A 72,089-nucleotide genomic window follows, 5' to 3' on the forward strand; every position below is an offset into this window, starting at 1 on the left:
ACTGAACAAGACTGTGTCTTTGAAGGCATACAATGGACAAAGCATTGAAACAAAAGGAACGTGTAGGCTGAATGTTAAGGTAAAAAATCACATTCACCCTCTGACCTTTGTTATAGTGCCTGAAGGACATGAGTCACTGTTGGGGGACAAGGCCTGTGTGGATTTGGGCTTGGTAAAATGAATCTATACTATCAATGAACAGAACTGTGTGCAGAGTGCCCCCCAAGATACTACAAATCTGACTCATGAGACTATAGCACACAAATATGCAGATGTCTTTCAGGGTTTCGGAGCAATGCCCTTTACATACTCCATCAAACTGAGAGAGGATGCACAACCTGTGATTCACGCACCCAGGAGAGTTCCAGTGGCTCTCCGTGAAAAACTGAGGAAAGAGTTAGACCACATGGAGGGACTAGCTGTCATAAAGAAGATTGAGGAACCGACTGACTGGGTAAATTCTATGGTCTGCGTCAATTCAAAGAAAACTGATAAATTGCGTGTCTGCATGGATCCCAAGGACCTTAACGCCAATATCAAAAGAGAGCACTACCAAATTCCAAAGAGAGAGGAAATAGTCAGCGAAATGACAGAAGCGTAAGTCTTCTCCAAAATGGATGCCTCACATGGTTTCTGGCAGTTGAAACTTGATGAAGAAAGTGCTAAGCTGTGCACTTTTAACACCCCGTTTGGTCGATACTCCTACCAACGTCTGCCCTTTGGTATTAGCTCCGCCCCAGAAATCTTTCACAGAGCAATGGAGCAAATCATCGCGGGCCTGGAGGGAGTGCGGGTGTACGTGGATGATCTGGTAGTATGGGGCTCCACTCAAGGGGAGCATGACACCAGACTGGAGAAAACACTTCAGAGAATACAGCAGTATGGACTCAAACTAAATAAAGACAAATGTCAGTTCGGTGTCAATGAAATCACATTCCTCGGAGACAAGATCTCTGCAGAGGGGATTCAACCAGACAAGTCAAAGGTAAAAGCTATACATGACATGGAGAAACCAAAGGACAAGAAAGGGGTTCAGCGGGCCCTTGGCATGGTTAACTACCGAGGAAAATTCACTCCAAATCTAGCAGAGAAAACTGTTCACCTGAGAAAACTGCTGCACCAAGAGACTGAGTTCCAATGGGGACATGAACATGAGAGAGAATGGAAGGGGCTGCTACACATTCTAGCAAGTGAACCCCGACTGAAGTTCTTCTGCCCTAAAAAGAGGGCAAAATTGTCCACAGATGCCTCTAAGAATGGATTAGGGGCTGTCCTTCTACAGGAAGATGAAGGAGAATGGCGACCAGTGGCGTATGTGTCACGCTCCATGACGGCTAAAGAGTGCCGGTACACGCAGATCGAGAAGGAGTGGCCTTGGCTTGGCATTTGGGTGTGAAAAATTTCATACCTACATTTATGGTCTTCCCAAGGTTATCCTAGAAACGGACCATAAGCCACTGCTAGGGATTGCAACGAAGAATCTGTGTGACATGTCACCACGGATACAACGCCTGATGATGAGACTTCAATGTTACGATTTCGAGCTAACATATGTGCCAGGGACACAAATGTTCATTGCAGATACACTATCCAGGGCTGCGCCGTATGCCACACAAAACAGCGAAACAGAAGAGGATGTGGCTGTTCATGTGGATATGGTCTACGCAGCATTGCCTGCCACACAGGAGAAACTATCAGTGATAGTCACAGAGACATCAAAGGACCCAGTCCTGAGTAAAGTAATGAGAAATCTTCAAGTGGGCGGGAAGAAAGGGTCATGTAAACAATATTATCACATTCAGTCTGAGCTCTCTGTGGTCAATGGATTACTGCTTAAGTGTGACAGGATAGTAGTGCCCACCTCTATGCGGCGAGAAATGCTCAACAGGATACACAAAGGGCATCTGGGTGCAGAAAAGTCGAAAAGGAGAGCACGTGAGGCACTCTACTGGCCAAACATGAACTCTGATATTGACCAGTTGATCAGCGAGTGTGCTACATGTCAGGAGTATCACTACAAGCAAGCAAAAGAGCCCTTCATTACCACAGAGCTCCCATCACAACCTTGGGAAAAGGTCTGAACTGATATATTTCACTATGAAGGAAAAGACTATTTGTTAGTTATTGATTATTATTACAATTATCCGGAGATTGCTCTCTTGTCCAGTACTACATCAAGAGCTGTGATAACTCACCTGAAGTCAATCTTTGCCAGGCAGGGCATCCCTCTAACCCTGGTCTCTGATAATGGCCCTCCCTATGCCAGTCATGAGTTTCAGTTATTTGCTTCAGAGTATGAGTTTAATCATGTAACCTCCAGCCTGCTCCATCCTCGGGCTAATGGAAAGGTGGAGAAGGGGGTACAGATTGTGAAAAGGCTATTAAAGAAAGTAGCACACAGCAACACTGACCCATATCTGGCCCTGATGTTGTACAGGGCGGGCCCGCTAGCAAGTGGCAAGTCTCCAGCTGAACTCTTACTGGGTCGGAAAATCCATTAAAGACTTCCCAGTTATGTCACACCTGACCACAGAGATGAGGTGTGGGCAGACAAGGCTCGTAAGCTACAACAGAAACAAAAAACACTTCATGACCGCACAGCCACTACACAGTGCCGCTACAGGAGAAGGATATAGTCCGCATTGAAGGGCCTGAGTCATGGCCTACAAGAGCCACAGTTCTACAACAGGTCGCCCCCAGGTCATACAGTGTCATGACAGAGAACGGCAATGTGCTTCGCAGAAACAGGAGGCACCTACTGAAAACCACAGAGACCTTTCAGCCTCAGGAGGACGGAGAGGATGACGAGATGAGGGAAATGCCACAAAGAGATGAGATGAGGGAAATGCCACAAAGAGACGAGATGAGGGAAATGCCACAAAGAGACGAAGGACACAATAGTGATAATGTGGATACAACTGGGGTGGTTCAGCAAACACCCATCCAGCCACGCAGGTCACAGCACACCAGAAAGCCTGTAGTTAAACTTGACCTGTAGACAGGGATTGATAAGACTGTAAACAGTTAATGGACTCATGGGTGTGGGAAAGGTTTATACCTACCTGCAATGAGTTACACTGACTGGTTCTATATGATGTTAACAAGTTCTATGTGTTATGTTATGTTATGTTGTTACTGTGTTATGTCTTCATTGAAGGGGGAAGATGTAAGGATAACCGTAGCTGTTGTAAGGACAGCGGGGGTTTGATTGACAGCTGTTTGACGGCTGATATCATATCCGGGGGCGGGATCCGACGCCATCTTGGCCATGCTTTCAGACTGTACTGGGAGACACAGAAGCAGGACTGAATAAAATGGTTCTCCTCAACAACTGCTTGTGAGACTCGTAATTACGTTACTAAGATAACATTACAGGGTGAAAATTACTGAGCACAAAATATAATATAGCAGAAAACAACTTGCATTTATGGGGTGGTCTCCCCTACCACCCACAGAAACCAATCACAAATGTTCATAGCACAGTTCTAAAGCATTCAAGATAAGATCATAATTCAAAGGCATTGAATTTTCATCCTTAAAACAGTGTAATTTGAGTAGATCAGCACTTCTGTGCAGAAATCTAGTACAAAAGTCAGACTTTTGCTGCAGTTTAAAATGATCTGTGGATAGTAAACCTGAAACAGAGCCTGTACTATCTGGATAACTTACATATGTCTTGGGAAGGGAAGACACAGAACTAGGTCACATTTTCATGAAATGAATTCTATCTTCCAACTCAGGTGGAGGTTCATTTCACTTAGATGTCCCAATTTTGAAATTGTGGATCAGCAAAAGGCACATGGAGAAGAAGCTAAAGATTGCATAGGATTACATAGAATATACAGCACAGAAACAGGCCATTCGACCCAACCAGTCCATTCTGGTGTTTATGCTCCACTCGAGCCTCCTCCCGTCTTTTCTCATCTACATCTATCAGCATAATCCTCTATTCCCTTCTCCCTCATATGCTTATTTAACTGCCCCTTAAATGCATCTATACTATTCACTTCAACCAATCCCTGTGGTAGTGAGTTCCACATTCTCACCACTCTCTGGGTAAAGATGTTTCTTCTGAATTCCTTATTTGATTTTTTGGTGATTATCTTATATTGATTACCTCTAGTTTTGCTCTTCACCACAAGTGGAAACACTCTCTCTATATCTACTCTATCAAAACCTTTCATGACTTTAAAGACCTCTATTAGGTCACCCCTCCGCCTTCTCTTTTCAAGAGAAAAGAGACCTAGCCTGTTCATCCTTTCCTGATAAGTGTACCTTCGCATTTCTGAGATCATCCTTGTAAATCTTCTCTTCACCCTCTCCAGTGCCTGCACAATCCTTTTTATAATATTGTGACCAGAATTGCACACAGTACTCCAAGTGCGGTCTAACCAGGGTTTGCTACAAGTTTAGCATAACTTCACTATTTTTCAATTCTATCACTCTAGAAATTAACCCTAGTGCTTGGTTTGCTTTTTTTATGGCCTTGTTAACTTGTGTCAATACTTTTAGTGATTTGTGTATTTGTACTCCTAGATCCCTTTGTTCCTCTACCCCATTTAGATTCTTATTTTCCAAGTAATATGTGTCCTCCCTATTTTTCTTACCAAAATGTATAACCTCACATTTATCTGTGTTGAATTTCATTTGCCAATTATTATATGCCCATTCTGCAAGTTTATTAATATCTTCTTGTAATTTGTAGCAGTCCTCCTCAGTATTGGCTTCTCCCCCCAATTTGGTGTCGTCCACAAATTTTGAAATTGTGTTTTTGATTCCAAGGTCTAAATCGTTAATATAAATTGTGAACAACAGTGGTCCCAGCACTGATCCTTGTGGAACACCACTTCCCACCTTCTGCCACTCTGAATAGCTACCCTTTACTGAGGTGTTAATCAGATAAATATTGGATATAATGGCAGTGCAATGGTGCTTCCACAGTGTGATAATGGACACAGGTTCGAACACTGCTCCCGTCAATTACTAATGTGAGACATATAGCCATAAATGGGAAGGTGCTGAGTGGAGGGCAAGACATGTCTTAACAGAGCGAGGGAAAAATCAGAGGGGATAATTATCTCTTCTTAGGCAGTCCCTTGGAACTGAGGATGACTTGCTTCCACATTAAAAATGAGTTCTCAGGTGACTGATGAGTCCAATGCGGGACCTACAGCCTCTGTCACAGGTGGGGCAGATGGTGGTTGAAGGGGCGGGTGGGTGGGGTGCTTGGGTTGACGTGCGCTCCTTGCGCTGCCTGCGCTTGGCTTCCACTTGCTCCCGGCGAAGAGACTCGAGGTGTTCGGCGCCTTCCTGGATGCTTCTCCTCCACTTTGTGTGGTCTTGGGCCAGGGATTCCCAGGTGTCGGTGGGGATGTTACACTTTTTCAAGGAGGCTTTGAGGGTGTCCTTGAAGCGTTTCCTTTGCCCACCTGGGGCTCTCTTGCCGTGCCAGAGCTCCGAGTAGAGCGCTTGTTTTGGGAGTCTCGTATCGGGCATGTGGACAATGTAACCCGTCCATCGGAGCTGATTGAGCATGGTCAAAGCTTCGATGCAGGGGATGTTGGCCTGAGCAAGAACACTGACATCGGTGTGCCTATCCTGCCAATGGATTTGCAGGATCTTGCAGAGGCAGTGTTGGTGGTACCTCTCCAGTGCTTTGAGGTGCCTGCTGTACATGGTCCATGTCTCTGAGGCAAACAGCAGGGCGGGTAACACTGCTGCCCTGTAGACCATGAGCTTCGTGCCGGGTTTGAGGTCCTTGTCTTCAAATATTCTCTTCCTCAGGCGACCGAAGGCTGCACTAGCACACTGAAGGCGGTGTTGGACTTCGTCGTCGACATCTGCCCTTGTTGACCGTAGGCTCCCGAGGTATGGAAAGTGGTCCACGTTGTCCAAGGCCTTGTCATGGATTTTGATAATCGGGGGGCAGCACTGTGTGGTGGGGGCAGTTTGGTAGAGGACCTTTGTCTTACGGATGTTTCGTGTAAGGCCCATGCTCTCGTAAGCTTTGGTGAAGTTGTTGACGATGGTTTGGAGTTTGACCTCCGAGTGAGTGCAGACGCAAGCATCATCTGCATACTGTAATTCGACGACAGAGGATGGGACGACCTTGGATCTGGACTGGAGGCGACGGAGGTTGAACAGTTTCCCATTTGTTCTGTAAATTAGCTCCACTCCAGTGGGGAGCTTACTGAGGGTGAGATGGAGCATTGCAGCAAGGAAGATCGAGAAGAGCGTTGGTGCAGTGACACAGCCTTGCTTGACCCCGGTTCGTACGTGAATTGGGTCTGTGGTGGAACCGTTGGTCAGGATCACGGCTTGCATGTCATCGTGAAGCAGGTGGAGGACAGTGACACATTTTTGAGTGCAGCCGAATTTGAGGAGGACACTCCATAATCCCTCACGGTTGACAGTGTCGAAGGCCTTTGTGAGATCAAAGAAGGCCATGTACAGTGGTTGGTGCTGTTCCCTGCATTTCTCTTGTAATTGACGTGCGGTGAAGATCATGTCCATTGTGCCCCCTAGTGGGTGGAATCCGCATTGCGACTCTGGGAGGAGCTCTTCGGCCACGGGGAGAAGGCGATTGAGGAGGATTCTTGCAATGACTTTCCCTGTGGCAGATAGCAGGGAAACTTCTCTGTAATTACCACAATTGGACTTGTCACCTTTCTTGAAGATGGTCTCTGAGATCCCCTGGCATGCTCTCCTCCTTCCAGATAAGAGAAATGAGTTCATGAATTCGCGCCAGTAGTGCTTCTCCACCATGCTTTAGTGCCTTGGCGGGGATTCCATCTGCTCCTGAGGCCTTGTTGTTCTTCAGTTGTTGGATGGCCTTTTCAACCTCATGCAGGGCTGAGGTTGTGCTGAGATGGTGATGGGTAGCATGCTGTGGGATGGAGTTGAGGACACTCGTGTCGAAGACAGAGTCGTGGTTAAGGAGATCTTTGAAGTGCTCCTTCCAGCGGGCACTGACTGCTTCCCTGTCCTTGATGAGTACCTCGCTGTTCCTGGCCCGCAGTGGTTAAAGGGCCTTGAGTGCTTGGGCCGTAGATGGTCTTGACTGCGCTAAAGAATCCACGCGCGTCGTGGTTGTTGGGTTAATTATACCTGGATCGTGCCTGCTGCTTTCAAGCAGTCAACATCAAGGAGCATTGGTGATGGCTTTGGTTCAAACTCTGTCTGCCCTCCTGGTTGCAGAGGTGTTCGGCCAGATGGAGCAAGAAAGGGGATAAAATTATGCAGTAAAGAAAACTTTCCCAAAAAATACTCCCATAAAACGTCTAAAGCAATGTATGCGTCCTTACATAATTTCATGATCACACAATGTTTGTGAGTTTTATACATTACAATCAAAATCCACATATCACTTACAGTTTCATGGAAATGTGTCCCAATATGTTTAAATCATTACTTCCAATTTTCCTCCTCACATAATCAGTCAGATACAATTAATGTCATTATGTACAACTTGTACCTCCATAATGTCAGCGCTACAAACTTAAGAGACTGAATTGGTATATTCAAAGACAGAAGAAGAGTTGACACCAGAATGTGTTTATCTCCTGCAAGCGGCAGAATACAAATTTCATTTCTAAATTTCCAAGCAGAAGATAGTCCAATTAAGTAGGTGTGTACAGAATGAACTTTAGCACCCTGAATGCATATTAAGTACAAAACTTCAACATTATACCAATGTTTCAAACCACTGCTGTCAGAGCTTTATTTTCTTTCTGTCCAAAAATAAAGTATGATGATCTAATATACATAAAACAGACTATCACTTTCATGGACCCCTCTTATTCCACTGTAAATGTCATACCTTCAGCCAGTTGAATATTTTATGGATTTGTATATTAAATCATTCATGATAATTTAGCCTACAGATAAGCTTATAGCAGACATGCTAACAGATGCTTCTCTCTTGCCCTCTGACAGAGTCCCACAGTTTCTCTGAAGGGTAGCCCCTGTATACTGGAACAACTCTCCACAACTTGCCAAGAATCCTGAAACTACCAATAGTACTAATTAATAAGTGCCATCGGTTCAATGGCAATTGTTGAATTGAATCTTCTGGTAGGGCTGGATATTATTCCTGTTCATATTTGAGGAGGTTGCTGGAATACTAGATGAGATAGAAATAGATAAAGAGGAGGTACTGGAAAGGCTGGTGGGAATTAAAGTGGATAAGTCACCTGGTCCGGATGGGATGCATCCTAGGTTACTGAGTGAAATGCAGGTAGAAATTGCGGAGGTGCTGGCCACAATCCTCCGATCCTCCTTTGATACGGGGTGGTCCCAAAGGATTAGAGGATTGCAAATGTTGCACCCTTGTTCAAAAAGGGGGCGAAAGATAAACCTGGCAATTACAGGCCAGTCATTTTAACATCGGTGGTGAGGAAACAATAATCCGTGAGAAAATTAACACTTTGAGAAGCGTGGACTAATAAAGGAGAGCCAGCACGGATTTGTTAAGGGCAAACCGTGTTTGATTAACTTGATTGAGTTTTTTGATGAAGTAATAGAGAGGGTGGATGAGGGCTGTGCAGTTGATGTTGTGTACATGGACTTTCAAAAGGTGTTTGATAAAATACCATGTACTAGGCGTGTTAGCAAAATTGAAGGCCATGGGCTAAAAGGGGCAGAGCAGCATGGATACAAAGTTGGCTAAGGGGTAGAAAACAGAGAGTTGTGGTGAGTGGCTGTTTTTTAGAGTGGAAAGAGGTATACAATGGCATTGCCCAAGGTTCAGTACTAGGACCACTACTGTTTTTGATATACATCAATGACTTGGAATTGGGAGTACAGGCCACAATTTTGAAACTTGCAGATGACACAAAACTTGGAAGTGAAGTAAAAAGTAAGGAAGATAGTAATAGACTTCAAGAAGACATAGACAGGCTGGCGGAATGGGCAGACACATGGCAGATGAAATTCAATGTAGAGAAGTGTGAGGTGATACATTTTGGTAGGAAGAATGAGGAGAGCCAATACATGGTAAATGGTACAATTTTAAAGGGGTTTCAAGAACAGAGAGACCTGGGGGTGCTTGTGCACAAATCTTTGAAGGTGGTAGGACAGATTAATAAAGCAGTTAATAAAGCATTTGGGATCCTGGGCTTTAGAAATAGAGGCATACAAAAGTCAAGAAGTTATGCTAAACCTATATAAAACATTAGTTCGGCCCCAGCTGGAGTATTGTGTCCAATTCTGGGCACCACACTTTAGGAAGGATCTGAAGGCTTTGGAGAGGGTACAGAAGAGATTTACTAGAATGGTTCCAGGGATGAGGGATTACAGTTACGTGGATAGACTGGCGAAGCTGGGGTTGTTCTCCCTGGAATAGAGAAGGCTAAGAGGAGATTTGATAGAGGTGTTTAGAATCATGAAGGGTTTAGATAGAGTAAATAAAGAGAATCTGTTTCCAATGGCTGAAGGGTCGATAACCAGACGACACAGATTTAAGGTGTTTGGCAAAAGAACCAGAGGCGACAGGAGGAAAAACTTTTTAATGCAACGAGTGGTTAGGATTTGGAATGCACTGCCTGATTATACAGATTCAATAGTAGCCTTCAAAAGGGAATTGGATAAATAATTGAAGGAGAAAAAATTGCAGGGATATGGAGCAAGAGCAGGAGAGTGGGACTAGCTGGATTGGTCTTCGAAAGAGCCGGCGCAGGCTCTGGGCCGTATGGCCTCCTTCTGTGCTGCACTGTTCGATGATTCTATGATATGTTAATTACACTTTTTCAGGTGCATATGAATTTAGATTCCACAAAGGATATCGAAATTTCTTCCACATGTTAATCTAAAGCAAACATAAAAGAAACTCCAAATGTTGGAAATCTGAAATACAAATAGAAAATGCAGCAAATACACAACAAGTTAATATAAAGAGAAGTTAATGTGTAGGGTGTAGGGGGGGAAAATTCACAATCGCCCCGTTTGGGGCGTGATTATCGGCCGTGCGCAAAGTTTAGCGTCTGGCGCTAATTATCGCCTCCAACTGCAAACTTGGCTTTTATTGCCCCTGGAGTTGATTGGAGCACTAAATCAGGTGCTACACACCTCTCTTAAGGCGCAAAGGCCGAGGAGCGAGGCGCTGGCGAAGCTCATGTGATGTCAGTCAGCAATGGAACACAGATACAATGGCGCTGGCCAGTTCTTAAAGGGGAGGGTTGATCTTGCTCTCCATCCACATCCTGCTCATTGCAGCCTTGGATCTCAGCCTGGAGAGACTTGTACATCAAATCTGCTGGAAAGAACAATGGAGAGACCCAGGGAAAGAGCTCAGAGTGCAGCCCCCACAATCTCTTCTAAATCGATACAAGGAAGGGCAAATAAAACTGAAACTGCAAAGTGCTGCTCAGTACCCAAAACTCCTTCGCACAGCATTGAATCTCTCCAGAAGTCTCTCTCTCTCTCTCTCTCTCTCAGAATGCGTGGTGCAAAAATGTCACCAACAAAAAAAGGCCGGAAGCGGTCACCTTTAAATAGCACTCCCCCAGTTCCTTCCTGACTGCAAAACGCTCCCCTCAACCTGTCGTTGCTAGCGACAGGCGGTAAGGCAGGGGGGCCACTCAATATCCAGTCCGGGGCGCTATCAGGGCGTTGCACGCTCGACTGACGTCACGATCTGCCGGCGCAGGAGATCGTGGCGGTAGTGTTTAGTGCCACCGCAAAATGTCTAATTAATTTCGTGAGTGGCGCAAACATCGCCGTGCACGGGCACTAGTTGGTTTGCACCCCATTAGCGCTCTCTTAAGGCGCTAACGGGAGGAGCAAACCAACTAAATTTTTCCCCCTAGATCTTTCATCTGGGTGGTCCCAATGTTCAAATAAATCCCATAATATAGGATAGATTTTCCCATCTGCTTTGGAAGATTCACCAGTATGGATTGGGTGAACAAGAGCTAAGAAATTAGGTTTGTTTCTGGGCCAATGTGTCTGCTATGTCATGGCCTGGAAAGATTGCTGGCTAAGAGTTCTCTTCCACAAAATGTGCATGAGCATCAATAAGAGGCCAAAATTATCTTTAAAAGTGTTTCAACAGACTGAAGGAGCAATTTCCTCTTTTTTTTGCTGGAATCATGCTGTTTGCTTTCTGTGCCCATCTGGACTGGGTATAAGGGAAGCTTGAAGTACGCTGGAGTTCAAAAAGGAGCAGATGTGGGGGAGACCACATAGGGACAGTAACACAATTCGCTATGTATAGCCAATGTTGTTATCGCTCCACGTTATGTACGGAACTTGGTTGGGTTATCGGGGCAGGGTCCCTTTAAGAGTCTGTAAGGGGTTTTTGATCGACGAGGTCTCTCTCTCTCGCTCTAGAGGCCTCTCTCTCTCCTGCACAGTAATTTGCCGAGTGGTTCGACCCACTCACCCCTTAGGTTCTATACACTGGTCTTAGAGGCAGGAACTACAAAGCAGAGAATACTCTATAGACCAAGTTTAATGAAACAAAATGAAATTTTATTGCATGAAGGAAAAATTGAATGTAAGCCAATAAGGTACATGGGAGGGAAAAACAAACCATAATACAGTACTAACCAACATATCTACAGGCATATTACGCTTTACAAGGTTCATCATGAAATAGGGAAGCACACGGAACATCGAGGGACAACAACTCATTGTTAATTATCCCCTAAAATGCCCACCCCCTAAGCCTAGCTAGATTAGATTATGAGGGGCCAAAAACATGCTCACCAATCCCAGTTAGAAACATAGAGGTTTTGAAGTCTGCGTTTTGGTCCTCTCAAGCGTCCTGTCTCCACGTGGTCAGCGGAACGCAGCGGGCTGCGACACACTCTTCTCTCCCTCGAGGTGATGGACTCGGACAGGCTGGATGTTAGCAGGCCTGGACATCGGTGTGGAGAGAGACCATCTGTTTGACCATTTTCATATAGGTTTCTTCTTGTCCCGTCAACATCCCGGGGTTGGTCGATGATCTCCCGACAGTAACCCCAGGGCTGGATGCTGACTTGATCTCCCCTCTCGAACCTCTCTGAACTCGAATCTCGATCCTCCGTCGTCTCCACTCGAACTCTGCACCAATGAAGCTGATGCTCCTCAATGGCTACCGAAAACCCGATGGTCTCCGATCCCAATTCTCTCTCCGACCAAATTTTTTTAGACTCTACCCCAGGACTCCAGTTATACTTTTCATGGAGGCCCTTATCTCCCGCCAAATCAAGGTTAGTCTTGTTTAACTTTTGGTGGGCTTGTAGCACAGCGGGGTAGTCTTTATTTTTAAAGTATCTTCGGGATGGCCGGTAACTGCCATCTCTGGTCTGGAATGATCTAGTATTGTCTTTAATGTCCCTCTTCGAACTTGAATCTGTTCCACTTTGTCTGGGTAAACATTTAGATGGCCTTTATCTACAGGCTGATCTGATCGGATCTGCATCCAATCTGTATGTATGGGGCTCTGTCTGGTTTTGTTTCGTCTGAAACTGCCTTCCAGAACTTACTGTGGGCTGAATCCACAAAAGCTGTCTGGGGGCTGCAGGAACCATTTTAAAATGTCCCAAAAGCTGGTCACGGGGTCTGGTGGCCATTTTGTTTATCCCTTTTTTCTGGGCTTCTTTTTAAAATTGTCTTTAAAATTAAGGCCTTTTTTGCCAATAGACCCTTATAGGACAATGTTCAATTTTGCGAATTCCAGCTTCCCCCCTGATGATACTATAACCTGCTTGAAGTATCATAATTCTGGGTGAGAAAAGTTTTCTGACTCTTCATAATCAAACCATCCCCTGTATTTACCTATCTATGACCCCACAACACATGCATTTCCCATTTCAGAAAAACCACAGTGTACATTAAGCATCTATAGATGGCAATACATTGGAATTAAAATCTGACACACACATTTCCAGGCGTGGAGGGGGCCTAATACCCCTACACCACCTGGTTCATACATAGTATTTGTATTAATAACAACACACATAATAAACTTCAATAAAATAATAAAGAAAAAAAAATGCACACAAGATCACACATGAATACTATCAAAAATAGAGGAGGGAGTGAAACTCTAACTCTATGCTTAGCAGCAAAATTTAAATGGGTGTCTCCTCGTCTACCCGCACATAATGCTCCCTCCACTCTCCTCTGTTCTCATACTTCTGGAAACGTTTGTCCCTCTTACAATGTACAAAAAGTAAATAAATCACAATAAAAATCTGACATACTACGAGGATGTGGGAGGCTATCCTAATCCATGAAGGGACTTCTATATTAGTGAACAGGTCCCACCACTGTGGGGTCACTATATTTAATATGTCTGCCCCTATTTCTAATGTCTTCTGCTCCAGCATGTAAAAATGTTTCTGTGAAACGGCAACGGCTTTTAGTATCTTGCTGAGGTGTTCAGGGAGAGGGGGAATGACGTAGCCAAAATGTGCAACGAATCGTTACAGATCGGTGAAATTTTCCTTGACAGTGAGGTGAACAGTGGAAGGTTCAGGAATAGGGACAATTCACTCTTGGGCCACTTGAACTTCTGCCTTGGGTTTGAAGCTTTTAAGCTCCCTGCCATACATTGATGGAAAATGCTGGGGCTGTTATGGAAACCCTGTGGCAAGCAGTTCCAGGTGTACTGTTGCCCTTTAAAAGTAAAGACAAACTTGTACTGATCCTCCCTCCTTAAAGGGATGGACCAAAACCCATTGGAAATATCCAGCACCATGAACGTGGTCGCGGATGCTGGAATACTCCCTATCAGGTCGGCAACTGCTGCTACCGTCGGTGCGCAGGCTGGGATGTTACTATTGAGGACTCTGTAGTCCACCGTGGCTCTCCATGAATTGTCCGGCTTCTTCACCGGCCACAAAGGAGAGTTTACGTGGGTGGCTATCGGCCTCAACACGCCCTGCTGCACCAGTGAAGACATTGCTGTCTCCATGTCAGGCTCCGCTTCCCTGGGGAAGTTGTACTGTTTTTGGGGTCGGGCCATGGGTTCCCTGTCTACTCTGACCTCAAACCCGGTGACCCTCCCGCAATCGCGTTTGTGAGTGGCAAACGTAGTCAGGTGGTCTGACATGAATGCCTGCAGATCTTGTGGGACACTTGCAACCATGAGCTCGAGGTCGTAGCCCTCTTTTGGCTTCACGGTACATAGGGTCCCTCTCCCTTCCTTCCCTGGAATGATGACTACCTCGCCTCTCTTACCCGTACTCGCTCCCCAGAGACAGTGATTTCTAAGATCTACGAGAATCCCGTGTTCCACTAAGAAATTGGACCCAAGGATCCCTTTTCCACCCTCCACCTCCCATTTCATCAGTATACACTTCCACGTGGTGCAGAGTTGTCCTAAATGAATGGAGAGAGGGATGGAGAATGTGCCAGCCTGTTTTTTGCCCGTGAAGCCCGACAGAATATATGGAACCCCGGTGGACAGAGGTGAGGTGGCAGGGTTAGCTGTGTGGATCATGGTGCACGATGCCCCCGTATCCAACAGGTAGGTCCCCTTTTCCTGCTCTACCTCCATCTCCACGAGGGGTCGTCTCCATAAATCATATCGCAGCGAACACAGGTAAATGGGCTGCGCTGCCTCTAGTCATTGGGGTGAAATGGTCAGGGCTGCGGGAACGACAAGCCTGGTGGTAGCTGCTACCCTCCCCTGCGAGATCATAAGAGACCGCATTGTCTCTAAAATTGACTCTATCGTAGCGGGATCCATGGCTGCACCGGTTCCCTTTTCTGGGACAGGGGCTGCGGCTTGGACCTGGACTCGTGCTGGGGCGGCGGACTGGGCTTGGGCTTGGGCTGCGGGAGATCTTCCCTTATTATCCTTCCACGGATTTTTACAGTCCCTGCACCAATGTCCATCCTTCCCACACCCGTAGCAATTGAGCTTGGCTTGGGGAGGGCGACTCCCCTCCTGATGTCACTCCTTTTTACTTGGGCTGCGGGTTTTGCCTCATGCACTTTTCCCTTAGAGGTAGGTGTCTCCTGACTCCTGCAATTCTTATATGCAATGGTGAGCTGTCGGAACACTGTCTCCTCCATGATCCCAGGACCTTGGGGGTCAAACCAAGATTTGGCTTGGGCCTGTATCTGCGGTAAGCTGTTGGCAACCAGGCAGCGGAGCCAATGAACCCGCTGGACATTGTTCATTGCGGCCCGTTCAGGCATGCCCGGACAGCTGCGCCGATACACTGGCCACAGCCTTTCTGCGAAAACCCGTGGGGGTTCTCCAGTTAGCTGCACAGTCCCTTCCACACGAAGGAGCGGGTTGCCGTCATCCACTCCCATAACCTCCAGGACCTCGTCCTGGAGTTCCTCATACCCTCTCTGCCCCCTCTTAATCCCGTCTGAGAGGCACTGAAGGATTGTACTATCCAGGGAGAATAGCAACATCTTAGCCTGTTCCGGGCCGTCACAGTCATTGACGGCGGCTGTCTGCTCTATCTCCCAGAAATGGACCGAGGGATCTCCCTTCTCGGAGAGCTTTGGAAGGTAGCTGACCATCGCTCTGAGTTGTTGGGCACTGTGGGGCAACACGATCTGGTTCAGGAGGGGTCCGTCAATGCCATTTGCATCGACGGGACCGTACCTCTGGTGCCGAGTAGGACACATTGGTGCTGGCTCCGGCTTCACTACCGGGGGTTGTTCTTCCTCCGGTTCTACCTCGGCTTTCTCCTCTTCTACCACCCCACCTTCGGGCCAAACCTCACTATAGCTCGGCGGTGCTGAGGGTTCAGTGGCTGGTGCCACAACTACTTCGTGTGGAATCGGTCTTTTGGATTCCTTCAGGAAGTCTATTTAACTTGCCTTTGGGCTTACGAGGCATACCATGCCTTTTGCCTTCGCCAGGGCCATTCTTAGGTCTTCTAACACCTTCTGGCAGGGGCCGTGGTCTGCGCTCTCAAACCCGTTCTCAATGGCCAGCTTGTAAGTTGCCTTAACCTCTACTACTCTCTCCTCCTGCGCTCTTAGCTGTTGTGCGAGGCGGGCGCTTTTCTCCCGTACTCTCACTTCATGAATCTTTGCCTCAGTAACCTGGCATTCCAGGTACTCTACTTTAGCCTGATGTTGGCTGGCTACAGTTTGGCATTCCTGATTCAGCGCGTGAAGCGCTGCGATCAGCTTTTCCCCACCCATGGGATTTTCCTCTATTTCTGAAGCCTGGATTTTGATCTTGGCTGCCTGCGCTGCAACAACTCTGTCCAAAATCTGGACTTGTCTTTTGTAGCACATCAGCCACACTGCCTTCTCTACTGACTTTTTATGTTCTTTACACTCTGTCCACCTGACGGCTGCGTCTACCGGACGCCCATCCAGTAAGAGATCGGAAATCCACTGCTTAGTGAGATTTACCTTACCAAAAACATAATCTGCTATCCTCTCATCCATAACATTTCTTCTGTTTAAACCTGGGTCTAATACATTGCAATCCTGCTGCCAATGTCCTGCCGCGGTCGCCATTTTCTGTAAGGGGTTTTTGATCGACGAGGTCTCTCTCTCTCGCTCTAGAGGCCTCTCTCTCTCTTGCACAGTAATTTACGGAGTGGTTTGACCCACTCACCCCTTAGGTTCTATACACTGGACTTTGAGGCAGGAACTACAAAGCAGAGAATACTCTATAGACCAAGTTTAATGAAACAAAATGAAATTTTATTGCATGAAGGAAAAATTAAATGTAAGCCAATAAGGTACATGGGAGGGAAAAACAAATCATAATACAGTACTAACCAACATATCTACAGGCATATTACACTTTACAAGGTTCATCATGAAATAGGGAAGCACATGGAACATCGAGGGACAACAACTCATTGTTAATTATCCCCTAAAATGCCCACCCCCTAAGCCTAGCTAGATTAGATTATGAGGGGCCAGAAACATGCTCACCAATCCCAGTTAGAAACATAGAGGTTTTGAAGTCTGCGTTTTGGTCCTCTCAAGCGTCCTGTCTCCACGTGGTCAGCGGAATGCAGCGGGCTGCGACACACTCTTCTCTCCCTTGAGGTGATGGACTCGGACAGGCTGGATGTTAGCAGGCCTGGACATTGGTGTGGAGAGAGACCATCTGTTTGACCATTTTCATATAGGTTTCTTCTTGTCTCGTCAATGTCCCGGGGTTGGTCGATGATCTCCCGACAGTTACCCCGGGACTGGATGCTGACTTGATCTCCCCTCTCGAACCTCTCCAAACTCAAATCTCTATCCTCCGTCGTCTCCACTCGAACTCTGCACCAATGAAGCTGATGCTCCTCAATGGCTACCGAAAACCCGATGGTCTCCGATCCCAATTCTCTCTCCGACCAAATTTTTTTAGACTCTACCCCAGGACTCCAGTTATACTTTTCATGAAGGCCCTTATCTCCCGCCAAATCTAGGTTAGTCTTTGTTTAACTTTTGGCGGGCTGGTAGCACAGTGGGGTAGTCTTTGTTTTTAAAGTACCTTCGGGATGGCCGGTAACTGCCATCTCTGGTCTGGAATGACCTTGTATTGTCTTTAATATCCCTCTTCGAACTTGAATCTGTTCCACTTTGTCTGGGTAAACATTTAGATGGCCTTTATCTACAGGCTGATCTGATCGAATCTGCATCCAATCTGTATGTATGGGGCTCTGTCTGGTTTTGTTTTCTCTGAAACTGCCTTCCAGAACTTACTGTGGGCAGAATCCACAAAAGCTGTCTGGGGGCTGCAGGAACCATTCTAAAATGTCCCAAAAGCTGGTCACGGGGTCTGGCGGCCCTTTTGTGTGTCCCTTTTTTCTGGGCTTCTTTTTAAAACAGTCTTTAAAATTAAGGACATTTCTGCCAATAGACCCTTATAGGACAATGTTCAATTTTGCGAATTCTACAATTCGTCGATTGTTTGATGACACCATAGCCCTGCGACGAGGCCAGGTCCCTCAGTCCATGCAGAGAGTTAATAAAGCTAACACGCATTTTTCTTTGCTGCTATGAAAGTCTCGCAGTCTGTTTATTTCCAGCGACTCCTACACAGAGACACATTATCCATGTGCATTTAGCAGTATGATTTTAACACTAGTTTCTATGACCTTTTTGGCATTTAAAAAGAAAATAACTCTAGTTTTATGGACTTCGTATCATATGGATTTTTATGGATTTTTACTTTATCATAAAACTGGGTAATATTCAATTCCAATCTAAAACAGCTGAGTACTTTACACTAATTGATTGGAAAGCCTACTGTAATTGAAGAATTTCAACAGAAGAGTAGTTTCTTTGAAAAGCCAGAGAGAGTCATGAAGTAACATTGGTCCTTTCTATTTTTCAAATCTTTACAGTAGTGGGATCCTCCAATAACAGCAAGTTGTTCAATAGCAGTTTCAAGGGAAATCGAGGTCACATGAGAAAGGAACTACACTGCTACAAATTTGCATGGGAACTCAGAGCGGGACAAAGCATGTAAATGTAAGTTGCCAAGTACTGTGGTTGTTATCAAGTCAAGATAAAATTATCAATTAAAGTTGGTTTCGAAGCACTCCAAATATCGTATTTCATGGATGAAGAGAAGCAAGATCAAAGAAACATGCCAGGGAGATCAGCAGGCAGCATAGCCAGACTGTTCATACCTGCCATTATATTACCAATCATACCAGCAACCTTGGCATGCCTATGTTTCAATGCCTGAATGGGAATTGGCTCCACATGCTCTGGGTCAGCAAGGAACCAGTTATAGAGCTTGTACCATTTGCTGCAAGGATAAACAAGAACATAAGAAATAAGAGTCGGAGTAGGCCGTACGGCCCCTCAAGCTGATCATCGACCTCAACTCCACTTTCCTGCCCGATCTCCATATCCCTTGATTCCCCTAGAGTCCAAAAATCTATCTATCTCAGCCTTGAATATATTCAAAGACTCAGCATTCACAGCCCTCTGGGGCAGAGAATTCCAAAGATTCACAACCATCTGAGTGAAGAAATTCCTCCTCATCTCAGTCTTAAATGGCCTACCTCTTATCCTGAGACTATGCCCCCTAGTTCTAGACTCTCCAGCCAGGGGAAACAACCTCTCAGCATCTACCCTGTCAATCCCCTTCAGAATCTTGTATGTTTCAATGAGATCGGAGGACTTAACGTGGTCCAATCACATCAACGTCGTAACCAAGAAGGCATGCCAACGCCTGTTCTTCCTCAGGAGACTGAAGAAATTTGGAATGGCCCCCCAGATTCTCACCAACTTCTACCGGTGCCCCATCGAGAGTATCCTGTCTGGCTGCATCACTACCTGGTATGGCAACTGCACTGCCATAGACCGCAAGGCTCTACAGATGGTGGTGAAAGCTGCACAACATACTATAGGAATTAAACTACCTGCTGTGCAGGATATCTACCCTGAGAGGTGCCAGGGGAAGGCCCTGAGAATCATCAAAGATGCAAGCCACCCCAGCCACAACCTCTTTGCCCTGCTCCCATCTGGTAAGAGATATCGAAGCATACGGTCTCGTACCAGCAGGTTTCGAAACAGCTTCTACCCCAGGCCATAAGACTCATGAATGAATAATTTATTATTATTTATTACTGTTGTTTTATTTATTACTAGCTGGAGTGCCCGGCGGTGCCGAGGGAACTCAAGAACCCTGTGGCATGTTTATAAAACTGTTTTTTTAAACTGTTGGGATTGAAGAACTCTTCCTAAGCACCCAGGAGTGATATTACATTATTCACAAAGTTACAGTGTATGAGTTGAATAGGGAAATAAAAGATTCTATCTGAGGCATTTAGAGGTCAGTTTAGAAATCAACAGTGAACATTTATTCCAATAATGTAGAACAATAGAACATTTGACAATATGCTGGAGTTACAACCAAAGACTGAGTGAATACTCCCTCTGGTAAAGGTTTGCAAACCCAATAGGGTTGGTATTGTACAGAGTGATTTTGTAATCAATAAATATATTCAACATTACACTGTTATATGTGTAATCTTGTAGTAGGTATGCAGCCTCTCAGATCTTGAAGAGTGCTGTTGAGTGCTTCAAGTGCCCTCTTGTAGGAGTAGGAGTAAATTGGCACAGCAGGCAGTGAAAACCAGTTTTCTAACCAATCAGCAGGGGTGACTCATTTGGCTGTAAACAAACAAACAGTATAAAAAGACCATTGCTAGTGCGAGCAAGCACTGATGCGAGGTCAGCAGAGAGTGCTGTGAGTTTGGGTAAGTGTGAGAGAGGGTAAGTGGGGTGTTAGGTGCTCTTTTCAAACATTAACTCTGTGGGTTACAGTTAATAAGGCCTTTCTGGTGCAGAGTGACTGTTGGTGAACCATTTAACTGGTGTAATTAGAGGGATTGATTTAATTTAAATCCAATAAATTAAAGGGGATACTAGCATCTATAATCGGGCAGAGGGTGTCCATAACTAACAATAAAAAATTTAATTAATTACATAGAATGGAGCAGGTGATGTGTTACTGTTGCAAGATGTGGGAGCCGGTGAACCCCATTGAGGCTCACGGTGATTACGTCTGTGACAAGTGTCTGCTGCTACAGGAACTCCAGCTACATGTTGATGAGCTGGAGTCTGAGCTTCAGACACTGCGACACATCAGGGAGGGGGAGAAGTTCCTGGACTCTGTGTTTCAGGAGATGGTCACACCTATGAAGTTAATTAATTCAGATGTAGCCCATGGTCAGGGACAGGATGGTGTGACTACGAGTGAGGCAGGTACGGGGATCCAGGAGGTAGTGTTGGAGGAGCCGCAGCCCTTGCTCTTGTCCAACAGGTTCGAGGTTCTTACTCCCTGTGGGGACAGGAGCAGGGACTGCAGGGAGGATGAGCAACCTGGCCACAGCACCGTGGAACAGGGGGCCATTCAAGAGGGGGGAGTAAATAGAAATGTTGTAGTGGTAGGGGGTAGTATTATTAGGGGGATAGATAGAGTTCTCTGCAGCCGAGAGCGAGAGTCCCGTAGGCTGTGTTGCCTACCCAGTGCCAGGGTTAAGGACATCTCCTCTGGGCTGGAAAGAAACTTGCAGTGGGAGGGGGTGGATCCAGTTGTCGTGGTCCATGTTGGTACAAACGACATAGGTAGGACTAGGAAGCCGGTTCTGTTAAAGGAGTATGAGCAGCTAGGGGTCAAATTAAAAGACAGAACCTCAAGGGTAATAATCTCTGGATTATTACCTGAGCCACGAGCGAATTTGGCTAGGACAAATGAAATTAGAGAGATAAATGCGTGGCTCAAAGACTGGTGTGGGAGAAATGGGTTTTGTTTCCTGGGACACTGGCACCAGTACTGGGGCAGGAGGGAGCTGTTCCGTTGGGACGGGCTTCACTTGGCCAGTGCTGGGGCTAGAGTCCTGGCGGATCATATAACTAGGGCTGTAGAGAGGGCTTTAAACTAAATAGTGGGGGGGAGATTCCTAGAGAGCAAATAATAAAAATGACAACAGAGAAGGTCATAGACTTAGGTAGCAGTGGGGAAATTAAAAACCAGAGCGTGTCAGGAAGGGGCAGAAGGTATGGAGTAAAAGGTAAAGTAATAAAAAGGGCAAAATCAGGAACTAAGTGTCACAAAACATATTTGAAAGTTCTCTATCTGAATGCACGTAGCATTCGTAACAAAATAGACGAGTTAATGGCACAAATAACTACATATGGGTATGATCTTGTGGCCATTACAGAAACATGGCTGCAGGGTGACCATGACTGGGAATTAAACATACAATCAGGAAAGACAGGCAGGAAGGAAGGGGAGGTGGGGTGGCTATGTTAATAAAGGAAGGAATCACTGTAATACAGAGAAATGATATTGGGTCAAAAGATCAGGATAATGAAACAGTTTGGGTGGAGATAAGGAATAATAAGGGGGAAAAAACACTAGTGGGTGTAGTCTATAGGCCTCCGAACAGTTGCAATTCTGTTGGATGGAGTATCAATCAGGAAATAGTTGAGGCTTGTAATAAGGGAACATCTATAATTATGGGGGATTTTAACTATCATATTAATTGGACAAATCAAATTGGGCAGGGCTGCCTTGAGGATGAGTTCATTGAGTGTATTAGGGATGGGTTTCTTGAGCAGTATGTAACTGAACCGGCCAGGGGTCAAGCAACCTTAGATCTGGTCCTGTGTAACGAGACAGGATTAATTAAAAATGTCCTAGTAAAGAATCCCCTTGGAATGAGTGACCATAACATGGTTGAATTCCATATTCAATTAGAGGGTGAGAAGGCTGGATCTCAAACAAGCGTGCTAAGCTTGAATAAAGGAGACTATGAAGGTATGAGAGCGGAATTGAGTAGAGTGGATTGGGAAAAAAGATTAAAGGGTAAGACGATACATGATCAGTGGTGTACATTTAAGGAGTTATTTTACAACTTCCAAAAAAAATACATTCCACTGAGAAGAAAAGGGTGTAAAAGAAAAGACAGCCATCCATGGCTAAGTAAAGAAATTAAGGATAGTATTCGACTAAAAACAAGGGCATATAAGGTAGCCAAATCTAGTGGGAGGATAGAGGATTGGGAAAACTTTAAAAGACAACAAAAAATAACAAAAAGATGAATTAAGAAAGGGAAGATAGATTATGAAAGTAAATTAGCAAAAAATATATAAACAGATAGTAAGAGTTTTTATAGTTATATAAAAAGAAAAAGGGTGGCTAAAGTAAATGTTGGTCCCTTAGAGGATGAGACCAGGAAATTAATGGTGGGAAATATGGAGATAGCAAAAACACTGAATGAATATTTTGTATCAGTCTTTACAGTAGAAGACACTAAGAATATCCCAACACTGGACAAACAGGGGGCTATGGGGGGGAGGAGCTAAACACGATCAAAATCACTAAGGAAGTGGTACTCGGTAAAATAATGGGACTCAAGGCGGATAAATCACCTGGACCGGATGGCTTACATCCTAGGGTCTTGAGGGAAGTGGCGGTAGGGATTGTGGATGCATTGGTAATAATTTTCCAAAACTCCCTGGACTCGGCAAAGGTCCCGGCAGACTGGAAAACTGCTAATGTAACACCCTTATTTAAAAAGGGCAGTAGACAGAAGGCTGGAAACTATAGACCGGTTAGCCTAACATCTGTGGTAGGTAAAATTTTGGAGTCCATTATTAAGGAGACAGTAACAGGACATTTGGATAATCATAATTTAATAGGACAAAGTCAGCATGGTTTTATGAAGGGGAAGTCATGTTTGACAAATTTGCTGGAGTTCTTTGAGGAAGTAACATATAGGGTGGATAAAGGGGAACCAGTGGACGTAGTGTATTTAGACTTCCAAAAGGCATTTGACAAGGTGCCACACAAAAGATTATTGCTTAAGATAAAAAATCACGGGATTGGGGGTAATATTCTGGCATGGATAGAGGATTGGCTATCTAACAGAAGGCAGAGAGTTGGGATAAATGGTTCATTCTCAGACTGGCAATCAGTAACTAGTGGTGTTCTGCAGGGGTCGGTGCTGGGTCCCCAACTCTTTACAATCTATATTAAGGATTTGGAGGAGGGGACCGAGTGTAACATATCAAAGTTTGCAGATGATACTAAGATGGGAGGGAAAGTAGTGAGTGAGGAGGACATAAAAAACCTGCAAGGGGACATAGACAGGCTAAGTAAGTGGGCAGAGATTTGGCAGATGGAATACAATACTGGAAAGTGTGAGGTTATGCACTTTGGCAGGAAAAATCGTAGAGCAAGTTATTATCTTAATGGCAAGAAACTGGAAAGTACTGAAGTACAAAGGGATCTGGGGGTCCTGGTGCACGAAACTCAAAAGGTTAGTATACAGGTGCAACAAGTGATTAAGAAGGCCAATGGAATGTTGGCTTTCATTGCTAGGGGGATAGAATATAAAAATAGGGAGGTATTGCTTCAGTTGTACAAGGTATTGGTGAGACCGAACCTGGAATACTGCATACAGTTTTGGTGTCCATACTTAAGAAAAGACATACTTGCTCTCGAGTCAGTACAAAGAAGGTTCACTCGGTTAATCCCGGGGATGAGGGGATGGACATATGAGGAGAGGTTGAGTAGATTGGGACTCTACTCATTGGAGTTCAGAAGAATGAGAGGCGATCTTATTGAAACATATAAGATTGTGAAGGGGTTGGATCGGGTGGATGCGGGGAGGATGTTCCCGATGATGGGTGAAACTAGAACTAGGGGGCATAGTCTTAGAATAAGGGGCTGCTCTTTCAAAACTGAGATGAGGAGGAACTACTTCACTCAGAGGGTGGTAGGTCCATGGAATATGCTGCCCCAAAAAGCTGTAGAAGCTACATCATTACATAAATTTAAAACAGAAATAGACAGTTTCCTAGAAGTAAAGGGAATTAAGGGTTACGGGGAGCGGGCAGGAATTTGGACATGAGTCTAGGTTCGGATCGGTCATGGCCCTGTGGGTAGCGGAGCGGGCCCAGGGGCCGTGTAGCCTGATCCTGCTCCTATTTCGTGTGTCTAATTCTGTTAGATTCAGGAGATGGTTCTGTGATAGTAGATTGGCGGTTAGGATCAGATCAGCCATGATCTTATTGAATGGCGGAGCAGGCTCGAGGGGCCGATTGGCCTACTCCTGCTCCTATTTCTTATGTTCTTATGTTCTTATTGTACACTCATCCCACACAATGAGTTTAGACTTTTGTAGCAGCTCAGCAGCAGCAGTTCCTTTGGTAATGTGACACACTGGGTGTTGTTGTCTTGTCAGATCCAGAGGGAGAGCAAAGTTTGAGTGGGCAGTGCAACCTCCTTGGAGAAGAGTTGCAGCGATTCCTGATGAGGCAACAGCCAGTGCAATGAATCTCTTAGAGCGAAGGATGGCCACAAAGAGATTTCGTAGCCTTTTGCGGGAGTAAGACAGAGCAGCTTCTGTCATTGTTGCATGCCAATGAATGTCATCCTGAATGAGTCCTCTCCTGTGGCAAGCTTTTATAAAGGAGGCACAGAGATGGCCAGTGAGAGTTTTGAGGTGATTAAATGATGTTGGGCCAGCAACCTCATGGAGGAGTAGACGAAGGTGAAAGCACTCTGCGTTATTGGAGAACCCGTTGATAGACAACATTTTCTGTTTTTCCTGAGGGTGTTAAAATAAACAGATTCCTTGATGCACCAACTCTTGAACATGCCACATACAACTGGCCATGTGAAAAACAGGGCATGAGTAAGTTGATGCCAGCAACCTTCAAAGTCTGCCCCTGTGCCTTGTTGATTGACATTGCAAAAGAAATTGTCACAGGAAACTGTTGCCTTCTGAATTGAAATGGCAAGTCAGTTGGTATCATTGGAATTCGAGGAATGAGAACATCCTCCCCTCTGGCACAGCCTGAGATGATGGTAGCCTCAATGAGATTTGGCATGAACTTTTTGACTGCCAGTCTGGTTCCATTGCACAACTTTGGTGGATATATGTTTCTTAGGAGCATGATGGGGGTGCCTTCCTTCAGTACCAGTTTGTGAGGAGGCATTCCTGAAGGCTGCAATGAGTTGAGGAACTCAGTGGGGTAGTGTACCCCATCAGCACTGTCACAAACAATATCAACACTTTTATAAATTTGCTCTTGGCCAGGTAGATTTTGAAGAAGTAGCATGTTGATGTTGTTGACAGTGTAATTCCTGGGTGCAAGTATTGACCATTCACACAGCCACCTGGGATCTTTGAAGTGATTAAGGAGGTCTGGATACACCTTTGAGATCAACTCATCAACTGTTCTGACTTGACTGCCAAAGCCTGGAGGAATTGTGATTTGACCACTGCTGTCAATTGGCAAGTTTCCTTCTCCCAATTGTAGCAAAAGTTGCGCAAAGGATTCTGTCATCTCGTCACCATGCATATGAACACGCATGGTTGTGGTCAAATGGACAGTTTGCACATTTGGCCACAGATGGGATGCCTTGAGACGTGCATTGAGTTCATCTGCTGGAGTTCCTCTGGGGACAACTGGCAGGATTTGGCGGAAATCACCTGCCAGCAACAAGGTGATGCCACCCATGTGTGCGTGATGTCCCTTCCGGCCGACGCCGTCGCCCCGGGTGACGCCAGCTTCCACTCGGCTCCATCCCACCCTGCCAGCCTTTACCAAGATGGCGGCGATGGTTCCGCTGGGCTCTGCCCCGCCATCCTTTACCAAGATGGCGGCGATCGCGGGCCGCTGGTTTGGAATTGGGCCCAGCGGGACGGGCGGTGCCTAGCTCGGGCGTGGCAGGCGAGGAGAGGCCGAGGCTTCGAGGCCTGAGGCCTGCAGGCAGCTCATCCACCGCCAAGGGGGGGAAAGCCCAAGTCCCCGGCGCGCGGCCGCAAACGGAGCTGAGCCCTGGGACTGGGCCGAGGGGGGGAAAGCCCGAGTCCCCAGCCCGTGGCCGCAAAGGGAGCCGAGCCCCGGGACCGGGCCGAGGTGGGGAAAGCCCGAGTCCCCGGCCCGCGGCCGCAAACGGAAAAAGAGCTTACCTACAGGGTTCAGCTGGGGATCCGTTATCTTAAAATGCCTCATAAAACATTAAACGCGAACTTAGTGTATCATGCACTGCTTTGCAAATCGATTTTTTTTCTTTTAAAACCAACTTTTTTTTGCTGTAAATCTATATTTCATATCATTTAATCCCCATCTGCGTCATTTATGGCATTGCCTCCAGTGGTTAATGTGTCAATACTAATGAATCAACAATTTCCTCACCTCCATTACTATTTTTTTAGCTTGAGGCCTGGCAGGGGTTTAATGGCCGCCGCTCAGCTCCCGCTCCCGCACTAACGGCAGTTTGAAGGATTAGGCCCCGCCCACCCCGTAGGATTGGTCAACCATCATGTCACTGAACGCTAATGAGTGGTAGGATTGGTCAACCGCTAATGAGCGGATTTTTGAACGTTTTTTGTATACTGTCTGAACAATTTTTGTCTGACCAAAAAGGAAATATGCCTATGAGACTCCCCTAATCATAAGCTTTCTTTTGATATAACATATGTGTAGGTACGCTCCATAACTTTTGAGTGTATAGTGGACAGACAGACAAACAGGCAGACAGACATATAGACAGACAGACATACAGACAGACAGACATACAGACAGACATACAGACATACAGACAGACAGACAAACAGACGGATGGATCCTTTTATATTATATATATTAATATTATATATATAGATATAGATTACTGTATTTCTATTAGTATTTTTATCATTGCTATGCCATATTTATTCCAATGTTGGGAGGACTCGTAAAAATCAACATTTCATTGTGCAGTACACACGTTTGCTGCATATATGACAAATAAAATTAAATTGAATTGAGATCACTCCTCATTCTTCTAAACTCCAGAGAGTATAGGCCCATTCTACACAATCTCTCCTCATAGGACAACCCTCTCATTCCAGGAATCAATCTAGTGAACCTTCATTGCACCGCCTCCAAGGCAAATATATCCTTCCTTAGATAAGGAGACCAAAACTGTGCACAATGCTCCAGGTGTGGTCTCACCAAGGCCCTGTACAATTGTAGCAAATGTAAGAAGTCACACAACACCAGGTTATAGTCCAACAGCTTTATTTGAAATCACAAGCTTTCGGAGCGCTGCTCCTTCTTCAGGTGAAGTGGAGAAATGCATAAAGACACAGCTTATATAGTCAGAGAATCATGTCAGATGTTTACAGGTAACCTTTCCAACTGCCATTTGTCACACCTCGGCAGAGAGATAATCACAGCAGTCAAAGGTGTGAATGGTGTCCAAACAGGTCAGTCAGGGAAACATTACATCAAAGAACAATGAGGTGGGGTCACAAGGGGTCAAATATTGCAGATGCTGGGGTCTGTATGAAAAACAAAAAAAGACAAAAAACATTTTTTTTGGCTGGAAATCACAGCAGGTCCGGCCGCATCTGTGTAGAGAGAACAAGCCAATGTTGACTCGAGTCTGGATGACCCTGCATCAGGTGGGGTTACATGTAGCGTGACATGAACCCAAGATCTCGGTTTAGGCCGTCCTCATGGGTGCGGAACTTGGCTATCAGTTTCTGCTCGACGATTTTGCGTTGTCGTGTGTCTCGAAGGCCACCTTGGAGAATGCTTACCCGAAGATCGGAGGCTGAATGTCCTTGACTGCTGAAGTGTTCCCCGACTGGGAGGGAACACTCCTGCCTGGTGATTGTTGTGCGGTGTCCGTTCATCCGTTGTCGCAGTGTCTGCATGGTCTCGCCGATGTACCATGCTCCGGGGCATCCTTTCCTGCAACGTATGAGGTAGACAACGTTGGCCGAGTCACATGAGTATGTACCATGTACCTGGTGGGTGGTGTCCTCACGTGTGATGATGGTATCTGTGTTGATGATCTGGCATGTCTTGCAGAGGTTGCTGTGGCAGGGTTGTGTGGTGTCGTGGTCGCTGTTCTCCTGAAGGCTGGGTAATTTGCTGCGAACGATGGTCTGTTTGAGGTTAGGCGGCTGTTTGAAAGCGAGTAGTGGAGGCGTGGGGATGGCCTTAGCGAGGTGTTCGTCGTCATCGATGACATGTTGAAGGCTGCGAAGAACATGGCGTAGTTTCTCCGCTCCGGGGAAGTACTGGACGACGAAGGGTACTCTGTTGGTTGTGTCCCGTGTTTGTCTTCTGAGGAGGTCTATGCGATTTTTCGCTGTGGCCCGTCGGAACTGTCGATCGACGAGTCGAGCGTCATATCCCGTTCTTACAAGGGCGTCTTTCAGTGTCTGTAGGTGTCCATCGCGTTCCTCCTTGTCTGAGCAGATCCTGTGTATTCGCAGGGCTTGTCCATAGGGGATGGCTTCTTTAACGTGGTTAGGGTGGAAGCTGGAGAAGTGAAGCATCGTGAGGTTGTCCGTGGGCTTGCGGTAGAGTGAGGTGCTGAGGTGTCCGTCTTTGATGGAGATTCGTGTGTCCAGGAATGAGACTGATTCTGAGGAGTAGTCCATGGTGAGTTTGATGGTGGGATGGATCTTGTTGATGTTATCGTGTAGTCTTTTCAGTGATTCTTCGCCGTGGGTCCATAGGAAGAAAATGTCGTCGATGTATCTGGTGTATAGCGTTGGTTGGAGATCCGAAAGCTTGTGATTTCAAATAAAGCTGTTGGACTATAACCTGTTGTTGTGTGATTTCTTACATTTGTCCACCCCAGTCCAACTCCGGCATCTCCACACCATGGCTACTATCGACACCACAAACTGCCGGCTCAAAGTGGAGAGGATCTCCAAGAAGATCGCGCATATCGACACAGACATCAAGTTTCTACAGAGATGCAAGAAAGCAGACAAGATCCCGAAAGGACTACAGATCACTAACCCACTCAAGTCGACCTACAACACAGACTACGCTGAGAGACTCTGCCGTCGTACCTCTCGCACACTCCTCAACCATCTCGTACACCAGCTCTACAGCAGACGCCGCAACCTCGAAACTGAGATGGAGTCCATGTTCTCAGCCTGTGCTCAGGACGCAGAAGACCAGCTACGAGACACCGCCAAACAAACAAGGCAACGGAACTACGCTACCTACATGCACACCAAGAACAGGAAGCTTGAGAAACTTGGCATCACCAGCAGCAGCAACCAAGCCTCCCCCGGTACCACGGTTGAAACCACAGGGAAATCCATCGTCAACCTGTCCGACCACACCCTTCAACCAGACGAAATTGAAGTTCTCAGCCGAGGGCTCAATTTCTGCCCCACCACCAAAATGGACCCCATCGGTCTCGCGGCAGACACAGAGGAATTCATCAGGAGAATGAGGCTCCGGGAATTCTTCCACAAATCCCAAGATGTCAGCAGCAAGCCCAATGAGACAATCAATGATCCGGAACAGCAGACAGAGGGATCCGCAGTGCAGCAACCAAAGAAGAAAGAGTCAAATTGGACCCCTCCGGAGGGTCGCTGCCCTAAGCTTGACATGTATGCTCAAGCTGTCAGGAGGTGCATCAACGCCAGATGCATCAGCCGCACTCACAAGACAGTCCAGAATGTCACCCGAGCACAACGCAACACCATCCACGCTCTCAAGACCAACCGCAACATCGTCATCAAACCAGCAGACAAAGGAGGTGCCATCGTCATACAGAACAGAACGGACTATTGCAAAGAAGTATACCGACAACTGGACAACCAGGAACACTACAGACAGTTACCCGCAGATCCGACCAAAGAACACACCCGCCAACTCAACAGACTGATCAAAACCTTCGATCCAGACCTTCAAAGCATCCTACATGCTCTCATCCCACATACTCCCCGCGTGGGAGACATATAGATACATAGAAGATAGGAGCAGGAGTAGGCCATTCGGCCCTTCGTGCCTGCTCCGCCATTCGATGAGATCATGGCTGATCTTTTAATTCAGTATCCCGTCCCCGCCTTCTCTCCGTAACCCTTAACCCCTTTTGCCCGTAGAAATATATCTAATTCCCTCTTAAATATATTTAATGAGCTGGCGTACACTGCCCTCTGTGGCAATGAGTTCCACAGGTTCACCACTCTCTGAGTGAAGAAATTCCCCCTCATCTCTGTCCTAAATGGTTTAGCCCTTATCCTCAAATTATGTCCTCTAGTTCTGTTCTCACCCGCCAAGGGAAACATTCCTTCTGCATCCAGTCTGTCTAGACCTGTCAGAATTTTATACACTTCTATGAGGTCCCCTCTCAATCTTCTAAACTCCAGTGTGTACATCCCTAAACTACATAGTCTCTCCTCATAGGTCATTCCCGCCATTCCTGGTATCAGCCTGGTGAATCGCCGCTGCACCCCCTCCATGGCAAGAACATCCTTCCTCAGATGAGGCGACCAAAACTGTACACAGTACTCGAGGTGTGGTCTCATCAGTGCCCTGTACAGCTGCAGCAAGGTATCCCTGTTCCTGTATTCTAACCCTTTTGCTATGAAGGCCAGCATACCGTTTGCCTTCTTGACCGCCTGTTGCACCTGCATGCTCGCCTTCAGTGACTGGTGTACAAGAACACCCAGGTCTCTCTGTACTTCCCCCTCTCCCAATCTATTGCCATTTAAATAATAATTTGCCCTCCCGTTCCTGCACCCAAGGTGGATAACTTCGCACTTGTCCACATTATAGTGCATCTGCCATTTATCCGCCCAATCGCCCAGTCTGTCCAAATCGCTCTGGAGCTTCCTGGTCTCTTCCTCTGAGCCCACCCCCCCTCCTAGTTTAGTGTCGTCTGCAAATTTGGAAATGCTGCATCCGACTCCCTGATCCAGGTCATTAATGTAAATTGTGAACAGCTGGGGGCCCAGGACAGATCCCTGTGGTACCCCACTTGTTACTGCCTGCCATTCAGAAAATGAGCCGTTTATTCCAACTCTCTGTTTTCTATCTGACAGCCAGTTCCCTATCCACGCCAAAACTTTCCCCTTTATCCCATGAGCCTCAATTTTCCATGCTAATCTTTTATGTGGGACCTTATCGAAGGCCTTTTGGAAGTCCAGGTACACCACATCTACTGGCTCTCCCCCATCTATTCTACCAGTTACTCCCTCAAAAAATTCCAATAGATTAGTCAAGCACGATTTACCCTTTGTAAATCCATGTTGACTTCTACTGCCTCCCAAAGATACACAAAGCCAACACACCTGGACGTCCTATCGCATCAGGCAACGGAACCCTGTGTGAGAACCTCTCTGGATATGTCGAGGGCATCCTGAAACCCATCGTACAGGGAACCCCCAGCTTCTGTCGCGACACTACAGACTTCTTACAGAAGCTCAGCACCCACGGACCAGTTGAACCAGGAACACTCCTCGCCACGATGGACGTCTCGGCACTCTACACCAGTATCCCCCACGATGACGGCATCGCTGCGACAGCCTCAGTACTCAACACCAACAACAGCCAATCTCCAGACGCCATCCTACAACTCATCCGCTTCATCCTTGACCACAATGTCTTCACCTTCGACAACCAGTTCTTTACCCAAACACACGGAACAGCCATGGGGACCAAATTCGCACCCCAATACGCAAACATCTTCATGCACAAGTTCGAGCAAGACTTCTTCGCTGCACAGGATCTCCAACCAACGCTATACACCAGATACATCGACGACATTTTCTTCCTATGGACCCACGGCGAAGAATCACTGAAAAGGTTACACGATAACATCAACAAGTTCCATCCCACCATCAAACTCACCATGGACTACTCCTCAGAATCAGTCTCATTCCTGGACACACGAATCTCCATCAAAGACGGACACCTCAGCACTTCACTCTACCGCAAGCCCACGGACAACCTCACGATGCTTCACTTCTCCAGCTTCCACCCTAACCACGTTAAAGAAGCCATCCCCTATGGACAAGCCCTGCGAATACACAGGATCTGCTCAGACGAGGAGGAACGCGATGGACACCTACAGACACTGAAAGACGCCCTTGTAAGAACGGGATATGACGCTCGACTCGTCGATCGACAGTTCCGACGGGCCACAGCGAAAAATCGCATAGACCTCCTCAGAAGACAAACACGGGACACAACCAACAGAGTACCCTTCGTCGTCCAGTACTTCCCCGGAGCGGAGAAACTACGCCATGTTCTTCGCAGCCTTCAACATGTCATCGATGACGACGAACACCTCGCTAAGGCCATCCCCACACCTCCACTACTCGCTTTCAAACAGCCGCCTAACCTCAAACAGACCATCGTTCGCAGCAAATTACCCAGCCTTCAGGAGAACAGCGACCACGACACCACACAACCCTGCCACAGCAACCTCTGCAAGACATGCCAGATCATCAACACAGATACCATCATCACACGTGAGGACACCACCCACCAGGTACATGGTACATACTCATGTGACTCGGCCAACGTTGTCTACCTCATACGTTGCAGGAAAGGATGCCCCGGAGCATGGTACATCGGCGAGACCATGCAGACACTGCGACAACGGATGAACGGACACCGCACAACAATCACCAGGCAGGAGTGTTCCCTCCCAGTCGGGGAACACTTCAGCAGTCAAGGACATTCAGCCTCCGATCTTCGGGTAAGCATTCTCCAAGGTGGCCTTCGAGACACACGACAACGCAAAATCGTCGAGCAGAAACTGATAGCCAAGTTCCGCACCCATGAGGACGGCCTAAACCGAGATCTTGGGTTCATGTCACGCTACATGTAACCCCACCTGATGCAGGGTCATCCAGACTCGAGTCAACATTGGCTTGTTCTCTCTACACAGATGCGGCCGGACCTGCTGTGATTTCCAGCCAAAAAAAATGTTTTTTGTCTTTTTTTGTTTTTCATACAGACCCCAGCATCTGCAATATTTGACCCCTTGTGACCCCACCTCATTGTTCTTTGATGTAATGTTTCCCTGACTGACCTGTTTGGACACCATTCACACCTTTGACTGCTGTGATTATCTCTCTGCCGAGGTGTGATAAATGGCAGTTGGAAAGGTTACCTGTAAACATCTGACATGATTCTCTGACTATATAAGCTGTGTCTTTATGCATTTCTCCACTTCACCTGAAGAAGGAGCAGCGCTCTGAAAGCTTGTGATTTCAAATAAAACTGTTGGACTATAACCTGGTGTTGTGTGACTTCTTACAATTGTAGCAAGACTTTCTTACTCTTATACCCCAACCCTTTTGCAATAAAGACCAACATGCTATTTGCCTTCCTTATTGCTTGCTGTACCTGCATGCTAGTTTTCTGTGTTCCTTGCATTTGAAAGTTTCTCACCATTTAAAAATATTCTGTTTTTCTAATAACCTGCAGCCAACCTGCATCACACAGACTGATTGCTAGCAATAGTCAAGGTCACCAACTCTCCTGTCACCACCACCTTCTAGCTAGCTGTATCAGCAAGTATACTGCCCACACATGTCAAACAGCTGACAAATGTATCGATTAGCATGGCCAGCACTTTCATCTCCTTTCCCACTTAATAGAAACAGCAGTATGGCACGGCTGCCCAACATAGACACACTGCTGCAGTTGCCAAAGCAGGGTGATCATTGATGGCAGCCATACAGCCATACAGCCCTCAGCGAGCAGGTTCCTGCTCCTCCTCTGCCACCGCCACTTGCTGTTTCTTACCCATGCACAGTGATTCACCTGTTGCTAACTTTTTAGGCTCACTAATGGCATCTTCCAAGATTTGTGTAGCAATGCTGGTGCTTGCAAATACTGACACAGAAGAATGCATAGTGCTGGGAGGTGTTGTATTGCTGGCAGGTTGATCTTCTGTACCTACGATGACAGAAAAAGGAATAAATGTTAGAATGTTAGTAACTGAACTGACCAGGGGGCAAGCAACCTTAGATCTGGTCCTGTGTAATGAGACAGGATTAATTAAAAATGTCCTAGTAAAGGATCCCCTTGGAATGAGTGATCATAACATGGTTGAATTCCATATTCAATTAGAGGGTGAGAAGGTTGGATCTCAAACAAGCATGCTAAGCTTGAATAAAGGAGACTATGAAAGTATGAGAGCGGAATTGAGTAGAGTGGATTGGGAAAATAGATTAAAGTGTAAGACGATACATGATCAGTGGTGTACATTTAAGGAGTTATTTTACAACTTCCAAAAAATATATATTCCACAGAGAAGAAAAGGGTGTAAAAGAAAAGACAGCCATCCGTGGCTAAGTAAAGAAATTAAGGATAATATTCGACTAAAAACAAGGGCATATAAGGTAGCCAAATCTAGTGGGAGGATAGAGGATTGGGAAAACTTTAAAAGACAGCAAAAAGTAACAAGAAGATTGATTAAGAAAGGGAAGATAGATTATGAAAGTAAATTAGCAAAAAATATAAAAACAGATAGTAAGAGTTTTTATAGCTATATAAAAAGAAAAAGGGTGGCTAAAGTAAATGTTGGTCCCTTAGAGGATGAGACCGGGAAATTAATGGTGGGAAATATGGAGATGGCAAAAACACTGAATGAATATTTTGTATCAGTCTTTACAGTAGAAGACACTAAGAATATCCCAACACTGGACAAACAGGGGGCTATAGGGGGGGAGCAGCTAAACACGATCAAAATCACTAAGGAAGTGGTACTCGGTAAAATAATGGGACTCAAGGCAGATAAATCACCTGGACCTGATGGCTTACATCCTAGGGTCTTGAGGGAAGTGGCGGTAGGGATTGTGGATGCATTGGTAGTAATTTTCAAAAACTCCCTGGAATCAGCAAAGGTCCCGGCAGACTGGAAAACTGCTAATGTAACGCCCTTATTTAAAAAGGGCAGTAGACAGAAGGCTGGAAACTATAGACCGGTTAGCCTAACATCTGTGGTAGGTAAAATATTGGAGTCCATTATTAAGGAGACAGTAACAGGACATTTGGATAATCATAATTTAATAGGACAAAGTCAGCATGGTTTTATGAAGGGGAAGTCATGTTTGACAAATTTGCTGGAGTTCTTTGAGGAAGTAACATATAGGGTGGATAAAGGGGAACCAGTGGACGTAGTGTATTTAGACTTCCAAAAGGCATTTGACAAGGTGCCACACAAAAGATTATTGCTTAAGATAAAAAATCTTGGGGGTAATATTCTGGCATGGATAGAGGATTGGCTATCTAACAGAAAGCAGAGAGTTGGGATAAATGGTTCATTCTCGGACTGGCAATCAGTAACTAGTGGTGTTCCACAGGGGTCAGTGCTGGGTCCCCAACTCTTTACAATCTATATTAACGATTTGGAGGAGGGGACCGAGTGTAACATATCAAAGTTTGCAGATGATACTAAGATGGGAGGGAAAGTAGTGAGTGAGGAGGACATAAAAAACCTGCAAGGGGACATAGACAGGCTAAGTAAGTGGGCAGAGATTTGGCAGATGGAATACAATACTGGAAAGTGTGAGGTTAAGCACTTTGGCAGGAAAAATCGTAGAGCAAGTTATTATCTTAATGGCAAGAAACTGGAAAGTACTGAAGTACAAAGGGATCTGGGGGTCCTGGTGCACAAAACTCAAAAGGTTAGTATGCAGGTGCAGCAAGTGATTAAGAAGGCCAATGGAATGTTGGCTTTCATTGCTAGGGGGATAGAATATAAAAATAGGGAGGTATTGCTTCAGTTGTACAAGGTATTGGTGAGACCGCACCTGGAATATTGCATACAGTTTTGGTGTCCATACTTAAGAAAAGACATACCTGCTCTCGAGTCAGTACAAAGAAGGTTCACTCGGTTAATCCCGGGGATGAGGGGATGGACATATGAGGAGAGGTTGAGTAGATTGGGACTCTACTCATTGGAGTTCAGAAGAATGAGAGGCGATCTTATTGAAACATATAAGATTGTGAAGGGTTTGGATCGGGTGGATGCGGGGAGGATGTTCCCGATGATGGGTGAAACTAGAACTAGGGGGCATAGTCTTAGAATAAGGGGCTGCTCTTTCAAAACTGAGATGAGGAGGAACTACTTCACTCAGAGGGTGGTAGGTCCATGGAATATGCTGCCCCAAAAAGCTGTAGAAGCTACATCATTACATAAATTTAAAACAGAAATAGACAGTTTCCTAGAAGTAAAGGGAATAAAGGGTTATGGGGAACGGGCAGGAATTTGGACATGAGTTTAGGTGCAGATCGGTCATGGCCCTGTGGGTAGCGGAGCCGGCCCAGGGGCCATGTAGCCTGATCCTGCTCCTATTTCGTGTGTCTAATTCTGTTAGATTCAGGAGATGCTTCAGTGATAGTAGGTTGGCGGTTAGGATCAGATCAGCCATGATCATATTGAATGGCGGAGCAGGCTCGAGGGGCCGATTGGCCTACTCCTGCTCCTATTTCTTATGTTCTTATGTTTACTAGGCACACCCTCAAACGGATCTCTCATTACAAGATATTAACTGTACATAACATTTGTGTGTTTCACTGAAAAACGGAACCATATATAAAAGCTCGATACTACTAGCATTGAGCTTCCTTTTCCCTGTTCTGTCCATATTCTTGTATGCAAGAATGTCCAGGGTGGGCTCCTCTAAGGAAATTGTGGGCTTATAATTTCTTGCTGTACTCCAATTTGGGTCTCTTCCATTTTATTGAATGATAGAATGATAGAACGCAAAAGGAGCCCATTGCACCTCTTTGAAAGAGATATCCAATTAGTCCCACTGCCCTGCTCTTTCCCAGTAGCCCTGCAAATTTTTCCTTTTCAGATATTTATCCAATTCCCTTTTGAAAGTTACTATTGAATCTGCTTCCTCCAGTGTTTCAGGCAGCACATTCCAGATCACAATAACTCGCTGTGTAATTTTTTTATTCCTTATGTCACCTCTGGTTCTTTTGGCAATTACCTTTAATCTATGTCCTCTGGTTACTGACCCTTCACAGAAATCACAGAAACCCCACAGTGCAGATAGAGGCCATTTCGGCCCATCGAGCCTGCATCGACACATATCCCACCCGATCCCCGTAACCCCTACACCAACACATATCCCACCCTATCCCTGTAACCCCACGTATTTAATCCCCCTAACACTAAGGGTCAATTTATCATAGCCAATCAACCTAACCCGCACATCTTTGGACTGTGGGAGGAAACCGGAGCACCTGGAGAAAACCCACGCAAACACGGGGAGAATGTGCAAACTCCACACAGCCCGAGGCCGGATTCGAACCCGGGTCTCTGGCGCTGTGAGACAACAGTGCTAACCACTATGCCACCGTGCTGCCCCTTCTGCCAGTGGAAACAGTTTCTCCTTATTTACTCTGTCAAAACCCTTCAAGATTTTGAACACCTCTATCAAATCTCACTAAGGAGAACAACCCCAGTTTCTCTAGTCTCGCCACACAACTAAAGTCTTTCATCCCTGGTACCATTCTAGTAAATATCCGCTGCACCCTTTCTAAGGTCTTGAGATCCTTCCTAAAGTGTGGTGCCCAGAATAGGCCACAATATTCCATCTGGGGCCTAACCATTGTTTTATGAAGGTTTAGCATAACTTCCTTGCTTTTGTACTCTTTGCCTCTATTTAGAAAGCCAAGGATCCCGTATGCCGTTTTAACAGCCTTCTCAACTTGTCCTGTCACCTTCAAAGACTCGTGTATGTAAACCCCCAGGTCTCTCTGTTCTTGCACCCTCTTTAAAATTTTACCATTTAGTAAATATTGCCTCTCCTCATACTTCTTACCAAAATGAATCACTTCACACTTCTCTGCGTTAAATTTTATCTGCCATGTGTCTGCCTAATTCACCAGTCTGTATATATCCTCTTGAAGTCCAGATATGCAATCTTATTGTGCAAGCAGAGAAGTAGCCTTGAAATGTTGTAAATTGAAGGAGTTCATGCACAGTGACAGACATGTATCCAATCTTTAGTCTGTCCTCTGTGTCTAAGTGGTGTTTATGATTTACATAGAAACATAGAAGATAAGAGCAGGAGTAGGCCATTCGGCCCCTCGAGCCTGCTCCGCCATTCAATGTGATCATGGCTGATCATCCAAATTCAGTACCCGGTCCCTGCTTTCTCCCCATAACCCTTGATCCCTTTAGTCTTAAGAAATATATCCAACTCCTTCTTGAATATATTTAATGAACTGGCCTCCACCGCCTTCTGTGGTAGAGAGTTCCACAGGTTCATCACTCTCTGGGTGAAGAAATTCCTCCTCATTTCTGTCCTAAATGGCCTACCCTTTATCCTTAGACTGTGTCCCCTGGTTCTGGACACCCCGACCATCGGGAACATTCTTCCTGCATCTAGTCTGTCCAGCCCTGTCAGAATTTTATAAGTTTCAATGAGATCACCTCACATTCTTCTAAACTCCAGTGAGTACAAGTCCAATCGACCCAATCTCTCCTCATACGTCATTCCTGCCATTCCAGGTATCAGCCTGGTGAATCTTCGCTGAACTCCTTCCATGGCAAGAACATCCTTCCTCAGATAAGGCGACCAAAACTGCACACAATACTCAAGGTGTGGTCTCACCAAGGCCCTGTACAACTGCAGCAAGACATCCTTGTTCCTGTACTCAAACCCTCTCGCTACGAAGGCCAACATACCAATTGCCTTCTTAACCGTCTGCTGCTCCTGCATGCTTACCTTCAGCGACTGGTGCACAAGGACACCCAGGTCTCGTTGCACTTCCCCTTCTCCCAATCTATTGCCATTTAGATAATAATCTGCCTTCCTGTTTTTGCCACCAAAGTGGATAACCTCACATTTATCCACGTAATATTGCATCTGCCATGTTTCTGCCCAATCACCCAACATGTCCAAATCATCAAGGAGTCTCTCGACATCCTCCTCATAGCACACACGCCCACCCAGCTTTGTGTCGTCTGCAAATTTGGAGATATTACATCTAGTTCCCTTGTCCAGATCATTTATATATATTGTGAATAGCTGGGGTCCAAGGACCGATCCCTGCGGTACCCCACTAGTCACTGCCTGCCATTCGGAAAAAGACCCATTTATTCCAACTCTTTGCTTTCTGTCTGCCAACCAGTTCTCTATCCAAGTCAATACCTTTCCCCCAATCCCGTGTGCCTTAACTTTACACGCTAATCTCTTATGCGGGACCTTATCGATGGCCTTCTGAAAGTCCAGATACACCACATCCACTGGTTCTCCCTTATCTATTTTACCAGTTACATCCTCAAAAAATTCCAGTAGATTAGTCAAGCATGATTTACCTTTTGTGAATCCATGTTGACTTTGTCCGATCCTGTCACTGTTTTCCAAGTGCTCTGCTATTACATCTTTTATAATGGACTCTAGCATTTTCCCCATTACCAATGTCAGGCTTACCAGTCTGTAATTCCCCGTTTTCTCTCTACCACCTTTTTTGAATAGTGGGTTAACATTAGCTACCCTCCAATCCATGGGTACTGTTCCAGATTCCATCGAATGTTGGAAGATGATCAGCAATGCATCATCTATTTCTAGGGCCACTTCCTTAAGTACCCTAGGATGTAGATTATCAGGCCCTGGGGATTTATCGGCCTTCAGTCCCATCAATTTCCCTAACACCATTTCCCTACAAATACTGATTTCTTTCAGTTCCACCCTTTCATCAGACCCTATGTTCCCCGGCATCTCTGGGAGGTTATTTGTGTCCTCCTTTGTGAAGACAGAACCAAAATATGTATTTAGTTGGTCTGCCATTTCCTTGTTCCCCATTATAAATTCCCCTGATTCTGACTGCAAAGGACCTACGCTTGACTTCACCAATCTTTTTCTCTTCACATATCTATAAAAGCTTTTACAGTCAGTGTTTATGTTCCCTGAAAGCTTACTCTCATATTCTATTTTCCCCTTCTTAATTAATCCCTTTGTCCTCCTTTGTTGAATCCTAAACTGCTCCCAATCCTCAGGATTATTGCTTTTTCTGGCTAATTTATATGTCCTCTCCTTGGATCTTATGCTATCCCTAATTTCCCTTGTTAGCCACGGTTGAGTCACCTTTTTTGTTTTATTTTTATGCCAAACTGGGATGAACAAATTCTGTAGTTCATCCATGCGGTCTTTGAATGTTTGCCATTACCTATCCACCGTCAACCCTTTGAGTGACATTCCCCAATCAATCCTACCCAACTCGCACCTCAGACCATCATAGTTTCCTTTATTTAAATTTAGGACCCTAGTCTCTGAGTCAACTAATTCATTCTCCATCTTAATGAAGAATTCTATCATATTATGATCGCTCCGACCCAAGGGGCCTCGTACAACAAGATTGCTAATTAATCCTTTCTCATTACATAATACGCAGTCTAAGATGGTCTGATCTCTGGTTGGTTCCTCGACATATTGGTCCAGGAAACCATCCCATAAACACTCCAGGAATTCCTCCTCCACAGTATTGTTACTAATTTGGTTAGCCCAATCTATATGTAGATTAAAGTCACCCATGATGACTGCTGTGCCCTTATTGCACTCTTCTTTAATTTCCCTTTTAATGCCATCCCCAACCTCCGCCTTACTGTTTGGAGGTCTATATACCACTCCCACTAACGTTTTCTGCCCCTTGGTTTTTCTCAATTCTACCCATACAGATTCCACATCATCAGAGCTAATATCCTTCCTTACAATTGTGTTAATCCCTTCTTTAACCAGTAATGCTACCCCACCTCCCTTTCCTTTTTGCCTATCTTTCCTGAATATCGAATACCCCTGGATGTTGAGTTCCCAGCCTTGGCCATCCTTGAGCTACTTTTCCGTAATCCCAACCAAATCTTATTCGTTTACCTCTATTTGCGCAGCCAATTCATTCACCTTATTACGAATGCTCCTCGCATTAAGACACAAAGCCTTCAGGCTTGTTTTTTTTAACGCTCTTAGACCTATTAGAATTATTATTTACTGTGGCCACGTTTGATTTAAACCATTGATTTCTCTGACTGCCACTTTTGTTTTTCTCCTTCCTATCTTTTGCTTTTATCCTTGTTTCCCTTTCCGCTGTCTCCCTGCTCAGGTTCCCAACCCCCTGCCATTTTAGTTTAAACCCTCCCCCAGAGCACTAGCAAACACTCCCCCTAGGACATCGGTTCCAGCCCTGCCCAGGTGCAAACCATCTGGTTTGAACTGGTCCCACCTCCCCTAGAACCAGTTCCAATGTCCCAGGAACTTGAATCACTCTCCGTTGCACCATTCCTCTAGCCACGTATTCATCTGAAATATCCTTCTATTTCTACTCTGACTAGCACGTGGCACTGGTAGCAATCCTGAGATTACTACCTTTGAGGCCCTATTTTTTAATTTGAGTGACCAATATGATGAATGTTTCCAGATGTTGATATCAGATAAAATACCAAAGAAATTCAGGAGGTAGAAATATTTCTTAACAACAGAGATAATTCGCACAGTTACATTAAGAGCTGATTATGTGGTCATATTGCAGTGGTGGCATAACTGCCGCATTTCACATGCACGACGTACTAGTAGTTGAGTGACCCGAATTCATGAGGTCAGGTCATTTAACTCATTAGAATTAGCTCCTTTTGCACATTGTTCCAGAACTCAATGATGGATGGGGCAGAATATACCAGTTCATTATTTTTTTCAAACAAATGTGTGTATTTCACATATCAATATACATTTCATACCAATTTCTACAAGAGACTGTCACTAAGTATATGTTTGATGTATGCATGTGAAATGCATAAAATCAATGCTAGTTTTTCCATCATCAACACAGGGTGCATCGCTCTGCCATAACACTATACGACATGCACAGTTAACGGCACACACGAGATGACAAAGAGGCATTCTGTATCACCGCCCATACAATGTTTGAGCATGAACATGAATTGATACCCTTTGCTCAGTGTATGCTGTTATAAAATTGTATTCTATAACTTATTTATTTCTACACTAATATAAACCAGACCTTCTTACTAATTATATTACAGGCAACATTGCATTATTGGTTTGTTTTTTTAACCACAGCATAAGTAAGTTACTGACATACACAGGTTCTTCAAACAAGGAAAAATTAGTATCCAGATCGTGGCCTGAATAACAAAATTAGAATAGAACTATCAGCTCTTTAGCAAATAAAATGATTCCTTTTGAGAGAACACAGAACCTTGCTATTTTTTAATAAAATAGGGAGTGTCCCAGCTACATTCTATTCTAAATTATACCATATATTTCTGGAAAAGTGCAACATAAATGGAAGATCTTATGGCTCAGTCAAAAGCAAGTGAAGTGTGGTTGTCGAGTATTCAACCCATAATGTGTGTCTTGTCTGAAATGTGAACCCTAATTCAAACATTTTGAAACTTAATGGGCCATAATTTGCTGTCAAAATAATGGTAAGGCTAATGGCACTCGCTGTTATTTAAGCGCAAATGCTTCAGCAACTTCAGGCAAGGGCAGATGTGTGATTAAACATGGAAGTCCAAACGTTGGATGCGCTGCTCCACTGTTAGCTTCTCAAAAACCGACTGCTTCACCATTGAAATGCTTTGGACAGTGTGAAGTTCCTGTATTTGCACATTAGATACAAACTAAACTCACCACAGTAAGTTAAGTCTTGTCCATTTCAGCCTAAGTGCCCTTTTAACGATGTGTCAAGTGTTAATTACTGCCAGTCAACCTCTCTGGCACTGAAAATTAACTAGTACAAGTATGGACTCTCATTCTTTCAGGATTTAATTGTTGTTGGAGATTTTTTTAATGGAAATTTAAAAAAAATTCCTTTCTGTCTCTTTTTTCTCTCTCTTAATTCAATCTTTCTGTCTCTCTCTTGACCTGATTTGACATTGAATTCAGCCTCTAACTTACTCTTCCTTTTCAGACCTTGTGCTGTTAATTTCACAGTCCTTCAATCTGATTGGTTAAAGAGATAAACAGTTGCTTGACCTGTTCACTCAGGTCCCAGATACGCTGGGCTGGATTTTGTCATTGGGGCGGGCTGGGGTCGGGTCATCTGCTTTTCATGTTGTCCACCCGATTCCAAATCGATGTGGGAGATTGATGCGATTTTCACATAATTGGGTAATTGAGTTCCAGTGTGTGGGAAACCATGGCCCAATTAGATTTTTCAGTCTGAAACTCACCTCCGATGACATCATCATTGCTGCTGCATTTAAGGTCTGCAACAAGCCTTGTTTGTTCTGCAGACTGCCAACCTTTTGGCCTTTGCACTGAGAGGGACCTGGAGGCAAAATGAGCAGCGGGAGACCTAAGTCTGCTCCCAGATTTGATGACGTCACCCTGCAAGCTTTGGTAGAGGGAGCAAGAGCTAGTAAGGAGGTGCTCTGCCCTTCTTCAAGGAGGAAGAAGCCTCCCCAGCAGACGAAGGCTGTGTGGATCCAGGTGGCCCAGGAGGTCAACTCGTTGTCGATGATCCGCAGAACCTGGCTTCAGTGCAGGAAGAGGTTTCATGACCCTCTGCACACTGGAAAAGTGAGTATGACTTTGCCATTACCAGCACTCAGCTTTAGCAAACTCTTCCTCCACATCCCACTCGACACTGACATCCCTGCACCCTTACCCATTCCCTTTCTCTCTCTATGGTCACATTCACCTAACTATTTGACTATGCAGCCCTCACACTCCCTATCACTGTGATGCTATGAAAACAACTTACAAAACACAGGGAGGGCCCTTGGCCTTGCCAACTCATTCCATCTTTGTCTCCTTCTAAGCATCTATGCTATGGATTCTCTACACTCACGCCTTCATTCTCACTCAAACTCCACTTGTCTCCCTCATTGCCGGAAAAGAGAGTTCACAATAAGAGGGAAAGAGTGAGGACAGGAGGAGGGCGACCCTCGGTAGACCACCTCACCCCTTGGGAGGAGGCAGTCCTGGAGATCGTGGGACTCGAGGATATTGCGCAAGTGGGGGACAGACAGACGAGTGCATCAGAGAAAGCTGGTGACAGAATAGATTTTCATCTCTCTCATTGACATTGCATGAGTCGCTGATAATGATTCTGAAGCTCTAACAGATGGACTTATGATCATCTGCAATATGCAATGTGCATGTAACCTTGGCCTCACATCTCTGACTCTTTCCTTTACTCCCCCACAGGACCATCGCAAGAACCCGTCCCCACTAGCCAGGAGAAACAGCCTGAGCCTCTAGACTCCTCAGAGGAAGCTGCAACCTCTGAGGGCGCAGTGTCAGCAGAGTTCAGCCAACCCAGCACCAGCGCAGACATTCACACCTCGGTGGGACAATCGCAAGATAGAGTAGTGTTGTCACCTGGTGTATCACAGCTCACAAGTGAGCATCAGCAGATTGTGGAGACAGGGACAGCAGTGGAGAGTCCTCGTCGGAGGGCGCAGGACTCTCCCAGCTCGGCTCAGCTGCATGTCGACCCTCTGCCTCTGGGTCCATCCAGAAGAACAGCAGTGCTGGAACTCCAGAAACAGGTGCAGGAGTCTCTGGCAGATTTTGTCTCCAGGGTCGCTGCGAGTGTGGAGCGAATGGAGGCGTCCATAGCGAACATGAGCAGAGCCTTTGTGGAGTCATTGGCACCTGAACGCAGCACCACAGAAAGGATGGCAACCTCCGTGGAAAGGATGGCTACAGTAGACAAGAGGATGGATACGGCCATGGAGGAGCTAAGTCGCTAGAGTGTAGAAAACATGGTAAGTGTTCAGAATAGACTGACATCTCTGGAGGAGCAATGGTCAGCTATTGAACAGAGAAACAAGACATTCATGGAAGTCCTTCTGAGTAGGACTGCCAGTGCAGGTACAGGTCCCCATGGCCCCCCTGATGTGGTGCAAGGTGCTCTCAAGCCACTTGCAAGCGCTGAGGTGGATCTGGTCCATGAGAGGGATGTTGGTGGCAGAGAACAAGGAATTGGGGTCTCCTCCCCAAGCGCTCACAGTTCCATACCACTGTCAAGTCCTCAGTCAGAGCCCCACCACAGGCCCCACCCAACTGAGATCGGCGTCTCAACCCCTGCACAGCCGCAGGAGCAGCAGACTGTTGCCGAGCCCTCACAGCTTCGCCCCCCCAAGAGGACGCCCGCCAAAGGTGTCGAGACAGGAGCAGCAAGAAAATGAGCAAGGGGCCTCCACATCTGCTGAAGCCACAGGGGAAGCACCACATAGGAGCACGCATAAGAGAAAGATACTGCACAAATAGTTACAAGGGTAGTCATTTGGGTGAAATGTTGTGACATGAATCTTGTCATTCATCTGGAAATGACTTATGAAGTAATACTGGGCAGCCTGCTGGTGGCACTGTCCAGGGAGAGTATAAATACTCGGGCATGGGCCCAGCTTGCTCAGGACATTCTTTAACAGGAACTAGTGAAGGACACAACTAGATCTCCATGTTGAAAAACAGTTAATTAAAGCCATGTTTAATAATTAGACCAAGTGCCTAGTAGTTTTCTGACGTCATGTGTTTATTTTTAAAATGCCATCAGTTGGTTATTGTAAATAAAACTTCTGATGGAAACTGTTGCAGTTGTGGTGTGTGTCATTTTGCAAATGGGACTTCCACATTGAGGGATTAGGATTACAGGAAACTTTCGATTTACCGGCACCTAAATAACCAGAAATCTCGGTTAGCCGGCAAAATTCAGGAGTAGGTTCAGGTAAGTTTTACTTCATATTGTACTTGCCTTCCTCGATCTGTTGCTGTGCAAGGGTGTGGCTGCAGCTGTTGCTAAGCTACAGAGACGCTTGGAACTTGTGGCCATTGTTCTGCACTTGTTGCTAAGCAACAGGGTTTGTTGCTTTATACGGAGCTCTCAGCTCTCCGTATCTTTTACTATAGCTTTCGTTTATCCGGAATTTTTGATGAACTGGCACCACGTCAGTCCCGTCGGTGCCGGATAAAAAAAAGTTTCCTGTACTTGCAATTGTCAGAGTGGTCAGAGTGGTCAGAGTGCTAGGAATCCGCTGGTTCTTGGCCATTGTCGATGCTCTGGTAAGAAACTGCAAGGCAAAAGTGCTTGATTGGCTAGGCTAAGCAAATCTGGCCAAGATGAGTGCATTCCTTGCATCCCAGGCAGCAATGTTCTCGCGTAATGCTGCCGCTGGTTGATGGGCCTCTGCAAGATGTTCGTTTTTGCTCTCCTCCTCATCTGAGGAGGACATGTGAGGAGCCACTTGGTCCTCAGGAATCTGCAAGCCATGACACTGTGCCATGTTGTGAAGTGCACAGCAAATCACGATGATTCTGGAGACCCTGGCTGCTGAGTACTGCAGGGCTCCACCTGATCTATCCAGGCATCTGAAGCACATCTTCAGCATGCCGATGGTTTGCTCGATTATGGATCTGGTGGAAATGTGGCTGTAGTTGTCGCTCTCCTCACCTTCATTGGATGGGCTCCTCAATGGCATCATTAGCCACGTCTTCAGGGGGATAGCCCTTGTCTACAAGTAGCAATCCGTTAAGTTGGTCTGGCAGACTGAAGAGTGGATGCACACTAGACTGGTGCAGTATGAAGGAGTCATGGCAACTACCAGGGTACTTGGCACAAACATGCAAAATTTCCTTCTTGTGGTCACACACCAGCTGCACGTTGAGGGAGTGGAAGCCCTTGCGGTTGACAAAAATACCTGGATTATGATGGGGTGCCTTAAGGGCCACATGTGTGCAGTCAACGACACCCTGCAAACTTCACAAGCCAGTCCAACTGCATGCGCCGTGACACTTGCTTGATCCTTGGAGAAATGGATGTGATTGTGCCCGATGGCAAAGAGGGCATCGGTTACCTGCGTGATGCAAGTATGTGCGGCTGCCTGGGAGATGCTGCTGATGTCTGCTGCTGATCCCTGGAATGAGCCTGAAGCAAAAAAGTTGAGTGCAGTGGTGACTTTGACGGCCACTGGTAAGGGTTGTCCACCTGCTCCTCTGGGCTCCAGGTCTTGCTGCACCATTGCGCAGATGTCACCCACTACCTCTCGCGAAAGTCAGAGCCACCTTTGGCACTGCTGCTCATTCATGTTGAGGTAGCTGATCCTCTGTCTGTAGACCCTGTTTGGAGGGTATCTCCTGCACCAATGGGCTTCCATGGGCTGCCACCTTCTGGCCTGTGTAGCTTCAGGTGGGTGAGCAGCAGCTTGGCGCTCCTGTTGTTGCCGCTGCTGTTGGTGCTGCTGTTGTTCATGGTTCTGCTGCTGCCACGACTGGTCTTCATCCGAATCTGATGTCCAGGCGGAAAGGAAATAAATGGTTCCCATGCTTCTGGTAGATGCCTCAGTTGAGGAAGCGCTCTTTCAAGGTGGCGAGAGGGGATTCCCAGGAGATCACACTGGAGATGGGTGTCAGGCTCCAAAATTCCACAGCTATAGTTATGCCTGCTAAAAGTTCCCCCAGACCTGAGACAACAAAGTCCTGCCACTTGCAAATGATGACTGATCAAATCTTCTATTTAATGGTGGAGCTGCAGCTGATAGTCAGCAATCCAATTGTGCTCCTGCCAGGTTTCACCGTCGTGTTTCAGAAGAGACGTGAATCACGTGGGAAATGTGTTAAAATTGGAAAGGCCTCTCAAAATGGGATTATAGAGGCAATTTAGTGGTTGTTAAGGGACTTAAGGGCCTATCCCACCTCTTGGAGGCGGGACGAAGACGGGATCAGAAACCACGCATTTGGGAAAATTGCTTGGAGGCCACTTTTTGCAATTTTAACACCCCACACCCCTCCATTCCCGCCTCCTCGGGCCTGGCAAAATCCAGCCCTCTGTTGCTGTCACTGTGACATTATCAGCTCACACTTTCAGCAACGTGCTACGCAAAAAACGTAAAAACCTAAATGTGCAATGGCATGTCTAACTGACGGCAGATGCTGTTAGATACCCTGCTACAGCAAATTATGGCCCACTTCATTAAAAAATCATTGCTTTGAGAGGTTCAAATAACATGTTCCAAACTCTTTGTACTGCATACCCAGTGTGAACAGTTTAAGACACAGAAGTGTGCCAACTTTCAATTCCAGAACAACTTCAAACTATAGTTCCCAAAAAATAGCAAAGAACCTTCTATTAAATTTGTGCTGCTCAATCAAACACTTTGGTTGTGTTTTGCAAAATGGGTCTTTTCCCCTTCAATACTTACAGGCCATGTTTCTACCAGACATAACTCTTTCCCACTCCAACAGGAGTATTCTAGTATCTGCACGCCCAGAGTTAACAGCAATGAAGTGCATTGATGTAGTGTATGTGCCTTTAAGAGCCCCATGTGTACTGTAATGCCGGTAATGGCCACTCGGGCTATATAAGCTTGTATATTGTGTTGTATCAGTTAGTTCCCCTCCAGACTTTGTTCAGTAAACACCTATGAAACCAACTCCTGTCTTCAGTGACTCTATCAACACACAGACACAACAGTGGCGACGAATTGGTAACGGACTTACCTGCAATTCGGCAGCACCTCAAGGACATCGATTCCTCTGGCGTCCAAAGTTGAAGAAAAATCAAGAAAAAGAAAAAGCTGTGGTTTCACCAGCTAGCCAAGCTGGTGGCAGGTACTGCAATAATCCTTCCTGGGTGTCGGGCTGGGGCTCCAGCGGCTGGCTCTACAGCTGGGCTAAGCAGCGAAAGCGGAGGCAAGCAGTAACAGACGGGGAGGGAGCACTCGGGAGACGGCCGGCGCTGCAAGCAGGTCGGCGTTCAGACCAAGAAAGAGAGTCCGGCAGGAACGAGTCTCCAACTGTAAATAAATAAATAAAAAGAACGGAAACCACGGGAAACAGCGTTGTCATCGGCAGCAGCGGCGGGGAAGCGCGGGAAGCGCCATATCTTTTCTGCAGAAAAGGAAGAAAAGCGCGGGAAGTGCCATTTTATTTCTAGAATGCCTAAGTCTGGCAATGTTGATGCTTTTGATAACGAGATAGAGGATTGGACCACATATGTGGAAAGAGTGGAGGTATATTGCACCGCAAATGGAATAGAAGATGAAAAAAAGCTTCAGTACTGCTAAATCTAATGGGCGCAAAGACATACGGGCTGTTACAAAATTTAATCACTCCAGCCAAACCAAAGGACAAGAATTTTAAAGAAATTGTTGATACCCTACAGGAGCACTTAAACCCAACACCGCTGCTGATAGCGGAACGATTCAAATTCTTCAAGAGAAATCAACACAAGAATGAAAGTAACGCTGATTACCTCATCGAATTAAGAAAGCTATCAAAACACTGCCAATTCGGGGCAGGACTAGCAGATTATCTTCGAGACAAATTCGTCTGCGGTCTCTTAAGTGAAGGAACACAGAAAAGGCTGCTTTCTGAAAAAGATTTAACACTGGACAAGGCTTTCAGTATGGCTGTATCATACGAAGCAGCTGCAAGAGGAGCTGCAGAGATACAACAAAAGACACAGGACTTCGGCACCCATGAAATGACACAGGGTTTCGAGAGATGTTATCGCTGCGGCAGATCCACCCATGACCAGAGGGACTGCTGGTTCAAGGACAAAGCATGCAGGCAATGCGGAAAGATTGGACACATTGCACGGGTATGCCGATCTGGAAAAAAAAAATCCACAGACAGGAAAAAAAAATCAATAAAGAAAAGTACAGAAAGGTACAAATGATGACGGACAGTAGCTCCGAAGACCAGAAGAGCGATAGCGACTCCGAAAACAAGAGACTAAGCTGTCTCAAATTACATAATGTAATTGCCAAAGATGATTACCAGACCATTTGGGTTACACTCACGATAGCAGGGTCCCCAGTTAAAATGGAGCTAGATACAGGATCAGCTCTGACCATCATAAATCGACGGGATTACGAGCGGCTATTTCCGCATATAACTTTAAAAGACACATCCATTATCTTGAAAACATATACGGGGCAGAAAGTATACCCCAAAGGAAAAATAAGGGTGCCTGTTGTATACAACGGCAAGGAAATACAAAAGTTGTATTTATACATTCTACAAGATGGTGGTCCACCGCTGTTGGGACGTGAATGGATCAGGAAAATACGTTTAGACTGGCACTCCATTCAGGCACTGACGGTGACCAGTAAGAAAAAAAACGGTGATGACGTCATACCTGAATGATTAAAAGACATCTTGGCCAACGCCAAAGAAGTGTTTCAAGAGAAACTAGGAACCTTGAAAGGCATCACCGCCTCAATAAAAGTGGAAGATGCGGCGATTCCCAAGTTTTTTAAGGCAAGACCGGTGCCATACGCAATTCGTCCAGCAGTCGAGGCAGAGTTGGAGAATTTGGAAAAGGCAGGCGTATTATCCAAAATAGATTGGAGCGAGTGAACAACACCCATCGTTCCAGTCATGAAGAAAGTATTGAATAATGATAAATCTGAGGAACAGAGAAAAATTCGCATCTGTGGAGACTTGAAGGTGACTGTAAACCCGGTCCTTCACACAGTACAGTATCCTCTTCCGAGGATAGAAGATATTTTCGCCTCACTATCCGAAGGGAAACGTTTCACCAAAATTGACTTGGCACAGGCATATCTACAGATGGAGGTTGAAGAGGCCTCTAAAATATATCTCACGATAAATACACACAAAGGTCTGTACCAGTACAATCGACTGGTTTTCGGAGTAGCATCCGCTCCAGCTATCTGGCAAAGAGCTATGGAGCAAGTCCTCCAAGGGATTCCGGGGACTCAATGCTGCCTAGACGACATCCTTGTAACAGGAGAAAACGACAACGAGCACCTTACCAATTTGGAGCAGGTGCTCACTAGACTGAGAGAACGGGGCCTACGAGCAAATCGCCCCAAGTGCGAATTTTTCCAAAATCAAATATCATATTGTGGCCACATAATTAATAAGGAAGGGTTGCATAAGTCACCTGAAAAATTGAAGCGGTCATAAAAGCCCCAGCACCTGAAAATGTTTCACAATTAAGGTCATTCCTGGGATTAATAAATTACTATCATAAATTTTTACCGAACTTATCAACTCTTCTACACTCTCTTAATGAACTGCTACAAACAGGAGTAATTTGGAAATGGAGCGAAGACTGTAAACGTGCCTTCCATAAATGCAAAGACTTAATCACGTCCAAAGAAGTTTTGGCTCATTACAACCCATCACTGCCAATCAGACTGGCGTGCGATGCATCCCCTTACGGTGTAGGATTCGCAAAAATCCACGAAAATACAGTCTACATTGTAAAACCCCTGAAATGGCCACATTTTATGAACACAAGATGGAGTTGGCAGATCACATGACTCATTTCAGAAGGACATACCACTGCAGTATCTTAAAGAAACCTGAATCACCACCGATTAGGAGATTCCAGAACTGACTGCAATTGATATGGTAAAATGGTTGCAGTAGTAACGAAGTCAAAACAAAAGTATTTACACCTCAAGGTGTGTTAATTGCTAGCAAAACGCAAACCCATCTCTGAAATCGCAGAGCACAGACAAAACCTATTATCTGTACCAAACTCAGAGGGACACAGGACAGATCCCATTAGTTTCATTTACAAGACATTAAAATAAAGTACCCACTTTTGTCAAAGCAGCCTGCCCATTACTTTAACAAAAGAAAACCCCTGATTTGGCGCCAAGATAAGGGCAAGAAAACAGTATAACTGTTGGGGGAAAAGAGACATTAAAAAAAAACACAGTTTCACACAGACACGAGGTCAAAGGCAGAGCGAGTGGAGAGGTTCGATTACGGTTCGAGGAGCACGGAGGGCCTACAAGTTCGAGCAGGAGAGCAGGTTCAGGAGCCGGTCCCATAAGGAAGATTGGAGATCCCGGACGATACAGGAGCACCAAGGTCAAGGACAGTTTTAAAAACCCTGGTGAGCATAGAGGCCCAACTCCACCTAGCTGATCTAGTTGAGGTATACTTTAGAGACGGGAGGGTTTTTAATATTAAGGGCTTTGTAATTCGGGAGTGTTATTCATCCTTCATTGTGCCGTGCGCTTTCTCCACCCCCATTTTATTATATCGCTGATCTAGAATTTATGTATTATGATAGTCAAAGTAACTCTTGTGTGTTAAATTTTAGTTCCCATTGAGAGGCGTGTTCATGATTTTTGTCTGCATTGTTTCTTCATTCTCTATGTTTTATTCTCCTTAAAAATAAAGATACCTTTGATTTAAAACTTACCTTGTCTCACCTGATCCATTTGTCTTCTGAGTCACAAGTTGGGCCAACACATCAAGGTGGTCTGGCAATAAGCCCAGTGTCCAGAACCGGTGAGGGGGGAGCGCTTCGGAACCGCTCACGAGCAGTGTGAAATCAAAAACCGATCTCGCACACCACAAGCTCGTTAAAACAACCCCTTACAACGGCGTAGGAGCAGTATTATCGCATAAATTCCCTGATGGCTCGGAACGGCCGATAGCTTTTGCGTCACGCTCATTGAACTCAGCTGAGCGTAACTATGCCCAAATCGACAGGGAAGCACTCAGCCTGCTATGGGGAGTGAAGAAATTCAACCATTACCTACACGGACAAAAATTTACCTTGTTGACTAACCATCAACCCCTCATCTCCATATTCAACCCTAAAAAGGGTGTTCCCATTATGACAGCGCAAAGGCTACAGAGGTGGTCCCTTTTTCTAGGGGCACACCAATACAACATAGAATACAAAGGATCAAAACAGCATGGGAATGCTGATGGGTTATCGTGCCTACCGTTGCCAACGGTAGAAGAAGCACCTACTGTAGACCCAGTGGAGATTTTCCACTCTACCATAGTCGAATGTCTACCAGTAACAAATTCTGCCATTGAAAGGGAAACTAGAAATGACCCGACTCTCTCATGAGTCTACGATTTAACAGTGAAGGGATGGCCAGCACATGGCGAACCACTGTTGCCAGCATTCTCGCAAAGAAGAGAACAGCTGTCAGTGTGCCGAGGAACCTTGATGTGTGGATCCAGAGTGGTGATTCCACCCAAACTCCAGGATAAAGTTCTAAAGGAGCTTCACGAGGGGCATCTGGGTGGAGTGAAAATGAAGAACCTAGCCAGGGCATTTGTATGGTGGCCAGGTATCGATGGAGACATCGAAGAAATGACCAAGAGCTGCCTAGGATGCCAGAAGGTCCAAAACGCTCCACCCCAAGCCCCTCTACATCCATGGGAGTGGCCCTCATCTCCCTGGCAAAGGGTACACATCGACTTTGCTGGTCCATTTATGGACTCAATGTTCTTAATCGTGGTTGATGCACACTCCAAGTGGCTGGAGGTAATAAAGATGTCCTCCACCACCACGGAAAAATCCATCACAGTATTAAGGACCATATTTGCCAGGAATGGGCTGCCGGAACAGATCTGTTCTGATGATGGACCGCAATTTGTGTCCGAAGAATTCAGGAAGTTCTTAAAAAACAATGGGGTTAAGCACTACACGTCCGCCCCATACCATCCCGCCACCAATGGATTGGCTGAAAGGTTTGTCCAGACCTTCAAGAAGGCCATAAAGGCCATGGGTAATGAAGACATAAAACTTCAGCACAAGGTGGATAACTTCTTGTTCGCATACAGGAATGCAACACATATGGTTACAAACCAAACTCCCGCCATGATTTTCTTCAATAGAAGCCTAAAATGCCGGCTGGATTTGATCAAGCCAAACATCAGAAGGGACGTGGAGAACCGGCAATTTCAAGGCATGAATGAAAGTCCAACTAGAACCTTCCAGATAGGTCAACAAGTTTTGGCCCGGGACTACCGTACCAAGAAATGGCAGCCTGGAACTATCTGCACACGACTAGGACCGCTGATGTATACCGTGGACATCGGAGAAAGCATAATAAGGTGCCATGCTGACCAAATCATAGTCATCCGAAAAGGGACAACCTACACCACAACTCTATATGCCTAACGATGAAGTAGAGATACCCATATCTACCTCTGATCCGGTGATACTGGAACCCGATGAACCCAACACTGGCATTCAAGCCGAATCAGCCTTGCCAAAAGAACCTACTACACCACCAGAAACTACTACACCACTGAGGCGTTATCCGGACCGAGTCAGGAAGCCTCCAGAGAGACTGACTTATAATTAATTAACTGCAGCAATGTGTAGATTATTTTTCTTGTAACATGTAATTAATAATTACTTAAAATGTTATGTACTGGTTGGCTAAAAGGGGAGGAATTGTAGTGTATGTGCCTTTAAGAGCCCCATGTGTACTGTAATGCCGGTAATGGCCACTCGGGCTATATAAGCCTGTATATTGTGTTGTATCAGTTAGTTCCCCTCCAGACTTTGTTTAGTAAACACCTATGAAACCAACTCCTGTCTTCAGTGTCTCTATCAACACACAGACACAACAATTGACACATACCCTGGTTAATTATTTAGTGACAAATGGCTTTAATAACAAAAGAGAGGCAGCCCCCACAATGATGCAGTAAGGTTGTCCAGGGAATAACTGAGCCTGAACAATCAGGAATGTTCCAGGTTCAATCCCAATTAGTGCTTAGTCTGCTGATCTCAATTAAGGTGGTGCTACAGGTATTACAAGTGGCCTTAGCCCCTGGGTTAGGCAGGAGAATATCGACCAGGGTTCCCACTCCGAATTGCTATTGAGCCACCCCCTGTTGGAAGTGCATATGTGTAGATGTTGGGCGAGAACAGAATTGAGCCTGGCTGCATTGGCTCCCATAGTTGAATAGCTGGCCAACAATCTCCCACATTAAAAAAAGACATTGGCACAAGATGCTGGTAGCTGATTGATGACCAGAAAATTGTAATCAGCAAAAAGCTAATTATTCTGAAATTCCACAAAGCCAATCACCTGGCATAACTCTGGTGGGAGACCAGCTTCAGATGTTTCCTTAATGCCTTGTAATGCGAGGCAAATGACAGCAGGTGGTGAAAACATGGGTGGGGAGATCCCGTTTCTCATGCTCAAGTGGGGCGCAGCGTTGGAGTGACAGTCAGTGCACTGAGTCAGTGGCAAAAATTGGCCTCCATTAGGACATAAGTGGAACCCATCGGTGGGGTCCATGCCAGGCCAAGCCAGTGGCCTGGACCCCTGAATATTTTTAAATTTTAAAAAAGTGCTGCAGATCATCCTTGTTGCTCAGAGGCCTGATAGCACCATTACATAGAATATACAGCACAGAGACAGGCCATTCAGCCCAACTAGTTTGTGCAGATTTTATACTCCACACAAGTCTCCTCCCATTCCACCTACCTCATCTCAGCCTTTCAGCATACCTTTCTATTCCATTTTCTCTCATGTACTCGACTAGTTTCCTTTCGAAAGCATCTAAGCTATTTGCCTGAACCACTTCCTGTGGTGATAAGTTCCACATTCTAACCACTCTCTGAGGAAAGAAATGCCCCCCTATTTCCATATTGGATTTATTAGTAATTGCCTTATATTTATGGCCCCTAGTTTTGGGTTCTCCCACAAGTGGAAACATTCTCTCCACTTCTACCCTGTCCAACCCATTCATAATTTTAAAGACCGCTATTGGGTTACCTCTAAGCCTTTGCTTGCTGCAGTTGTACAAGGCCTTGGTGAGACCACATCTTGAGTATTGTGTGCAGTTTTGGTCACGTTATCTGAAGAAGGATGATCTTGTCATGGAAGGAGGGCAGCGAAGATTCACCAGGCTGATACCTGGGATGGCAGGAATGACGTATGAGGAGAGATTGGGTCAATTGGGCTTGTACTTGCTGGAGTTTAGAAGAATGAGAGGGGATCTCATCGAAACTTATAAAATTCTAACAGGACTAGACAGACTAGATGCTGGAAGGATGTTTCTGATGGTCGGGGAGTCCAGAACCAGGGGTCAGAGTCTAAGGATAAGGGGTAAGCCATTTAGGACAGAGATGAGGAGGAATTTCTTCACCCAGAGAGTGGTGAACCTGTGGAATTCTCTACCAAAGAAGGCAGTGGAGGCCAATTCATTAAATATATTCAAGAAGGAGTTGGATATATTTCTTAAGGCTAAAGGGATTAAGGGATATGGAGAGAAGGCAGGATCAGGGTACTGAATTTGGATGATCAGCCATGATCTCATTGAATGGCGAAGCAGGCTCGAGGGGCCAAATGGCCTACTCCTGCTCCTATCTTCTATGTTTCTATGTAAAAGAAAAAAGGCCAAAACTGTTCAATCTTTCCCAATAGCTGTAACCTCTCAGTTCTGGTACCATCCTTGTAAATCATTTTTGCACTTTCTCCAGTGCTTCTCTGTCCTTTTTATGATATGGGGACCAGAATTGTGCAAAGTGCTCGAGGTGCAGCCTGACCCCTATACAAGTTTAACATAATAATTGTCTGGTTCAGGAGGGCCTGGGTAAATTCAACTTGCCCCCCACCCCCAACTTCCGAACAAACAGACGGCAGACTATGCAGGAGCCATAGGCAGGTAGACGTGGGATATGTGCACAAAATTACACTTGCTCCCATCAGCCCATACAATGATGTGCCCTCCAACTTACCCCATAACTACCAGTGGGGTCAGCGCTGGAGTGCACCAGTGGGCACATTCACAGCATAATTGCCAAGAATGTGAGTGAAGGAATTTTGGGGCCAATATCTTTAAGGCAGGGTGGGAGAGAAGAAAAATTTACAAAGAACATAAAACCTGTTAAATAGGTTTAACACATATGCGCGTACTTGGAAAGTAGACTTCCTTATGCCATATATTAGCTTATAAGAACATAGGAAAATCCAGAGGCAGTAAAGCCTTTGCACCTCAACAAGCTTGATTCTATATATGATTATTCTATTGTGGACATTCCTCCTACACCACCTGTTCATCCTTTAATTTAGGGAACACTAATTTCCTCCAATAAAAAGTAAATAAAAAAAAAATCTTGATAGCCCTTAATTCTGTTTCTCAACAATAACAACAACGACAACAGCTTGCATTTATATAGCGCCTTTTATGTAGTGAAATGTCCCAAGGCACTTCACAGGAGCATTTTCAAACGAAATTTGACACCGAGCCACATAAGGAGATATTAGGACAGATGACCAAAAACTTGGACAAAGAGGTAGATTTTAAGGAGCATCTTAAAAGAGGAGAGAGATGTAGAGAAACAGAGAGATATAGGCAGGGAATTCCAAAGCTTAGGGACCAGGCAGCTGAAGGCACAGCCGCCAATCAGGGACGCGCAAGATGAATTAAGGCTAGGGCAGAGTCGAGCGATGTTACGGAGGTGGAAGTAGGCCATCTTGGTGATGGGACAGATATGTGGTCGAAAGATCATCTCAGTGTTATACGACACCAAGGTTGCGAACGGTCTGGTTCAGCATCAGACAGTTGCCAGGGAGAGGGATGGAGTCGGTGGCTAGGAAACGGAGTTTGTGGCGGGGACCAAAGACAATGGCTTCAGTATTCCCAGTATTTAGTTGGAGGAAATTTCTGCTGTCGGAGAAGCAGTGTGACAAATCAGAGACAGTGGAAGGGTTGAGAGAGGTGGTGGTGAGGTAGAACTGGGTGTCGTAAGCATACATATGGAACCTGATGTGTTTACGGATGATGTCAATACCAGCTCTTTTATAAAGGTACCAATTGATCTTGAAACAACTACGTTTCCTGTGAATTTATTTCACATGTTCAGTATCCTGTGGGGGGATGGGAGAAAAAAATGTTCATCCTCACATCTAATCTTGCTTGAGGCATGTGAATTTTTGTTTATCTCCTGTAGTACTATGCTCATTGTACAAGATAAATATCCTGTTTGCTTCCATCTCATTATATATCTTTCATTATTTTGAAGACATTCTCCTCAATCTTCTGTTCTCCAATAAAAGTAAGTTATTTTGAACCTTTCATCAAAACTTAGTTCATTAAGGCCTGGAATCATCCTGGTCACTTTTCTCTAAATGTCCCCCCTCACATGCTGTATTGAAGAATTGGGCTCACCATTTATCTGTATATAATGTCACTGTAACTAGTTCTGTACAATATCAGTATAACTTGTTCTGACTTGTAGTTCAATACCCTCCAGATGCACCCAATACCTGCAATGCCTCATTAATAACTGCCTCACGTTGACCAGATGCTTTCAGAGTATGATTAATGATATCTCCCAAATCCATTTTCTTTATGGCCTCTGCCAACAAAGATCCTTTTCATGTTATACACACGTTTATTGTTATCTGTTTCTACATGCATTACACTACATTTATTCATATTAATACCCATCTGCCATCTACTATGGCTACAGACCTTGTGTTTCATATTATTCACAAATATTGTAAATAACAGGGTTCTCAGAACAAACCATTGTGAAACTTCACTGGTTACTTTTTCCCAGGCAGGGCATTTTCCATTTATCACCACCCTCTGTGTTTTGCTGACAAGCCAGTTTTCAATCTAGACAATGGGGGCCAGTTTCCAAGAACATGCAGGCACTAGAGAACTTTACTCACTTTGCTTGGTTACATTTATTATGATTACAACCTCTCTATAGTCCTTTTGTATGAACATTTATGTGAAGGAAACATTCAATAGATCTGCATCTCCTGATCATCTGCAATAGTTTTGCTCAATTTATTCCTTTAATGGACCCAGCTGATCTTTGACCTTCCTATTACTGTTACCATAGTTTTAAAGCTTCTTAGGTTTGTTTTGCAACCCTCTGCAATTTGCCTCTCTACATCTCTTTTACCTCTTCTAATACTTTCTTTAATTATGCTTAGTTGGCCTTTGTCGGAATCCCAACGGTCTTTTTTCATTTCCTTGTAACTTTAAAAAAGTAATTGCTAGCTTTTAATGTTCCTTTTAATTTCATTATTACACCATTGGTTTTAATGCTTTTTAACGTAAGTACTTTCTTTCCTTCAATTGCATTTCATTTTTTTAACTGTTGTTCTATTTTCACGTATGGTTTCCCAACTAATATTGCCTAATACTCTTATCATAGTTCCACAATTTTCTTTTCCAAAGTGCAGTGCCATCACTTTGTTGTTTTTGACCTTAGCTTTGACAACAATATCAAATCCAAAAGTACAAGGATCCCTTGATCCCAGGTAGTCCATAGTCCATAACTGGAGCTGTGAATGCAGTCGGTCATAAAATAATTCTGGAAGAAATAGGCACAGATTGCTAGCAGAGAGTGAGACCAGTACATTCTAGGTATTATAGTTCGCTACATTATCCAGTTCTTTCATTCAACTGACAGAGTGATGGCATCCATTGACACCACTTCTCCAGGATTTCCATCTAAGTTATGTTGGAAGAATCACATGGAAAGTCAGGGTTAATGTATTATTTTGCATGTCCCTTTATAGCGACAAAGTCTAATTGATAACATAACACTGGATGAGTTTGTACATCAGTCAATAATGGCCCCACAGATATAGCAGCACTGGCATGTTGTGTTGCTCGACAGTTTGTCTGCACATTACAAAGGACTGCCTTTGTTCCTTTACACTTATTTTCAAGTGACATATAAATTTGCATTAAACAGCCTAAGTATGCAAAGAATAAGTGCACACATATACAGAGTCTTTATATTAGAGAGGAATGTATTTGTTTTAAGGTGAAGGATTACAGTGCTAGGAAATTAATTATTTTCTCACTTTTCACGAAGTGACAGTATGAAACACTCCTTTGTCATGTTTAGCAGGTCTAATCAGAAATTTCCATTTGATATCCTGAATGCAGCTGAATCAGAATCTCATAATAGAAGTCAACTGTACAAGCATGATTTTTCACATTTTTTACACTGGCTGCAATTTTGAAGGACTGAGTACTTGGACTGAGATTATGGTTACCAAAACTCATTTAATTTAAGAGAGGGGACTTTAATTCCTTCTGTCTGGGCACATACCAAAGCCAGGTCCCAGTGGAGAACAAAGGAAAGCACAGTTTTCTCACACACCACCCAGTTCTTTGAAAAGATGATTGCTTTAATGAGTGATTGCTGTTCCTGTTTAATCTGTCACTAAACATTGAAATTGGTCTGTTTGTAACTAATTGTCTGTAGTAGGTTTATAGCAAACACTGATGAGTTTTTTTATATATTAGCATTAAAAAAATTTCAAACACAGCTGAAAATCTATCATCCCATAAAAAGAATGATGCTTTAGGATGCTTATATAATAATGTTTTAAACAAGTTGAACTGAAATGCACTGTTAATTGTGTTTATCTACACTATTGAAGTGGACCCTGCTGCCCCAGTGCTTGCTTATTTTGTTGTTTCGAAAAGGCTAGAATTTATGAGAATTACTTAAGCGGTCACAGAACGTCATGGAATGTCATCATCTATTGGAATATTTTACTTGTGCCCAGCATCAGCTGTCATACTGGAACCAATCACACTTCCTGCAACTGTTTGTGTAGCCCAGCAAGATGATAGTTGCTCCTGTCAGCATGTTCACAGGTCAAGAGAAGGCCACACAATTCTACTTAAATATAATCAGGGTGTATAATGGAAGCCTTCTTTAAACAGATAATTAACTATCAACAGGAAAAGTGTTGTTTCTCTTGGCAAGTATAAATAGGAATGAAAGCTAACCTGGAGAATTAAATTTGTGTTTCTGGTCAAGAGGACCTCACCCCAGAAATGATGGCATAGATTTATTCACCGGGCGGAACCTTCAGAATTAATTGTACAACTGTGCTTCAAGTTTCCATGAAGATTGAGACTGTACGAGAAGGATTGCTGGAACAGTGATTACAACGTGAAGAACATTTAATCATTTGGTGATCATGTTGCATACAACTAAATTGGTTAAGCTAACCATGTGCTTTGGTTGCTACAATATTACCGCTCCAGAAACTGTTTATATTTATGGGTGAGTCTAGACAAGGGGGCATAAATATAAGATAACCAGTAACAGATCAAATAAGAATTTAGGAGGATTTTTTTCATGCAGGAAGGGATAAGAATGTGAAACTCGCTGCCACATGGAATGGTGAAGCAGATCGCATTGAGACCTTTAAGCAAATGCTTGATGCATACATGAGGGTGAAGGGACTAGAGGGATACGGGAGCAGGATAGGAAGAGATAATTAGAGTGCGAGGTGGCTTGTGTGGAGTATAAACACCGGCATAGACCAGATGGATCCAATGGCTTGTTTCTCTTCTGTAGATGCTATGCAATTCTATATAAAGAAAAGCTGTGTGAGGCATCAGAGGTAGGCACAGTGTTAAAAGGAAGCACCTGTTGTAAATGTATATGTGCACATTAAAACCCCTTTGATATGAAGTCCATTGTTTTGAGGTAGGTCTGTTCTTTGTTTGGTTTTATGTTTGTGAGGATGTTTTGAGGTCACTTTGCATTGATTCCTTTCATATATCTTTAATGTACATTTGCCTCCTTAAGCAGACCTCTTCTGAGACAGCATTGAGGGAGCAGCATAGTCTGTAGTATCTGGTTGAAGGGTGACTCCTAGTTGATGATCTTCTCCTTTGGTGCCTTATCCTGCAAGTCTCTTTCATTTCCTCTTCATCCTGCCCTTATTGTGCCTAGATTATAAATGACATATAGGAGAATGGCCACAGTGAACTCCATGATAGAAGGCTGGGAAACAAAGATTTTCCTGCCTGAAACTGCGGAAAGACAGCTTGCAGAATCCTTTCTTAGCAGCACAGCTGAGAAAATATTTTTCTAATTGTTTCAGTCAAAGTTGACATTTCAGACATTGTGGACATTTAAAGCCTGTGAACTCAAGAACTACCGTGTTTGACAAGAAATGCAGGTAACTTGTCCCTCTTTTCTACAAGCATTTACAGGAATTTAGCATGTAATTTAGATGCCGTCTAACTCTGGCATATCTGATTTACACCCCAAAATACAGTCCCTTCCTACACCAGAACTACAACATGTTTGCCCCTCAAAATCTCTGAAGTTTGAGGCCTTTGTTTACTTTGATTTCTTCGTAAAAGAAATTTGCTTTGACATCAAAGGAGATCAGATAGATAAATGTCTTGGTCTGGCTGTTAGATTTGAGTTCTGAATTGGCACCCAATAGTTGTTGAGGCACAAACTGCAGAAGCATTTTGGGGGCTCATGTGGGAGCATAAGAACAGGAGTAGGCCACTCAGTCCCTCAAGCCTGTTTCACCATTCAATCAGATCATGGCTGATCTGTATCTCAACTCAATTTACCAATTACTCATGTATTCCACATGTAACATCTTTACCTGAAAGACACACCCACTGCATTCCGTCCACAAAGGAACAAGAGAAGGCTCATGTGATTCATTCAGGGAATTGTAAAAATAGCTGAAAGCAGTATTTGCATCACTGTAAAGGGGTAAATTCACCCCTTGTGGACTCCTTCCAGATCGTTCACACAATTGATTGGATGTATTATGTTTGCCTATGTTATTGTTTCTAGAAACCACTTTAATTCAAAACGCATTTGGTCAGCAATAAAAACAGAAAATGCTGGAAACACTCAGCAGGTCAGGCAGCATCTGTAGAGAGAGAAACAGAGTTAACATTTCAGGTTGATGACCTTTCTCAGAACTTTGGTCAATAGTTTAGCTTGCACTAAGTGATCTAGTATTGTGATATATTCTGCCTTCTGGATTGACAGCAGACATCGTCGACCTCTTACTTTTCATCCAGTAAGTAATTTACCATGATTGGGATTGATTATGTTATGAATTTTGCTAACTCAGTACTGCAGAGAGTAAAGGAGGCGAGTTTCAGTTTGTAGGAGACATGGTTGGCTCACAGAAACCGCAATTTGCATGAGGAAGAGGTGCATGAAAAAGGCCAAACCATAACCTTGTGTGTGTGAGTGGGTGCTGCCAAAACTGAATAGCTTGGCAACACACACTGTCCAGGCTCATATGTCAAGAATGGACACTTATGGAATATACTGCAGGGCATCTAGCACCTAGTGGAGAAGTCAACACCTTCAGGAGAAAAGGGGACATAACTGGTAGTGAAGAAAAGGTCTATTTATATCTCCAAGTTTGCAGATGACACAAAGCTGGGTGGGCGTGTGTGCTGTGAGGAGGATGCTGAGAAACTCCAGTATGATTTGGACAGGTTGGGTGATTGGGCAGATGCATGGCAGAGGCAGTATAATGTGGATAAATGCGAGGTTATCCACTTTGGTGGCAAAAACAGGAAGGCAGATTATTATCTGAATGGCAATAGATTGGGAGAAGGGGAAGTGCAACGAGACCTGGGTGTCCTTGTGCACCAGTCGCTGAAGGTAAGCATGCAGGTGCAGCAGGCGGTTAAGAAGGCAAATGGTATGCTGGCCTTCGTAGCGCGAGGGTTTGAGTACAGGAACAAGGATATCTTGCTGCAGTTGTACAGGGCCTTGGTGAGACCACACCTTGAGTATTGTGTGCAGTTTTGGTCGCCTTATCTGAGGAAGGATGTTCTTGCCATGGAAGGAGTACAGCGAAGATTCACCAGACTGATACCTGGGATGGCAGGAATGACGTATGAGGAGAGATTGGGTCGATTGGGCTTATACTCGCTGGAGTTTAGAAGAATGAGAGGGGATCTCATTGAAACTTATAAAATTCTAACAGGACCAGACAGACTAGATGCAGGAAGGGTGTTCCCGATGGCAGGGGAGTCCAGAACCAGGGGCCACAGTCTAAAGATAAGGGATAAGCCATTTAGGACAGAGATGAGGGGGAATTTCTTCACCCAGAGAGTGGTGAACCTGTGGAATTCTCTACCACAGAAGGCAGTTGAGGCCAATTCATTAAATATATTCAAGAATGAGTTAGATATATTTCTTAAGGCTAAAGGGATCAAGGGATATGGGGAGGAGGCAGGGACGGGGTACTGAGTTTGGATGATCAGCCATGATCTCATTGAATGGCAGAGCAGACTCGAGGGGCTGAATGGCCTACTCCTGCTCCTATCTTCTATGTTTCTATGTTTCTATATTTCTTGAAAAGTGGTGAAAATCCATTCAAAATCTGAAACAAGAGCTAAAGCAGGTTTAGTTGCACATTTTACTAAATGTGATGCTAGCATGCTCCTGTTGTACTGATGATTAATCTGTTTCTGTGTCTTAGCAAGCCATATCCAGCACTCCATTTTATTGAAAAGGGTCTGGCAATTGGGGTGTATGGTCAAAATGCACCTGATACTGCACACCAAAGAGATGTAGGTTTGGGTTTGGATCAATTTCAGGTCCCTCTGAACATCACCATCTCCTGTATTAACAGCATGCAATCCCTAACTAATACAACAATTGCATTTATATGAAGACCTTTAATACGCAAAATGTCCCAACATATTGCAGATAAATAATAAAAGGAATGAACAGCTACAGCAATTTTAACTCAGGCCTGAGTGAGGAATCCACTGTGGCTTGCCTGCCAGGCATACAGAGCAGGATCAGCCCCAGAAGATGCCACAAAAGGTAAGATTTTATTCTTTCCTCCACCCCTTTCTGAACACGAAACCTCTACATGGCGCCCCCAGAACCCGATCTTGTGTCGGTAGGCAGCTTCCAGGCCGTGCGATTGTCTGTCACTTCCCTCTGACTTGTGGGAGTGAAGTAGACTGGCGGCATGTTAATGAGGCCTGTAAATTCAAATAGTCCAGGGCTTATTTTGCAGCAGAGGGTGAGTTTCCAATGCACCTCGCTACCCACCATCCAAAACCCACTTGGAGTTCAAATCCAGGCCATGTGAGTTACCCACCATGATCTCCCATCTACTACAAGAGACAGTGGCCTAGAAATTCAGTATAGCCACGTTTGGGGCGCTACAGCCGGGCGGCCGCTAAAGTTTGCGCCCGGCGCAACTTCGCGCCACCTTCGCCGATATTCAGTGGCATCGCCCCAAGAGGTTGCTGCTGCGCTAAAACAGGCGATGCATGACTATCATTAGGCGCTAAGCCGGTGGCCCGGGGCGAAACCCCCGAGGGCGGGCGCAGCGCAGGTGCGGCGAGCTGCTGATTGACGGCAGACACACTGGCGCCGGTGAGCTCTTAAAGGGGGAGGGTGGATTTGTTTTTTTGAAAGGCCGAGACTGGTGTATTTGTGTTTTTTGAAAGGCCGAGACTGCTCGATTTGTGTTTTTGGGGGGGGCTTCTCTCCATTAGTTTGTTATGTGGGAAGGGCACAGAGGTATCAAAGTAATAAATGTTCTTAAATCGCACTGTCCATGCTTTCTTTTGGAAGTCCTGGTTGCCCTGCTCGGCTGAGGGCTTGTGGAGCGGCTACATTCATCTTGTGCCATTGGCACAAGCCATTCCCTGAGAGGGGGCCTAGAACCGACGTGCAATAAGCCACCGACGGGCGGCCCTTGCACTTTCTGCCTCCCTCCTGTGCTGGTCCTCCTCTTCCTCCTCCTCCTCCTCCTCTGGTGGTCCTCCAATGTCTGGTGGCAGTGGCTGAGTCCTGCGGATAGCCAGGTTGTGCAGCATGCAGCACACGACCATGAAATGGGAGACTCGCTCAGGCGAGTACTGTAGGGCTCCTGCGGAACGATCCAGACAGCGGAACCATTGCTTCAGGACGCCGATTGTTTGCTCAATGATGTTCCTGGTTGCTTGATGGCTGTCATTGTATCCCTCTTCAGCAGGGGTGCTGGGCGCACGGAGCGGGGTCATCAGCCAGGTGCACAAAGGATAGCCTTTGTCCCCGAGAAGCCATCCTCGTGGGTGAGGCTGGGCCTGGAACATGTCTGCCACAGAAGTCTGGCGCAGGATGAAGGCATCGTGGCTGCTGCCTGGAAAGCGGGCATTGACAGCTAGGATGATCTGCCTGTGGTCACACACCAACTGCACGTTGAGCGAATGGTAGCCCTTCCGGTTGCGGTAATCCTCGGCATGCTCTAGAGGTGCCCGCAAAGCCACATGCGTGCAGTCAATGGCGCCCTGCACCATGGGGAAGCCCGCTAATGCTGCAAAGCCCATTGCACGCTGTTGCTGCTTGACAAGGGCCATGGAGAAGGAGATGAACTGACGTCTCCTTCTGAAAAGGGCATTGGTCACCTGGCGGATGCAGCAATGTACGGCAAACTGGGAGATTTTGGAAATGTCCCCAGCAGCGGATTGGAAGGAGCCGGTGGCATAGAAGTTGAGAGACACCGTCACCTTCACTGCCACCGACAGAGATGTCCTGCTCCTCAGCTGTGGCTGCAGATCTCCGCGAAGCAGGTGGCAGATCTCAGTGACCACCGCCCTTCGGAACCGCAGCCTCCGAACACACTGCTCGTCAGACATGTTCAGATATGAGAACTGCTGGCGGTATACCCTGGGTGGGTAAGGCCTCCTTAGCCGACGCCTGTTGCCCCGTCTCCCTCTGGCCATGACTGCCACTCTCTCACGGCGTCTCTGAGCCCTTTGAATGCAGTGGAGAAGGCCAACGTTTGCACCCATTGCAGCCCCCATTATATGTTTCCAATCAATGCTATGGCTCTGAAGTTAAAGACAAGTGCAAAGCTGTGGCCTGAAGCCACAAGTACCTGTGTGAGTGTTGAGCCAAACCAGAAAGCTCTCTACCTTTGTCTCTCTGCAAAGATCCGTCTCTCACAAAGAAGGAGTGTTGCAAAATGGCTGCCATTTCTACTGCAGGAGGAGTGCCCTTTAATTAGCACCCCCTGCGCCCCGCAGCGACTGGGAACCGTTCCCCTCTACCAGTCGCTAGGGGCGCCAGGCGCGCAATAGGCCGGCACCACTGAATTTCCGGTTTGGGGCGCACAAAGGGCGTTGCACGATGAAATGACGTCAGGATCTGCGCGCGCAGCTGAGCACGCGCAAAGGCTTTGCGCCGCCGCTAAATCTTTACTGAAGTTGGGGAGAGGCGCAGATCGCGCAGTGCCCGGCCGCTAGCCGCCTAGCGCCCCACATCTCCTCCTCCTAAGGCGCTAGCGGCTGGCGCAAACAACTGAATTTCTAGGCCAGTATGTTATATACATATATATCAGACCATTATGTTCAGAATAAAACTAAGAGTTATTTATAAAAGTAAGATAATACACAGAAGCAGTAAAAGACAGAAAGCACAAATACTTAGAAAGCAATAAAGTTAGAATCAGCCCACAAAGGATTACAATATACTCTTTGGGATGTATTTCTTACACAGTCCAATAATCTGCAAAACTTGGGAATGAAGCAGACTTTGGTAGGCTTTCTGATGCAATGACATGAATGGGCAACATGATTTCGAGGCTGACTTCATGGAGTTTAACTTCATAAACAACCTGGACAAAAGACACAAGATAAATCTACAATGTTTATCCAGTTCAAAGCCCTCTGATTAAAAAGTCTCAATCAATCAAGTTCAAAGAGACAGTCAAGCATCCCACGTATAGAATCACTTGACCACAAACATTCGCATTTCACCCAAGCTTCATATTTATTGATTCTTTAACCTTGCACCTAAGAAAAAGCCTTCTGCAGCCTGGCTAATTTATAGGTCGAAAGCATGGCTTCATCCCATGGACAATTTATCTCTAGGCCTCCGTCTTCAAGTTGGGAAAAGAAATTAATCTTTCACCCCAACTGGTTCAGTTTCCTGTATTGACCATTCCACTGCTCCAGATACAAAGGGACTAGCTGAAACCAATTTTGAAATTGCATTTACCCTATTGAAAGTCATAAATATATGTAACAGAAATGTTTCATATTTGACAGGATGCAAGATGTTTTCATCACTTAGAGCACTCAATCAATAATTGTGTCCAACTGTCTCATATTTGAAGAGTGAGATTGAACTGCTGCTGCTGTATCTTTGGATTTCTCTGACCCTGAGAATTAGGTTCAATATTAGTTGTTTCATATTGACAGGTCCAAACTCACTCGAGTCCAAACCAGAGATCACCAGAGATGTGTGGTTTACTACAGTAAATATTCATAAGCCATTTTGTATTAAACAAAGCATCAAACAGCTATTCCCTTCCTTAGATAAAAGAACTGCAGAATGTTAAAATGTGTAGATTGAGACCCATTCTTCAGCACTGATGCCTATTCCATCAGTAAAGACAACAACTGTTCTGAAAGCAAAACCGGATGGGTTTGGGTCGGGTGAGATGAGAAAATTTTAAAATCTCAAACCTGATCCCAACCCGCCAACTTCCAGTTTTCCCAGGAGGCGTATTGCTCATTTAAATATTATAATGAGGCTGCGTGCCTTAGGTTTAGCCTATCTTCTAGGTTTAGCCCTGGCTAAAGGAAGACGAGGACTAATGTGTGGAAAAGGTAAGTGCCTTTCCAGCACTGCTTGTGGGCCAGGAGGAGCACGAGTGCTTCTTCCCAGTCCACCAAGCTTTCCTGTCTGCCATCAGACCCCCCCCACGTGATTAGTAATGGGGGTGGTGCCAGAGGACTGGAGAATAGCAAATGTTACACCCTTGTTCAAACAAGGGTGTAAAGATAAACCAGCAACTATATGCCAGTCAGTTTAACCTCGGTAATGGGGAAGCTTTTAGAAACAATAATCAGGGACAAAATTAACAGTCACTTGGACAAATGTGGATTAATTAATGAAAGCCAGCACGGATTTGTTAAAGGCAAATTGTGTTTAACCAACTTGTTCGACATTTTTGATGAGGTAACAGAGAGGGTTGATGAGGGTAATGCGGTTGACGTGGTGTACATGGATTTCCAAAAGGCGTTCGCCAAAGTGCCCGTAATAGGCTTGCCAGCAAAGTTGAAGCCCATGGAATAAAAGGGACAGTGGCTGCATGGATACGAAATTGGCTAAGTGACAGGAAACAGAGAGTAGAGGTGAATGGTTGTTTTTCGGACTGGAGGAAGGTATACAGCGGTGTTCCCCAGGGGTCAGTTCTAGGACCACTGCTTTTCTTGATATATATTAATGACTTGGATGTGGGTGTATAGGGCACAATTTCAAAATTTGCAGATGTCATAAAACTTGGTGGTATAGAGAACAGTGAGGAAAATAGTGATAGATTACAAGAGGACATAGACAGGCTGGTGTAATGGGTGGACACGGGGCAGATGAAATTTAATGCAGAAAAATGCAAAATAATACATTTTGGTAGAAAGAATGAGGGCAGGAAATATAAACTAAAGGGTACAATCCTAAAGGGGTTGCATGAACAGAGAGACCTAGGGGTATATGTGCACAAATCATTGAAGGTGGTAGGGCAGGTTAAGAAAGCAGTTAAAAAAGCTAACAGGATCCTGTGCTTCATGAATAGAGGTATAGAGTACAAAAGCGTGGAAATTATGATGAACCTGTATAAAACACTGGTTCAGCCTCAACTGGAGTATTGGGGGCGATTTTCTGACATTGGAGGAGGCGAGTTTGGAGGCAGGAAAGACGGGAAAATTAGAAACAATGAGGGCGGGTTCAGAACCCACCTTCAAACTGCCTCCGCGGGATTTTGCCGGTGCCGGTGCCGGTTTTGGAGGTCGGGAAACGGTCCTGCCTCCAGCTGGCCATAGCGCTAGTTAACATCATTAAATGCTCATTAAGGGCCTCTCTAAGCCTATTTTGAGAGGCCCTCGTGATTTTTTGAGCATTTCGGCATGTTCCACGACCTTCCTAAACCATGCCAGGTATACCTGGCGGATTGACTCAGGGGTGGCCCAACAATATATCGTTTATTTCATCAAGGATTACTTGCAGGTGCCAGAACTTTGCTTTAAAAGGTCTTTGAGCACTTTTAGAAGGCCTTCCGAAGTCAGAGGTGCTGCAGCTTGAATCTATCAACTGTGGGCCCTCCTTGGAAGACCCTCTCCCCGCTTGCAATGAGCGCTTCCCCAAAGGAGGCATCTGCAAGCAGCATGGGAACGATTCATTTTCTTTCTCCATGGACCTCAGATGAAGATGAGGAGGAGGAGGAGGAGGAGCAGGAGGATCTGGAGGAGGAGGAGCAGGAGGAGGTCAGAGTGCCAGTGTATTGACCAGCAGCAGCGGCAGCATGCGAGCAAATGGCTGCCCGGGATGCAAGGGATGAACTTATCCTGGCCAGATTTGCATAGGTTGCCCAAGTTGGCACATGTCCTTGGCTCCATCCTAAGACATCACTGACAATGGAAATGACTCTCTGGCCTCCTTTCACTCAGGCCACAAACCTGACAACACAAGTGTGGTGGAGCCCGCAATGTGGAGCTGCCTACAGCGAAAGAACAGATGCCATAACGCCAACATTTAGGCATCAAATCATTTTAATGCTTTCCAACAGGGATGGCATTTCATCAATACACAGAAACATTCTCCCAATCTGCACACAGATCTGGAGATTATATCCCTTGCCAGCTGTACCCACACAGAAAATGCTGGAGATACTCAGCAGGTAAGGCAGCATCTGTGAAGAGAGAAACAGAGTTAACATTTCAGGTCGATGACCTTTAGTCAGAACTGGAAAAAAGCAAAAACCTGCTTTTTTCCAGTTCTGATGAAAGCTCATCGACCTGAAACGTTAACTCTGTTTCTCTCTTCACAGATGCTGCCTGACCTGCTGAGTATCTCCAGCATTTTCTGTTCTTATTTCAGATTTCCAGCATCTGCAGTATTTTCTTTTTGTACCCACACAGCCTTGGTTTCTTTGGGAGGCCTCTTCCTCCCAGGTGAGTGGAAGAGCACCTCCCTGCTAGCTGTCACCCCCTCAAACAACATTTGCAGCACCTCATCCGAGAGCCTTGGGGAGGCCCTTACCTTGGAATTGGAAATAGTGGTTTCTCAGAATATGTTGCAGGTGATGCAGCATAGGCAGCAATCCTGTGGAATAAGAACATAAGAAGTAGGAGCAGGAGTAGGCCGTACGGCCCCTCGGGCCTGATCCGCCATTCAATAGGATCATGGCTGATCCGAACCTAGACTCACGTCCACTTCCCTGCCCGCTCCCCGTAACCCCTAATTCCCTTATCTGCTAGGAAACTGTCTATCTCCGTTTTAAATTTATTTAATGTCGCAGCTTCCACAGCTCTCTGAGGTGGCAAATTCCATAGATTTACTACCCTCTGAGTGAAGAAGTTTCTCCTCATCTCAGATTTGAAAGGGCAGCCCCTTATTCTAAGATTATGCCCCCTAGTTCTAGTCTCACTCATCAGTGGAAACATCCTCACCGCATCCACCCGATCAAGCCCCCTCACAATCTTATATGTTTCGATAAGATCGCCTCTCATTCTTCTGAATTCCAATGAGTAGAGGCCCAACCTACTCAACCTTTCCTCATAAGTCAACCCCCTCATCTCCGGAATCAACCGAGTGAACCTCGAGAGTAAGTATATCCTTTCTTAAATATGGAAACCAAAACTGTACGCAGTATTCCAGGAGTGGCCTCACCAGTACCCTGTATAACTGCAGCAAGTGTAAGGGGTTTTCCTTGAGAGATTTCCCTGAGGTTTCTCTCTCTAGAGGCCTCTCTCTCTTGCACAGTAAAACCTTGAGTGGTTCGACCCACTCGCCCCTTAGATTCTATACTCCGGACTTAGGCGCAGGAACTACAATGTAGAGAAAACTCTTGTAGACCAAGTTTGATGAAACAAAATGAAATTTTATTGCATAAGGAAAAATATCAAATCAAATGCAAGCAGGTAAGGGAGTACATGGGAGGGAAAAACACACAAACAAATCATAACGACACAGTACTAACTAAGGCAAATACAGGCATCTTATACTCTACAAAGATCATCATGAAATAAGGAAACACACGGAACATCGAGGGACAACAACTCATGTTAATTGTACCCTTAAATCCACCCCCTTATTAAACCTATCTAGGTCTGATTGTGAAGGGCCAGAAACATGCTCACCAATCCCACTAGGAAGTGCAAGGTTTTGAAATCGAGTCTGTGTTTGGTCCTTTCAGGCGTTTCGTCTCCACGTGGATCGTGGCGCCCCTGCGAGCTGCGCCACACCTCTCTCCTGAGGTGGGGGTCGGGGGTGGCTGGACACCGGCGGGCCTGGATGTTGGTGGGGTCGAGTATCGTCGGCTCGACCCTGGTTAGAGGAGCCTTGGGCTGGCTCCCATCGCTTCTTCAGTTTCCTTTTCTCTCTTCTCCCGAGCCGGGGCGGCTGGAAGG

Source organism: Somniosus microcephalus, chromosome 4 (genome assembly GCF_052327205.1).
Source record: "Somniosus microcephalus isolate GS21.2 chromosome 4, FLI_Smic_1.0, whole genome shotgun sequence".
Lineage (NCBI taxonomy): Eukaryota > Metazoa > Chordata > Chondrichthyes > Squaliformes > Somniosidae > Somniosus > Somniosus microcephalus.